We start from the raw sequence: 71,537 nt of genomic DNA on the forward strand, positions 1-71,537 counted from the left end.
CTTATTTTAATGTGTTATAATCTATTATCACACTATAGCACAGTGATCTCACAATTGAAACACACTTAAGTAGCTACATACATCATTTTGATGTGTAATTTGAGCCACTGGGCGGCAACTGGATTGAACATAAAATGCAAAGCTTGAGAGCACGTCTTCTCAGTCCAGTGTTTCCCCTACAATGTATTCATCAGCGGCGCAGCGCCGCTCCTGGAATTCCAGCGCCACTGCAAAAAAAGTTGCCTAATAAAAAATAAAAAAAATAGACGCAAGTGAACTTCAGGAACAGCTGCCGTTCGTTCAGGTTTCATGTCAACAAATAATAGTAGGCTAACGTTGAAGGCGCAGTCGGGGATTCCACAGGAGATCACGCTTGTTTGTGTTTATGTTTAAGTTTATTAGCAGACGCAATTTTGTGCCAAAAAAACCTAGGCTACAGTATGTTAACCAAGGAACCAAATTAAACACGCCAGCGAGATAGCTCGCCCCTACCTTCAGTAGCCTATTCCCAGATAAATTCCATGCATTGTTTCGTTTTTGTTTGTGATACAGGCAATGCTTTCAAGCCCTGTGTTGCTAACATACCTAGGCTGTGAAACTAAGGTCTAGCTAGCCTATTGGTGGGTTTAATTGAATTTGAGTAATAGGATACGCAACCATTTACATCTGAGATAGTTTGTAATTCCTGTAGAGCTCACCAAAATTATAGATTAGATACAAGACACTTATCTGCTATAATCCAAGATAGATTTTCTTCGAGTTTTTGACCATTTATTTTACCAAATGACATGGGAAACATAATTCATTTCATCCACATATTCTTATGCACCATGCACAACAACGCTACTAAGTTAGCTTAAAACCGTGAGAATCAAGCAAGCGTCACGGGCCGTCACGGCATTAAAGTGACAGGCACTCAATTCGACTTGCACAGAACCAATACAGTGTAATGACATGAAAGAGAAGTTTATATAGTTTATACAGTGCTGTGCAAAAGTTAAGACACCCATGCTGAAATTGACTAAAGGGAGGAACAAAAAACATTTTTTGCCTTTTGTCTTAATGCCTTAATTAAAAAATGTTATTATATATAAATGTCTTAACTTATGCACAGCACTGTATATTCTAAATAGTAATAGTTTGTAGCCTACAGTGGCCTACAATGTACAGTTGTAAAGTGGCTAATACTAATAATGTAAATGAAAAAGGTGAAAGAAAAACATGAATAATCCTGTTCAAGTACTGCAATAATCATGCTTTGTAAATGCTTGTGTTGATGGTTGTCATAATTTGTAACTCAATCTGTCCATTTCTTTCACAATATCCACCAGAAGTCACCATTTAAGGAGTCATTTTTTCAAAATGTTCTCTTTTCTTGGGGGGGGGGGGGGGGGCTTCCTACGATCAACAGCACCGCTGCTGGCAAAAAATCTAGGGGAAACACTGCAGTCACTCGTTCATTTAATCACAAAGTTGAGGAGCTTAATGTGACGGACCGTAAATTTCAACAACAGGGCATCACATTACAACAAGTGGTCATAGTTTTCTCTGAGAGTTGTCAATTAAGCTCTGATGCTTTTCTCCCAGTGTTAGCAACACAATTTGGCTTACAGCCAGACAAACACTATTATTGTGGTGACCATAATTTTATTTTGAGGTTATCAATCACTAGCATAGATGGAACTTAATGGCCATGTTGAGCTCATTTATGCAATGAAAAATTGTCACCAACAATATTTAAAAATAGCGGACAGATTAGACTCAAAGTACCTTAATGGAGGAGTGTGAGGAGGAGAGGAGGAGAAGTGAGCACATAGAGCCACAAAAGCAGAATAGTTAAAAATCAATGTATTGGTCTGGCACAAGAAAAAATAGAAAAGGACAGGAGTCATTGAGAGCTGTGGAATGGAGCACAAGACATTCTAACAATAACTACAACACAACTAACAGCCTAGAAGCTAAACACAGGCAACTACAATTTATTTCAGGTGTGACTGGTATAAAGCAACTACACAGCAACTTGCATGCACACAAAAACATATTTTGCCATTTGTAGGTGACCTGCTCAGTGATTGGTTTGGGTCACGACACATTGTTTTGGTTTGGTGGTCTTTGAAGAAAGTGAAGACCTTTATGTTTTGATGAGCATGAATGTGGATGACTAACTGTTATCCATATTAACTATGTGGCATTCCAGCAAATTATAGGCTAAACAGCCTGTATTACATTAAATCACAATGGCATTGGACTCATGTTCTATAGCAGCATTAATGAATACAAGTAGACATAAGGTGACTCAACACCCATTAGAAGACCTTGATTGATAACGCCCATTTTATTTGTTGGACTGTGCTGTCCAAAGGCTTGGCCTGAACCGCGCGCGTGCGTGCCTGTGTGTGTGTTTAAGTAAAACTGACCGACTACTTCAGATAATACAAAATGCTAGAGAAAGCATGCATGAATGGCCCAAGGCATTTTTCTAAGAACGGAACAGCACTTTCACAGCACCTATTACAGGCATGTGACCATGATGGTGCACATATTAAGTTGATGAGGGGTGTTCAATAGACGTGTGAAGCGCTGGAAGTTAGCTTGCTCTGCGTAAATCAATGAAATAATCTTACTCAACCGTGCATTTAAAAATGCAGTAACATTGATATTTATATAACATGCGATATGGTTACAGTTGTGATCACATGCTACTCTATCCAGACAGGCAAAACACCATATTACATTTTCAATCCAACATGATTTTGAATTCATCTGAACAGACATTCCCAGCAGCACCGCAGCCTTGTATGAATAAGAACTGTCAGGTAGCTGATAAAGGCCGCCCACAACGCCAATCTGCCTTAAAGATGAACTGAACTGAAAGAATCAACATTGATAATGTGTTGATTATGACAATTAAAAATAAATGACACTAAAAAAATAATTTAAAAAAATCAATACGTAGCCTTTTTTAAGCAACACCAAAATTGCGTTTGTTAGTATTAGAACGCTGCCAGGTTCAATGACGTCACTGGCATGGTAGGACCTGAGAAGTTCTATAGGCAACAGCTGCAGCATATTATGTATACACGAAAATTTGTAATTTTAATGGCATGGGTTACAAATTTGAGCCTGTGAGGGACAGGCCTGTAGTGTCTTGACTACCACTAGATGGGTTTCAGGCTCCAGCTCAACCTTCAGTAGGATCATTTGGGTGAAAATGACTGTGTGGGCGCTGCCGGAGCATGGACACTGGAATCTATCTGTTGCAAAGCAGTGGCGAAACGTAGGGAAAATGTTCAAGGAAGCCAAAGTGACGGGAAAAATGTGTTTATTTATGTATGTGTTTATTTCGGGGGGTATACATTTTGTGCAATGTACAACATAGATACATTTTGTGCGGCACAACATAGGCTACTGTAGACCTAGCCTAGGTCATGTAGAAAACTGGACGAGGTGCGCTTGAGACAGCAACACGCACGCTGTCTCTCTGTCTCCCTCCATCCCTCACACACATACATTGCCTACTGTACATCCTCCACACAACTGCATACTCACTCACCACCACTACATTAGGCCTATGCGAAGGCTATGTGCATATACAAATAAGCTATATAACACGCATTGTCACGTCAATGTAGGCTAACGCAGTATGGACTACTGGCACTAGTAACAGCAACTCACACGGGCTCTCTCTCTCCCTCCCTTGAAACTGTTAAAAACTTCGTTACCCCAAGTTGACCCCAGATACACGGAGGATACACGAGTTTGCCGTTTATTTTAGGCTAACGTTAGTGGAGAGTTTGCAGATTTTTACCTTGTGGATGTTGATATTGCACGAGTCTCTTGGATAGCAGTACTGCGAGTTAAACTCCCTCGCATCAACAATCTGTCCTGAGACGGTGAACAACTGGCTTCAGGGTGAGTAGAAAGGGACATTGGATTCTGTTTACAGACCCGCTGTGGTTTAGTTACCAGCTAGTAAAAGCATTATTATCGATCTGTGATATCGTCGGAGTCATGGTTTATACTCTCTATGGTCGGAGTGCTAGCTTGTGGAGTTTGACATAAGAGTGTTTCCAAGGTGTTAGCTGCTAGCCCTTTCCTAGGTTGGATCGTATGGTAGCCTATCTAACACTGGACCTCACCTGAGGCTACTTCGAGATATTATTCCAAAGGGGACAGATAGGCTACTGCACTTAAAACTTTAAACGATTGAACGAACCTTCCCAGACTTTGTAATTGCGACCAGTGACTGCATTGAATGAACGAAGCCGAAGTTGAAACTTAGGCTCATATGGCACATAGACTGTGGGCTCGCCTTTCTATGAATTGAAAAAGACTACAAGCTGTTCCACCGAGTTTGCGATAAAGTAAGCAAGAAAAGGGTTTTTTAAGTCAGGATATGGCAAGTCAATGGCATTTATTCGTCCAAAGTTACAGACCAGTTTCCATAGTGCACATCTTATCAATAGTTTGAATGTCGTGTGTGTTTCTGCTCATTGACAAAATAGCGTTCAGTATGATTCATGCCAAATTAATTTCCCCTGTTAAAGTGTTCGCCTTTGTTTCACTAGTTTGGTTTCATTTTGTATGAGATTTTGTGATGTAGGCTAGCCTATGATAAATGGCTTATGGCCAATATGTAACTCAGCTAGGCCTAATGTTAGTTTCCTCAGCCATGTCAGCTAGCCTCAGACTCATTATCTGCTATGGCTGCTAGTGCTAGTGCAGAGTAGCTTACCATGCCAGTGACGTAGCCGATTGTTGAAATCCAACATGGCGGCGCCCGTGTAACAACAACACCACTTTTAACGTACAATTTTATCCCTTTTAATAAATTCAGCCATTTTAATCATTGTACCAATGAGAAGAAATAAAATACATCTGTTATATCACCTTTACTTCAAATTCCAGTTCAGTTCATCTTTAATGTTAAATGTGGGGTTAATGTCAGCCCTAACATCTGACTAGGGTACCTACCGATACATTGCTAGCTAGCACACACATGCACTTTAATAACGTTACAATGCGTTTACAGAGGCTAGAACTAGTTGGATTAACACTACAACCTATGTAGTGTAACAGTTCAGGTTCACGTTACCCAACAACATAACAGACTCCTTGTCAAGAGGTGTTGTGCTAACGTTAGACCAATCATAACAGCCTTGCTAAATGACGGTAGCCGTCACCAGAGTGCAATCCCTAACCTAGTTATCGCTAGCAAGTACATATCACATATGTTAGTTATGTTGACACAGGACGCACACACGACGAATAACATTCGTTAGCTAATGTTGCCGTTATCCCCAACGTTAACGTCAGTTCAGGATCAAGGCAGCTAACTTAGCTAGCCAGTCATCATTGCCTTGTGTAAGAAAACACGAAACCTTTAACAATGTTTGAAGTCCACATTAGTTGAGCCTTACCTAGCTAATATGTTAACATCTGAGGTGCAAAATAAATTCATCTAATGTTAGCTGGTGAAATATTGGACTCTGGACTCTGTAGGATTATGGCGTTTGGCAGTAATGTGAAGTGCGGGCTGACTCGTTCCTGGTTAGCCCGCATACAGGTGACTAGCTGGCTAGCCAGGTTAGCTTTTCTCAATTTAAGCTAACGTTAGCGAACGCTGGTCTACTTGATAGCAGTTAACGTTAGCAGGAGGCTTCCTCGACCCGAACTCTGAGTGAGTGAAGTCGGATTCCTTACATGACATACAGAAAAAAACGTGCACACGAAGATAATATTTCGTTTTAAACATCGATCTTTTGTCAGAAATAAGCTAAGTAGCTAAATTTAATGCTATTTTCGACAACACTTGACAATCAGACAAATCAACCGTAGCTAGCAGGCCCAAAAATATCATTTGACTTGTCGAGAAACTTGAACGTGTTATGACACCATTACAAACAGCTCCTTTCTACCAGCAATACATCTGAAACTTACCGTGCAAAGCCGAGGCCTGCAGTATGGCACCAGAAGTGCCGTCGATTACTTTAATACTCCCCCGGCTTGTGACGGCCAGGATAGCGTTGAGGGCCGGATGGTAGGAGAGGCTTCGCAGGCCCTCCTCGTCGCAACGCAGGCAACCGTCTCTCAGCACAACCCAGTCTGAGGAGGTGGACGAGCAGGAGCCCGGCGAGGCCGCGGCCGCCATTTTCACTTTATTTTCCCAACCCTGCTCTGTTTCAGGGAGCTCTGTATGTGCAAGTCAGAGTAAAAAGGTAAAAACCGAATCCCAAACCTCCGCTGTACTAGCTACCACTGCTAGCTCTCTTCTTCCGCGGCTTCTGCTCCTCCTCCCGTTGCCGCAGCAGCAACTATTCACCATCGATACTAGGAAAACTGCGGGCGCACCTCAATGGATTTTGTATTAGGTGGACGGGATTAGCGTAACAGCGTAAAGGCTACGGAACCTCACGCCATACCGCTAGGGGCACTCCGTTACATACGCAGACAGGAGGATGTGACACTATAGATGGTTTGTGGTGTGTGTAGGCCAGGTGTAGGCAGATAGGCTACCACTTTTCTGATATTTTACCACTACTACCACCCATCTGCAGAGGTGGAAGCAGGGCTATTGTTTTTTTTTTCCCTCCATCTGGAATAGGCCTACACAACAGTCTACACAGAAATGACAGAAGTAGCCAACATTCTATATAAATAAAAACATTCCAAAATATATTCCAAAGAATGATTTTGCACATGTGTATAAAATGAATCAGGGTGACAAGGATTATCTCCCACATTTAGGACATATAAATCAAAGCCTTCTTTCCTGCTTAATCAAACAGGATTGTGGCCAGTTGTGACAGTGACACATTATATATCCACCTACAAAGGCAATACAATACCAAAACCATCCCATAAACAGACCTACAGCAGGTGAACATTGTCACACATGTAGTTTAGTGATTCCTCAGTAGTATTTGTCATTTTTGTTACATTTAGAATAAATTTGAAACTTGCCATTTGCAAAGGACTTGAGCGACATGACCACAACCACAGCTCAATGTAGGATTAGAATAAAATTGTGGAAAGAAAACACCTCACTAATCTGAAATCTAGTTGTAAGTATTAGTACCCTATTTTATTGTTGTTTAATTAAACCACAGCTTTAATATTGATCCACTAAAAGAAAACAGGATGAGGGAAAGACATTCCAGAAGCATATTTGCACAAAGATCCTTTAATCTCAGTAACCTTTTCTCTCTAGTATATTTCTATATATATATATATATACATATTACATCACTTTCTAGTATGTTTTTCCCAAGAGACTTGTAACATTGTTTTGACATAAACTGCTATGTATAAAGTATCTAGGATTGTATGTTATACAACAAAGATTACATTTTGGCTGTCGTCTCTCAAAATGTATACTCGTGTAGTAAAACCATTGAACAACCATACAAAACTAGTAGGGCACTCGGCGAACGCAGACTTCCATCAAGACAAATGCTCTCTGCCACAATGTAACAAACATAAAAAATAATTTCTGGATCCACCCCATGCAAAACGTTATGGGTTCTTTCTTGGCCCACATTACACAACTCCATCAAGTTTCATGAAAATTGGCCTGGTAATTTTTGCATAATCCTGCTGACAGACAAACAGCACCAAAAACATAACCTCCTTGGTGGATGTATAACTAATAAAAGGCACCATTCATTAGCAGACATTGTTTATTACACATCTACTGTCTTCCAGTTATCTCATTTAGACCGGAATTTAATTTTGGAATTTAAGTCACATAAATACGATCCTCTCCCCAAAAAGCAAAGTAAGAAAAATGTATTTCCTTTCCATGTTTGCTTGACTGAATCAGCTGAACAGATTTTTTTTTTTTAAAAGTAAAAATAAAAGGGTAGATTAATCATCTTCACTGTGTTCCCTAATCAATTTTTGCAAATTTTCTGAAACCAGATGTGCCAAAGTTATTAAAAAAAAAAAACTAAAAAAAAACTAAAGGGCTTACAAATAAAATGCAATGGCGCTTTATTGAGTGGAAAATAAAAGCATTTGAGTTTAAACACCATAGCAACAACAACAACAAAAAATGTCGGCCCCTATTTCCATGTCTGTCCACAGGGTAATAAAAACCATGATCTTATTATTTTTTAAAAGTAACGTAGAAGAAAAAAATGTCCTTTTGCCTGGAGGACTCAATCTTCTGGGCATCTCCACCACTTCTTATGGTGCTACATGTGAATGTCCATTTAAAGTGCCTCATCAGACACCAGTATACAGGGAGAGGAAGTAAATATACAGGAGGAATATAGGGTAGATGAGAAGAGGCTTCTTCGTTTTAAATTCATCTCCAACGAGAAGTGAAGCAGCACTGTAAGCGGCCCAGAATACTCCAAAAAGCTGGGGGGGTAAAGACATGATGTTAATAGCAATATTTACTGTAACCTTAATAACTTTAATAACTCAAGTGTAAATAACTCTCGAGTTCCAAAGGCGAATCGAGTAGGTATGGATCAATAGTACCCACCTTTACTAGTGTTGAGACAATATCAAATCCCCCAATGACTAAGAGCAAAGGGGCTATGACGATAAGTGGCAACAATGAGTATCCTATCACTCCAAGGACCTGTCCATATGAAACCTACCAAAACACAATCAGCATTGTGCAGCATGTCTGAATTAAATCACTGGAATGTAACAATTTGGATTAAATACCATGTGTTAATTTGATACTGTATGGGTCATATTTTCACTGAGATTGGTGTTAATGTTTACCTCTCCACCAAGCACTCTTGCAAGTAGAAAAACGGTCAATGATCCAAATATCCAAATTGTAATGATCCAAGAGACAACCTATATAAAATGTTACCATTAAAATACATAATCTTTTCAATTAATTTAATATTTAATACAACCTAGGCTACTACTGCCATTTGTGTACTTAATAATAGTACTTAAATTACTCTGTACATTTAATTACTGGTCAATGATGTTGCATCTTTATCAAGTACATAATAATAAACCTGAAACTCATCTCATCTACATTAAGTGTAAAACTTGTGTACTTTGCATTGGTATGTTTCCTTTTGTTTGAAACTACTAAAATTCTGATTTATAAACAGTTTGACATTTTCAGCCAATTCTTTTTGGACAGCTAAGGGTAATAATATACAAAAATGTACTCAGTACTCAGAAACTCACTGAAATCATGTCAATACTAATTCCATAAGAAAATTAGGTTAATGATGAGTATAGCAAGTCAATTATAAGATGCAACAAAAACAAAGTTCTGATCCTTGTGTATATAAGCATATGTAAACATATTCTCCTCACCCTGAACTGGCCATAAATGGATATCATGGAGAACAGTAACACAACAGCAAGAGGTCCCCAAAAGTCTGGATTATCTCGCACCACTTGTCGGTTGAAGCCCAGAGAGGGCATTGGCATCAGCACACAACGTATCTTGTAATATATGTCCTTCAGGTCAATATCGAGCTCCTCACTACAGTAGAAAAACAGCAGGTCAAAACATTTTGTGTGACTCAGTAGTCAAAGTCGCTTCAATCAATGTAAAGTCAAAACTTAAACTGAAAGACTTTGTAACATTTCCCCATCTTTGTGAACAGTCAATATAACATAGACTGAAAGGCTTCACACTCACAGGAGGGGTTTAGTGTCTTCAGAGTCTTCCTCCTCGACTTCCAGGAGCCAGCCATACCCTCGCTGTCTCAGAAAGGTCGTGGCATAAGCGTCTTTTCCATGATCACTGCCCATATTTAGCTTAATATCTGGAGCATCAATAGTGCCGCTGAGTTCTACGAACAATGGAGGAAATATTCATGGTCAACCACATAGTATTTGTCTTTTAGAATCATAATTTCACAGCACAACACAAAGCAAATGATACATGGTTGCTTTTAAATCAAGTAAGTTTAGCTTTATTAGATATGCACACAGCAAAAGTACTTAGCTAGATTCTGCCTTACTGACGACGTAAGCTACCTCACCTACCGATGCATGTTAATATAGCCCTAAGAAACTGATATTCAACTACTATAAAACTACTGATAGTAAGACATTTTTTTTCTGTATCCCAGTTAAACAACCTAGTAAGTTAGCCATTTAGCTACAAAGCTAACTTGCGTCAGTAAAAGCTACCTGACGCTAGCCAGCCAGCTAGCTAGACCAGAGGGCTAGACGTTAGCTATTAGCTATGAATGTGAAATCGGCTGTCAAGGTAGCAAAAGCTAAGGTCAGAAAGCAAAAAACGAAAACTATTTTAAATAGACAAGACATAATCCACAAACTGGATAAACCACGGAGACAATACTGAAATGGCAGTCTAGTGTTAGGGCCTTACAGAAACATTACCTTCAGCGTCAGCCGATGAGACGAAGGTAAAATCTCCGTTGGTGGGAGAGAACTGCATCGTTGATGTCTTGCCAGCTGTTTACCCAACGACTTACATTTACACAAATTATGTCAATGAGTTGTTTGGCATACGTGTTCGAACCGTTGGCATGAACCCGTATTTAACTTCGTCATTTGTAGCCCATATTGTCTGTTAGCGAAATGCAACCTATTTCGGCAGCCACAATCCTCAAAACAGACTGTCCGATGAATAGGAAGCAGGAAGTGAAAGGGACACGTCAAATCCTCACACGGGTGCGGAAAAAGCTCGCCACCTAGCGTCAGTGTCATAGACAGTGTTCACTGTATGGAAAAAAACAAGACAGCTCAAATGAAAAGGTGCAAACGAGCAAAGAAAGGCAGAGAATGCTGTAGTGTAGATGTAGGCCTACCATAGACTGTACACAATCTATGAGACAGTATGTGTACTGCACATAGCTGTACATACTGTACTGTAGCCTATATCTGTATATGGTTCTATACTAAATATCCATATATTTATTCTGTTTTTCTTATAATAGGCTATATTCTGTTAATACACTGCACTACACTATATTATTCTTACCACTGTTATTATGACCGCCGCTAGCGAAGCTAGCGAAGCGGTCATATAGGGATTGTCAATTTTTATTAATTAATTTATTTTTTTCTTGTTATTTTTTTTTCGTCATCTACTTCCTGAAATTTTGGTCAACGATACCCGGGGCACCGAAACACCGGGGCACATGAAATTTGGTGGGTATGTAGCCCCACTAGACTTTTACGGAAAAATTTCGTTTGGTCCCCGTTGGCCACTCCCCCTCCGTGCTGGGCCCCCGAAACCCAAAAAATGCAGTTTTTCCTAAATAACTACCTGAACCGTGGCACCGAGGATGAAGAAATTTTTATGGTATGTTGGTCTCAAGGGCCCACATCAACCTAGCCCATAATCACTCATTTGTGATTTGCACCCCCCCGGTAAAAAATGAAAATGCAATATCATTCTGCTTTAATCGCCCCTCTCTTCAGTAAAGACGTTCAGAACTGCACCAAATTGTATGTGTATGATTAACCTGACATTCTCTGGGGGTATGGCAAGTTTCGTAGAATTTCATCCATGGGGGGGTCTAAAAAATTAAGTTATGTGTACATTTAGTGACTGTACACTCTGTAGATGGTGGTGCACACATATACACATGCACACACACACACAGGCACCCACATACTATCAGTATTAGAACGGCCGATACATAATTACAAATTCAGTAGGATTAAAAGAAAGCCAAAATAAATATTCATCATCATCATCATGGCTGCATTTCCAGTATTGGCGATAAGTAGTCGTTTGTCCACTAGATGGCGCATCGTTGCAGTGAGACGTAATTTTGTTGGAAGTTAATCTAAAGTGGGTTGGTACGGAAGCTTATTGCTGCCACACTAAAAGAAATAAAAAGGCTCAGTATTATGTAATTACGTGAAAAGTTTCTTGTTATAACAATATCTTTTTCACGTTTTAACAAGATATGTATCACGTTATTACATAAAATGATCACGTTATTTCATGACAATGATATTTTCACGTTATAACATGAAAATATCATGTTATTTCAAGATATGATTTTTTTAAGTTTTTACAAGATATTTATCACGTTTTACATGGAATTATCACGTTATTTCAAAATAACGAAACTAAACGAAACAAGGCCACGAGAGCTCATGGCTGGCATAAATGATAACTAGTCGTGTCTATGAACTTGCACCCTGACTGCTATTACAGTGCTGCTTGATGAGTGTTTGTTTTTGTGCATGTGTGTATGTGTGTATAGGCTGTGTGTGTGGTCAATTCCCAGCTGACTGAGGAGCAGCGAAGAGGGATGTGTGTGTATCGGCAGAGAGCTGCTGAAAAGGAGGCCGATAGAGAGGTTCTGTGCAGGATAGACTGCTCACACCATAGACTGTATATATATATGGCTCACACAGCCTGATAGTTCTGCTTTATCTTCTTATCAACACAATAAATAAAACTTTCGCTAACTTGACGCAAGAGGTAGAAAGGGCTTTGATAAATATGCAAATCTTCACGCAATGTGGGTGAATGTATAGACCGCTCTGGCTCGGTAGCCTGCATGTCAGGTCATCGCTGTCATTTCTAAGGCTGTGGGGAAGGGTGAAAATATCAGTATCATATCAGTATCATGAAAAAGTATCATAAATAATTTCATGTAATAACGTGATAAATATCTTGTTAAAACGTAAAAATATAATATCTTGAAATAACATGATATTTTCACGTTATAACGTGAAAATATCAGTATCATGAAATAACGTGATCATTTCATGTAATAACATGATAAATATCTTGTTAAAGCATGAAAGAAACTTTTCACGTAATTACATAATACTGAGCCTTTTTATTTCTTTTAGTGTGGCAGCAATAAGCTTCCGTAGGTTGGAAAGACACTAAGCTTCCTACAAGGACAAGACTGTAGGCTACAGTAGTTTACCGCAGAGAACGTCTAAGGGTAGGATGATTTCTGCATGACATGTAATTCCCATTTCCTCTTGAAGCCGAAATAAATCTGAGAATGTTTATCGGACATGCTTGTTTTTTACTGCAGGTAGGCTACGTTAATCCTATCAATAGCAGAACGTAGGTAAAATAATGTTACCATTAGCATGGTTGAGTGATGGAGGCCAATTTGATTATTGATGTATTTGTAGAAAACCATAAATGCGTTTATAGGCTACCAAGCAAATCGATAACAGCACTAATTGTATCTTTCGACTGTCATCTCATTTGCTTATGACCATAACCTAGGCTACTAACAGGAGCTAAGTGAGTTAGCCACACGTTCGCTACGTGATGTTTTTTTAATGGAAAATATATAGGCTACCTGAAAGAACCTGTCTATGATGCACCCTAAACACCGGGCTGGGACATTTCAGCTCAAGGTCTCAAAAAGCATCTGAGTCAACGTTCATTCCCAAACACCCATATAGGCTACTTCAATCCTCTATTTTCAAAGGTGATTCAAGTAAGGAAGAGCATGGCTCAAAGTAAAGTAACTGAAACTACATAAATTCGTCAAAGTGAATGTAGATTTATTAACGCACCCGTGATGATCTACATCTCAATTTAAACCGCACGTTGAGATGTATTCAGGGCAGGGCTGTACCTACACATATTTTTCTTGCACGTGCTACAAAAATCATTCTTGCGATGGATGATTTAGTACCAACGTTACACCGGTCAGATACAGTTTTGCCTATGGATATTCCGTGAGACTGAGGCGCTTTTTGTTTGTTCGAAGTGCGTGTTTAGGGTGTTAGAGGGGAGTCGATGTGCTTTGATTCCAGCTTGGTAGTTGTAGTCTATTCGATCGAAAAAACACGTGTGTGTGAAGTATCCAAACAATGATAACGCTTTCATTATGGCTGCTTTAGCCGCTACTGTACAGTGGATGGGTTCCATTCAGAAGTGTCCACTTCATTCGCCCTTTCCGTGATTCACAGCTACGTGAAATGTATTAGGCTACTACTGATATGCAAAACTATTAACTTTTCGCCAAGAGGTGGCAGCTTGATACTGTAAGGTGTAAGCCATTGGTTCCAACGGAGATTTTATTTGGGTCGCCAGCATAGCCTAGTGACAATTTGTGTTGTGTAATAGGCCTAGCATAGGGCCTACCTTATATAGCTTATAGTTTGTTAACAGTCACGGTTTTGTCATAACTCCCTCTATGGATTTTTGCATTTAGAATAGCTCTAAAACCAGGGGGCGAACACGTCGCAGGGGGGGGCGCCAGTGCGTGGATATCTCAATCGCAAACTTAAACAATATTTCTATCGGGCGCCTACCATGGACTAGGCTGGGTGAAAATCAAAAGATTGAGCTTAACCATGGACCTCATCATGGTTGCAAAATGCAAGGGAACATGAATCAGCGTATTATTTGCACAAACAATAACGGACAGTAGCTCTTCAACTTTGCCCGTTAAAATGTGTATGAACTGTCTTGCAACGCATTTCATGAAGGCCCTTTTGGACATGTCAGTTATGCACCACTGGGTAAAACGGCATTTTGTTTTAGACTACTGGTATTTAATTTGTGCATTGACAATAAAGCTGAATATCATTTGAACTAGATGACTAAACTTATGCATATGTAGAAGAAGAAACATTCACAAAAATCCATGACATGACCTCTCTTCTTGATAGCTGTTGAAAACGGCATGAAACTGACAGGGATTGTTTTGTTTAATAATAAATAAATAAATACATTATGCTGCTACCTTCTGCTTTTCCCAAATACAATAGCCTACAGGTGTACCTTTCATCAGTCCAGTTGCAATGGATGGACTGTGATGAACTGCCCTACTTGTGATTGTTTAGAGATTTTAAAGGTTTTATAACAATGTTACAGATTTTTTGGCCCAGAAACAAATCTATTCACCTTTGCAGCTATACATTTCAATGATATAGGATGGCCCGCCAGGCTACCAGTAGGCTACTTTGTGTGCGGAATGTGTGCAAACACACATTCCAAACAAGCATACACAAAAGTTTCAAGAGTGGGGGATGGAGAAGAAGATGGAGACAAATTCATTAATATGATTTATTTTCGCGGAATGGATGTGCAGGACTGAGCGGCGGTCATATTTTGTACCGCTACGCGGGTACATCTAGTATTGTTACTGCTACTACACTGTACATATCTGTACATGTTGTTCATACATACATTGCACTTCTCTGCTTTTTTGCACTTCTGGTTAGATGCAAACTGAATTTTGTTGTCTTTGTACTTGCACAATGACTGCACTAATCTAATCTAACCTAATATTTCATCATGCTGATATGATTAAACTTGTTAAAGTGTAAATATGGCTTCTGAACAGACTGCAAGTCATGAGCCAAAAGTTCAAGCTTAATTTTTTCAGCTGCTGGAAAGTTTTCCAGGGGAGAATATAGACTACCCTAATGCTATACACTCCAAAGAAAATAAAGCACGCTTCACAACCTTTCTTCATCTCCTGCTCATTCTGCAACTTCTTGTAAAGTGGCATATGCCCTCCCTAAAGTAACGCAATGATCGTCAAAACACAAATTTTGGGGTATACATATCAATTTCAGAAAATTTTCATATTCTGTACAAAAATGTATGTGTTCAAAAGCCATCCTCATATTCTACAAGGTCAAACGTGTGCATGACCTCACTAAGTCTTTAGTAATCTTTAGTGACATGGTATGCACGTGTAGGCCTATCACAAATATAGTTCTGCTATTATGTGATGGTCACTGTTTTATGTTTAGATTTTTGCCATGCGGCAGTGTGTGTGTGTGTGTGTGTGTGTGTGTGTCTGTGTGTAACTGATTTAATGCACAGATTCAACTCAACAAACAACGATTGTCGAGGTACAAAAACAAAAACTTTCTTTTCATTTTTTCTTTTTCTTGTCTTTATACTTTTTAAAGATGGAATTGATGTTGGGCTACACTTCAAGCTCGGAGAGATGCTATTTCCCAGGAACTTGAGGACATACTGTACTTGACACAGAAGTGTTGGATATTGTGAGGGGGAGCATTACTGAGGGGTCATTGCTTTATGTTTAGCTCCAGGTTGTTCTGACTGCACCAGAGCACCTGCCATTTAGCCTCCCTCCAATATGCAAACTCATCATAATCTTGGATGAGTCTGGTGACCATACCGACATCTGCAAATGTCCAGAGTTTATCAGCTAGGTCCTTGGAAATGCAGTGTGTGAGAAGAGCAGTGGGGAGATGACACATCCCTGTGGAGCACCAGTGTTGATTGTTCGTATGCCAGAAGTGACTTTACCGAAACTCTTCCTCTAACTCAGTTATATACAGTATGTACTGAGCTTACATTTGACCTTCAGGTGTTTGCTGTTTGCAGCAAGGCCCACCAGCATACAGTCAATAGTCTTGACATACGCATGCACTCATTTATTCAGGTTTCTTTATTGGTGAATAATACCGAAGATATCAAAAGTATAACAGTTCATCTTTTGTGCTCTTCTCTATTTACCTGACAGCTTTGCCACTGGAATTATGGAAACCAACTTCAAGCTGTTTGATTAGAATGAGTGAAAGAAAAGTAGCTAACTCAACATATAGGAACTCCTTCAAGTTGGAAACCCATTTCAGGTGGCTACCTGAATTTGGTTGAGAAACTTGGAAAAAGTGTCTATTTGAAGCTATTTCAAATTTAGCATTATGTACACTTTTCTTTTACATAATTTCTATTTCTTAGTTTTGACCTTAAAAGGAGAAATCCAGTGATCTTTCTTATAGATCTCGAGGTCATGATTACTGTCAGTAAGAATAAAAACCTGAAAACAATCGGTTGCTGCAGCCAACAGTTAGAGCTTCCAGGCAGCTTCAGTGCACTCTGGGAGCATGTTCAAGAGCCCCCATGTTCATGCCCCCAGAGTGTAGCACTGTAGCTGCCTGGTTGCTAATAATTGTTTTTTTTCTTTCCTTTTTTTTGTAGAGACAGTACTTGGTGACATCAAGAAATGGATCTGAAAAATTGCCGGATTTCTCCTTTAAGTGTTGTTCTGCAATGTAAAAAAATGGTCAAAATAACGCAAAAAACAGAAATGAGTCTGTGTGTCAAAATGTTTGACTGGTCCTGCATCTTTTACTGTAAACATTTGCTGCACTATTATGAAAACGTTTTACTCCTGTTTCATTGACTCTGTCCTCACATTCTCATTTGACAGCTGATAAAACCTTAAAAACACATTGGCATAGTGAAAATGTATAGCAAAAGCTCAGGCACAGGCCTGGGTTGTGTTCAAAAGTAAAGTAAGGTTGTACCATTCTTGCTGGCAAGAGTCCTTGTCATAGGGCGAGCAAGGGAAAGCGTTTTACTTTTGGACAGCCTTGTCTGACATCACATAACATCTGGCAAATGCACTCTAGAGCGCATTCTAGGCTTTTGGACGTACCCCTGGAGGACCTCACCCAGCTGTGCAAGGACAGGACTCTAAAAAAGGACTGCACAATCCTAGTTGACTATCCATCACTTGTCCTGTTCAAGTTGTTCCCAACAGGCTAAAGACACTTATCCATGTAAGACTAATCGCTACAAGAATTTATTTGTCCCAGCAGCTATTGGCCTTTTTTTATGTGATTTTAACAGATTTGGTAGCCTATTTTTATGTATTTCATGTTTTATGCTTTTATGTTTTTTATGTTTTTACCATGTACTAATTCGCCCAGTTCACAAGATGCCGCCAGTGTACCAATTTCCTGTGGAACAGCACACTCCACAGGAAAGACAGGAAGATGTTTTACCCAATGAGGCCGGACACCTGGACACTGTGAAATGGGCTTATTGTCCATCTTTGGTGCAGTTGTGATTGGTGTGGCTGAGGTTTGTGTGGATATTTCTACAAATGTCCCCTTATAGCAGTGTTTCTCAAAGTGTGGTCCGGGGACCACTGGTGGTCCGCAAACTATCCCAAGTGGTCCGCGAGCAGACGTGGTGAAATATAGATGAGTTGTTTGCAATATTGAACCAACTTGTATGTAAATCCAAACAGTTCTGCAACACTGCCTATGTAAGCGGTGCCAGTTTAAATCATATGAATCCTCTGAAACAATAAGCAAGGTGCAAAATTCAATAAGCAAGGTGGTTCAGAGTACACATATTGTGTAATATATACCATTGAAGTAGGTCTACTCTTTTTTTTAGCTAGGTGGTCCATGAGTTTTTTCGTTTTTGGTTAAGTGGTCCTTGGTCTGAAAAAGTTTGAGAAACACCGCCTTATAGGGATAAAAATACATCCTTGATCCTTGATCCTTTTTTGGCTGGTTTTCACCTTTGCTGCTGGGTTGATAACCAAAGTCTCAAATTCCTTATGTATTGTCTAATTTCTTGAGACTGTTTTATGGGCAAAGGAAGGATCTACAAAGTATCAAATAATACAGGGGTGACAAATGTAAATAGTAATTCTTCAATTGGGGGCAATTTTGCCATCTCAAATGTTTAATTATAAAATCAGGAAAAATGTGGTTTAAATTATTAAGACAATGCTTACATACTTTAAAGCCTGTGTTGCAGGTTAACCACCACTGTTGATTAATGGGTACATAAAGCACTCAATATATGTATATCGTTTTTAAAAATGTCTCCAAATGGTGTTAAATGCCAGTTTTTGTTGTTTTTAGCATTAGCGGGTTTTTTGTACGCAATTCTGTGATGACGTCACTTTGGGGACTACTTGATCTGCGCTTCATTCATTTCAATGCATTTCAATGGACATCGCGGTTACACTTTCAACATAAAGTTTGTATATTTACACTTCGAATTTCGTCACAGCATTTATATCACAGCTACCCTATGATCTACCAATGGTAATAACGGTGCCTGATATCAATTTAGTAATTTTTCTGAATTTCGGGAGGTCTCGTTTTGGAGGGTATGTTTTACATTCATTCCTATGGGAAACGGTCGCGGTTACACTTTCAACATAAAGTTTGTATATTTACACTTCGAATTTCGTTACAGCATTTATATGACAATGACCCTATGGTCTAACAAAGATAACAATGTCTTCCGATTTTAGTTTAATGCAATTTTCTGAATTTGAGAGGCCTCGTTATGAGGCTACATTTAATGCACCTATTCAGTTCAATGTATTATGCTTTTAACATTACGACACTTTTTTTGTTACTGTCAGTGAACAGCACCGAATGAAAGTCAACATTTTCTTTATATCTAGTGATAGTGATCATGTCGTTAGTTCAGATAAGTAGGCTACCGGGCAAACTTAGTCAAAAGATCAGAATATGAAGGATCATGATAGCTAGCTGGGCTAACTTTTTAGTCCCACCTGTGAGCCACCCGTTACTTCGCTTCTAGCCGCCGCCGATTAGGCTGGTCATGTCTTCAGCATGAATATTTTCGATAACTACTGCTCGTGATTGATTGACATTGACATTGTCAGGGTACGGCTTAGCAAAGAGGGAGATAATATGGGCAAGTCACAGTTTTGCAGGTGCTTGTGTGGGCTGTGCCGTCCCGATGGAAACTGTGGTGGAGAGCTGCAGTAACTAGGGAAGCGAGTGCATTTTGGCCGCTGGTCGAGGAGCTCCCCCGTGACCAGCATATGACATGATCTATCTAGCTATATACATATCTAGGCTATCTATAGCCTATCTATTTATCTATAATCTGCGCTATCTACTGCTGACAATCCCTTACTCGTCTCTCTTTACTCCTCTCTCGTTACTCTCAAGGGTCTCAAGGTGGGCTTTGGTCTGTAGTCTCCCCAAGGTGACGTAATGCAATGCATTGTGGGGGAAAGAAGAATCACTTCAAATGCTGTGAAATAGTAGCTGCTTTTTCGTATTATATTCCGTTTTGTGATACCCAACCACATCAAATACAATGGATAACAGTTTAAATGTTTATTATCAACAAGCAAATTGTGCAAATTCGTTGGAAAATGAACCCTGCAACACAGCCTTTAATATGAAGGTATAATGCTGGCCACAACCGAGTTTAAATATATTTAAAATAATTTATATTTATTTGCCAACTGGCATTACAAAATGTCATTCCCATCACAACATCAAAAACTTGAAAATTAAATAAAATGATCTAACAAGGAGATAATTTAAACTCATTCATGTTGTAAACATTGTTAACCATCAACAATAAGTATAAATTCAAAATGTTCACATTCAGCAAATTACATATATTTTGATATTCTCACCATCAAAATGTGATTTTCTGTGTTCAACAAAGTACACTTTTATTTAATTTCTGGAAAAGTAGTTTTAGATATTTTTTCTTTGAATATGTGGATAAGTATTTCATTAAGCTTTTCATGTAGCAGCTCAATATTGACGATAAAGTTATTTTTAAAGTATTTTTACTGTAAATTAAGTAACGTGGCGGTAATGACATAGTGTTTTGGTAATGACATAGTGTTTTGGTAATGACAAGCAATGAAAAAATAGGAATGTTTGAATAGACAAAAATAGGGACTAAACTAAACCAGAAACCTCTAAAAAAAAATCTAGAGAATCACATGAAACAATGGCATAAAACAGCAGAAAATATGAAACTAACTATATTGAGATTATTACCGGTAGGAAAAAGATGGCATGGTTTAACAATGCATATTTCAGGCCTAAAATGAAACCTCCTTGAAATAGGAATTATTTATGTTTTTTTTTTCTTTTTGTTGTTTAATCTGCATCCCTAGGAAGATACAAATAAATGTTTCATGGCAACCGGTCATTGACAATTCTTAGGTATACTTCCAATGTTAAATGCGTGCTAGAGTGGACATCTGTAAAAGTTAAGGTTAAGTCAGTATAAGGTTAAATATTTGCATAAAATATTTGTAGGCCTAGCATTTATTATTGTTCCTTGACTGACAGAAAAAAGAGGTCTTCCTATACTTTCCCCCTGTATTCTCTAGACCTTTCTGCTAATGTCTTGGGAGTCATGCTGGTTGAAAAAAATTGGGTAAATTAGTTTTAGGAAGTAAGGTATCTCACTTGAGTTTCATTGCAACATCACACCATTAGGCTTCTTTAGCTTAATTTCTAAACAGATGATAAAATATAGATGGTGAAACAGAAAACTTGTCATTACCGCCATCACCTGTCATTACCGCCATCACAATCACGACAAGTTTTGTGTTGGTAATGACGGTTGCGGTAATGACATTTTTCATCTTATTTCAGGAAAAAAGATGCTAGGTCATGGATTTGCTAACATCATTCATCAGCTAGTACAACATGAACTTTAAATACACATAAATAATGTGAAAATTTCATTTTTTCAATTTGCATTTATGGTAATGACGCTGAATAAGTCTACTCCATGATCAGAAGGAACACATGATTAAATTACTTACTTTTTCAGACATCAGATATCACTCTTCTCTCATGGCTGACATGTGCTTCCCTGTCACTATTCATTTCAATCGTTACAGCACAAACAAGTCTTATCCTAAAAAAATCCTAGTAGTAATCATAGACTGTCGCGGTAATTACTGTATTGTTGGGGGACAATACTAAATTGTTACAAATATTCACAAATTGTATAGATGTGAACCAAAATAATGCATAAAATGCATTTTTAAGTTAATATTTAAACATATGTTGTGATTTTTTAATGAAATGATAACATTTAATCACATTTTAAGAGCAGAAAAGTTTGAAAGTCTGGGTTGGGGACAAGGCCAAAGTAGCCAAATATTGGTGTTAAATTAAAAACAGTTTTAAAAATATAAATCATAAAGATTTCAGTGTATTACTTTTTTTGGTGGTGCAATAAACATTATTTGAAATAACTAAACTATTTATTTTGTAATATAGTATTTCTAACATGAATTTATAACCTGGGGACATAAAAGTTCCCCTAATTGAAGAATGGTAATTTGCAAATGTAGCAATGTAATTTGCTGCCGCTAGGGTGCGTCAAGATTTCTAGGCTAATATACCATATTACACTTACTGTACACATAGCCATATTCTACTGCTCTTCATACTATTCATCCTGCACTTATTCTTACTACTCTTAAGATGTTATGTTTCTGCACTGCAATGGTACTGTTACCACACTGTATAGCTCATACTGAATATCCATATTTATTCTGTTTTTGTTATAATATATTCTGTTAATACACTGCATATATCTGTATTATTCTTACTAGGCCTACTCTTATAATACTCTTACTGCTACTACACTGCACATGTCATGTGTGTTCATACTAGCCATATTTATTCTGCTTTTATAAGGTTAGTGCTAATACACTGCACTGCACATATTTATATTTAATTTATATTACTGTAAACCAGCTTCTGTAAACCATCTATACGCTACACTATATAGGCTATATTACTGTCTATGCACCATTTGTCTATCATTTATTTGTATATCACGTTGCACTTTTCTGCTTTTTCGTCTGGTTAGACGCAAACTGCATTTGTCTTTGTACTTGTACTCTGCACAATCACAATTGTCAAAAAGTATATATTTCTTGGGTTTTTTTCTCTCTCACAGAATATATTTGCTTGCATTTTCCAAAGATCACCAATTTAAAAATATATATATATCTCTTCATTCAACTTAGCTGCCATGTGTGTGAAGCGCCATGGTTGGAGTGTGGTTTGGTGAGTGTATTGCATTTGAACTCAGAGGCTGAAATAATTAAATAAGATAGCCTGTTGAACACTTAAAAAGGTTTCGTTTTCTTTGTAGTCTAGATCAGTTTGTTTGCACTACAGGCTGATGGTTAATCATAAATCATGGCAGAAAATAATTGCTTTCATTTTCCACCACACATATTCTATCAGGCAGTGCATTGGACAGTCCTCTTCAGGGTCCATCATTCACGTGGTACAGATCTGTAGCGATGTCAACGTGAGTGTAGTTGTGTGAAATTCATTTTAGAAGAATATTTATTTCTAAGCTATTATGAATAAATTACCTTATTTAACCACTTCATAATATTAAGGTATTTCTCATAACAAACGATTTACTTTTCTCTCAATATACCTTAACGCAAGTGTAGCATATTGAAAATGAAGCCAACATTTACGTGAACTGTTTAGCCAGCTAGCGAGTGATACACTTTGGTAATATTGTTTTAGTGATGATCCATGGATGATCAACTGGGGTTCAGATATAACGTATGTGTTATTCGTTCTGTAGTATAAACGGCATGAGACATTAGAGGGCTAAAAAAAAAACATCACCATGGGCATTGACTATAAGCTGAAACAGAGAATTGAGCAGGTAAGTTATTCCACTATTGTTAATGTATTGAAAAGCTAACAGTCATTTAGACCCGCAACGTTAGACACTCATCCCATCCAAAGCTGTGTGAAAGCTGTTTGCCGATTGTTTGTAAACATAAGATGACTACTGCTGTTTGAGGCTTCTGTGTTTTCTCTTTAGTACCTTAAATCTAAGAACAGTGAATATGTGGACCTTTCCACACTATCTACTGATCTTCAGAAACAGTATAGGTGAGTAAATATTATTTATTAAAAGTTGTTTTTCAAATTATGGATTCCAATGATATGTTACTAACATTTTGTTCGTCTTTGTTTTTCAAAAGATTCGACTATGGGAGGAGAAACAGAACAGCCTTTAGAATACAAGTGGAGAAAAGTGAGCTTACTAACATAAAAAATAAGCAAGGTTTGCTGTTGATATGGTTCAAACGTATGCTTGGCTAACTAATTCATTGTGTTAATGATTTCTATTACAGCATATGATGTGATAAACAAAGATGCTGACATCACAACATTGGAAGACAAACATTTGGCAAAACGAGCCAGACGTCAGGAAGAGGATGGGTAAAGATACCTCCAAGATCTTTATTTAGCGCAGATTCTGTACTGTACTGGTATAATACTGTATTAGTTTCTACTACCTTTCCTTAGCCCAGATACTGAATGTCATCACATGTTACTTTCCCCACAATGCTTTGTTCATTATTACATTTTGGCTTTTCCTCAGAGATGACAGCAGTGCAACAGATGACACTACTGACAGTGAAGATGACATTCAGGAGCATCAGGTACATTCGTGTACTGTTTTTTAAGAACTGAACCTAAGCCACGGGATATTAACTAGTTATTGAAAGCATAGATTAAAATTTTAAAAACTTAAAACCTGAATGATTTTTAATACGCCATCATATCCCGAATTTCACAGCACACAAATACCATGAACAACTCCTTGATGTCGCTGTACCGAAAAGGGAACCCTGATGAGAATGGAACACCCACCAATGGACAGGCACTCAGCCCAGCTCCAGCTTCAGGAAAAGACCAGCCTACAGGGGGCACCAGTGGCAAGTCTACCCCTGTAACTCCGGGAACAGTGGTGTCGGGTGGAGGCTGGTTCATTGACAGAAGGCGGCGTGTGGAACCAGAAAATATCTTGATTGACTTGTGTGATGATGGACCTAGTAGTCCATCCACGAATGTAAGTATGTTTATGATTATGCATCCTAATTTTGTTTTATTTAGATTAGATCTAAAATGGCTTTAACACAAAATATAATTGTTTAATTTATATGTGCATATCACTGTAGTCACATTAGCATTGGCATCTTCCCCTTCTGTTGTTTGATGCCCACAGAAACAAACAGATGTTTCTATGCTGGAGACGGAGAAGAAGAAAAAGGGCAGAGTAAAGAAGTCAAAAAGAAGAAAGCAAGAAGAATTTCAAGAAAATGATGCAGATATAGAGGCCCAAATTCTGGCAAAAAAAGGTAGTTCCCCCTGCAAATGTGTCTCTACAGGCCAACAACAACTGTTTGTTTCATGTTAAAGTGAATATTCATTTTCCAACATGTCTACATTTCCAGCGAAAACCAAAGCGCCGGAGCTGCAGCACTCAACAGTGAAATTTGAGGATGTTGGTGGAAATGAGGAAACACTGGCGGTAGTTATCTCTGATAATCTTCTGCTTTTGTTCTTCTCAGTCCATTTTCTTTCATTTGAACATCCTTGTTTAACTGTATTATGTGTGCATGGGCTTAAGACTAGTTATCATGATTTTTTTCTCTCTCATAGACCTTTCCTTGCATTCTTTCCATTTTTGTCTGGCCTTCTGTAATGTAATCAGATGTGTGAAAACACTTTAAACAATGATCAAAGATTGGTTTAAGTAAAGAATATTTGGAATAAAAAATATTTTATATTTTTGTTCTATTGTTGTATCAAAAACTGGATTGTTATTGTAGATGTAACTTTTTACTATTCGGTGCACTTTAAACCACTGCATTGTATATGCCTTCAGGTTGTATAGTAGAGTTGCCCAATAATATGAAGCTAGTGCCATGTAATCTGTATACTTTTTGTGTGATATTTTGGTACTACGTTTTATGAGTAGTTACTAAAAGGCTGTTTATCAGTGATATAGTATACAGAAGTGCACATTTCTGAATGTGATAATAGTTGTTTTTTCTAATCAGAAAGATGGACACTTTACTGATGTTTTTTGGCTTGTGCTCACTCCCCGCCTTAGGAAGTCTGTAAGCTACTAATCCACATGCGACACCCGGAGGTGTACCAGCAGCTGGGTGTGGTTCCTCCACGAGGCTTCCTTCTCCATGGTCCTCCAGGCTGTGGGAAAACCCTGCTGGCGCAAGCTGTAGCAGGGGTAAGGAAGTGGTGATCTCCAAGATATGGTTCCACACACAGCCTAACAAAATGAACAACCTGTCTAGTAATCATGCATTTACTGATTTAATCAGGTTTGGGGCTGTTATCAGCATAGAGATGAAGCAAATGACTGACTAAGAGCAGTAGTATGTGAAATGATATATATGAGGAAATTGAATTAGGCAGTAATGTTACATATAAGGCTTTGTAGGTTTACTTTTAATTGTAAATGCACACTCAATTATGTTTTTTTCCCATTTTTCATTCAGGAGATGGAGCTTCCGATGCTGAAGGTGTCTGCCCCTGAGCTGGTGTCTGGTGTTTCAGGGGAGTCGGAACAGAAGTTGAGGGAGCTGTTTGAGCTGGCTGTGGTAAGAGACATAAGTCCCTTTTGTACAAATAGCCCAAAACAACTTCTACCACTTTGAACTAAAATTGTGTTTTGGGTTTTGTAGAAGAGTGCCCCTTGCATCTTATTCATTGATGAAATCGACGCCATCACACCCAAGAGAGAGATGGCCTCCAAAGACATGGAGAGGAGGATTGTTGCGCAGCTGTTGACCTGCATGGATGGTGAGTGAAGTGGGTGTGTGAAAGATAACCTGTGTAAAGACCAAGGTGAGATTTGAGAGTACTTGAAAGTGTTACCCAACAGACTTGTGTGTGTGTTCCCTCTCTCTCCTCCAGATTTGAACTCTCTGACCATTCCCGCCCAGGTTCTGGTGATCGGGGCAACAAATCGTCCGGACTCTCTGGACCCAGCCCTGCGCCGGGCGGGCCGCTTTGACCGAGAAATCTGCCTGGGCATCCCAGACGAAAGTGCTCGCCTCAGGTGAGTATCTACTAGAGATGAAGAATTATCATTTTTTTTTAAGTATATATTTTTTTGGGCTTTTATGCCTTTAATGCGACAGGATAGTGGAGAGTGACAGGAAGTGAGTGGGAAAGAGCAGGGGTGGGATCCGGAAAGGACCACGGGGCGGGAATCGAACCCGGGTCTCTGGCGTATGGTGCAGGTGCCCCAGCCAGTTGCGCCACGGCTAGGGCCAAGATGAAGAATTATTTTAACAAATGCAGTCATTTCTACTTGATCTTGGCTGCTGCACCATATAGTATATGAGCATAGTTGTACCTGACTTCTTCAGATATTTCAACCTTTACCTGGTAGTCATACACCAGTGGTCGCCAACCCGTCGATCGCGATCGACCAGTAGATCTTTCGGACTTGCCCAGTAGATCCCGAGAATAACAGGACAATTAAAAACAGTCACCAAATTCCCACATGTTCGCCAACGTTTACAGGGCGTAGCCTACATTTCAGCGTGGGATAGGATAGCGCATGATTTATTCAAGACCTAGCCATCATAATGCGAGAAATTCCTGCATACATTTACAGTGTCTAATAACGTTAATCTAATAATGGAGCAGCGTGAATGCGGGACCGGACGAACCAACTTCTGACTTGAACCGAACGTAACCCCATGCAGACACACACACGCGCACAGCACCACTTTGCAGGTGCGCTCTCTCTCTCTCTCTCTCTCGCGCAACAGGACTTGTCACCGCTGAAGTCAAATTATGTTAGGTGCTTCTATATCAACTGCTAACTGACAGAAAATAAAAAACAAAAGTTTAGCGATCAGGAATTTGTCCATTTGAAGAATGTAATCGATTGTGGACGTGCACAGACACGGAGTGCATTGTAGGCCTAGGCTTAGGTTAATTTCACTTTCTAGAGTACGCATTAATTACGTGAAAGATGCTTCATACCAAAACAGCGATCAAACATCAAATTTATAATTACGTATTGTCACAAACACTTACTCCAATTAGAAAATCAAAACCAAAATCATGTAAGTAAAGACTATGTTAAAGTGTTGTTATCTCATTGACGCCTGTATAAGGGGGTGGAGGATGTGATATTTTTGACCTGATACATTGCCTAAATAAAAGGCCTTAAATTGGAAGGATTTTAGCTTTGATTTTCTTTTGACGCTTCAAGGTAGATCTTGCCTTTCTTCAGGGCGAGGTTAGGGATCTTGGGCTTAAAAAGGTTGGTGACCACTGTCATACACACATCAGTGGCTCTGTTCTTGCTTGTTCTTTGGACAAAAACTTAACCAAGATCAAATATGGATGGATATTTAGGGATCAAATTGTCCAGATCTTGCCTGAAAAAGAGTCCAGATCTTGCCTGAAAAAGAGTCCAGATCTTGCCTTAAGACTTCTGTTATTTTTTAAGGTTTTTTCTCTTTACAAGTGACAGAAAGCTCAAATCTCCCTTTCTTAAGGATTCTGAAGACCTTGTGCCGCAAGTTGAAGCTGCCAGAGGACTTCGACTACCAGAAGCTGGCACGTCTCACGCCCGGGTACGTGGGTGCCGACCTGATGGCGCTGTGTCGGGAGGCGGCCATGAGCGCCGTCAACCGCGTCCTTCTGGAGCTCCACGAGAGTGACTTTGCCCTGCCAGATGAGGGAAGCAGTGCCATTCCTGCCGACATGCCCGCCTCACAACCACCCGATGCCCAGGAGCAGACTGGGGACCCAGAGCCCCAGGTACAGAATGATCCAACCGCCAGCACTGCTGAGGAACCCGATCAGACAGGCCAGTGCCAACCCATGGAGACTCAGCAGCCAGTGACCACTGCTATACATGAACAGGTTGGGGAGTAAACACAGTTTTTATTTGCCTGCATATAGTTCATATCAATGCATTTCATGTGCATATATGCAAAACTGTTTGTTTGTAATTGACTGGTGCACGTTGAAGCAACAGATAATAGGCATTTTCTGTGCTGCTGCTGTTCCACTCTTGGCCACTAGGGGGAGCTGCAACAGCTTCTTTGGCTGCTGAAGAGGAGTGAGTCCCTGTCAGAGGAGCAGCTGGCGAGCCTCTGCATTCTGATGTCGGACTTCCAGGCATCCCTAGCCAGCGTCCAGCCCTCTGCCAAGCGTGAGGGCTTCGCCACCGTGCCTGATGTTACGTGGGAAGATGTGGGTGCCCTGCAGGACATCCGCGAGGAGCTGACCATGGCCATACTGGTGTGTAACTCTTAAGAGCCCATGTCATGCACTTGCTTGCCAGTTTGTGTGTAATAATATAATAAGCTTTATTTGTATAGCACTTGTGCATTTGTGCACTTGTGCATAGCATTTGTGTATGGAAACAAATAGGAAAAACAAATAGGAAAAACCACAAGCGAGAAACCAAAACCAAACAATAGCTAAAGAAACCAAAAGAAAGGCTAATGGTTTGTATACCAAAATTCTCTATATTTGAGGCATAAACTGCCATTGTTTTCAAAAGCACAAAACGGATTCCTCAAGCAATTTGGCTGAAAAGAATTGTTAAAGTTTGTAAAGTATATTGAGACCATATTGAATAGTGATACTGCACTATAAACAATAAATTGATTGATTAATTGATTAACAATATTAAATGGGCAAGTCAGAAGTCACATGCCGTGTTTTACAATGATCAGAGCATGGTGGAGAAGTGGTAACGTTCATGTCACTGACTGACAATCAGCTGACCCGGGAGAGTCTGAGTCCAGTTTCCCGATAACGTTCACTCTTATCGAGCTACGAAGACTCCAAAGGTAAACCTTACCAAAGTTGTTTACCTTTATAGTCTTGGTTACCTAACTGTCCCTTAAGAGTCTTCTTACAAAAAGCTCCTTACGTCTGACGTACAAGGCAGTGTCCACCCACTTCACGCGGAGGCATGATACCGTTATGAAAGACGGTGCATTCTTTGCACAAAAGAAACTGCTCAAATATCGCCTCCGGTAGGCCTAACATTCATGCTACTTCAACATGGATGAACTTATTAATAGCATACAATGATAAAAAGTAGAAATGAAATGATCTACCAGAGTTTACCCGTTAGGCCTACGCCATCCTTCATCACTCTATATGAATAACTTATTTGAATAATAGTATTTCATTGTTTTTTTAATCACAGCTGATTGACCAGTAGCCTCATTTGATATTTATGCACACCCTTATAACACCTGGTTTGAGTTTTGAGTTAAATTCATTCAAGTTTAGGTGATGTAGCTACCGGTAAATTAAATGCTGTTCAACTCGGTTGGTGTTGTAACCTGATGTGTGATATTTCTACCCTGTACATGTCAGTAATGCTGGAGTGCATGCAATGGGTTAAAGTAAATATGATTGGCTGAAGACCTAAAACCAGCCCCATCCAAGTCATCACATGCAGGCTCAGTTTCTGATTGGCTGCTCTGCAGGTCCTCACTCTGTGGACTTCAGCATGAATGTTGGCATTGTCCAAGCAGGGTTGAAGCCAGGGCAAATTGTGTAAGTGTGTGTGTGTGTATGTGTGTGTGTGTGTGTGTATCCGTCCATAGGCTCCTGTCCGCAATCCAGCACAGTTCAAAGCACTGGGTCTTAGTGCCCCAGCAGGGGTGTTGCTGGCTGGGCCTCCGGGATGTGGGAAGACCCTTTTGGCAAAGGTAAAGTATGTTCTATTACCAGACCAGGTTTTCTTGGGAATCGCTGTGTACTACATGAAAAATGTTGTCCAAAGTCAAAAACTACAACACATGCTTATTCTCATTTCATTTTCATTTAGCAGTACCCAATGACATCCATCAGTACCGGTACTTACTTGTGATTGGAAATGTGTCTTTTTTCCCCTTCTGATTGTAATTGGAGGAGGCTGTAAAACAGCAAGAACTTGGTGTTTAAGGTTAACAGCACATACTCTTGAAGGACATTACTGAAGTGGCTGACCACTGACCAAGCTGATGCGCATGTCTACAGAATGCTAACCTTGTGTATGCTGTCCTTGAGATTGGTCAATAACCACAGCTATATGTTTCCTTGTATCAGGCAGTTGCCAATGAGTCTGGCCTCAATTTCATCTCAGTCAAAGGTCCTGAGTTGCTGAATATGGTGAGTCAAACCTGAGCCTCACATGACATTTGTCATTCAATCTGCATCTTGTGTAAACACATTCAGTGCATAACTGAGTAGTTGTCTCATTGCTTTGGCTAAAGCACTGTAGAGAAAGACTAGGTAGAGAGGACAATACGTATAAGTATATATACTTTTTTGATCCCGTGAGGGAAATTTGGTCTCTGCATTTAACCCAATCGGTGAATTAGTGAAACACAAACAGCACACAGTGAACACACAGTGAGGTGAAGCACACACTAATCCCGGCGCAGTGAGCTGCCTGCTACAACGGCGGCGCTCGGGGAGCAGTGAGGGGTTAGGTGCCTTGCTCAAGGGCACTTCAGCCGCGGCCCACTGGTCGGGGCTCGAATCGGCAACCCTCCGGTTACAAGTCCAGAGTGCTAACCAGTGGGCCACGGCTGCCCCCAAAGTAGTTTGACAGGCTAAAAAAGAAAAAACCTGTGGATAGACCTTGCATTCCACGTCATTGGTAATGATATGCTGTGTTAGAGGCAACTAGATCGGAGAGTTAACAATAAGAGTTGGAGAAATTGATCTCTGGGTGCGACCTTTCAGGGACCTCAGTAATGGAGACCGTGGCAATCTTCATTATTTAGTCAGTCAGTGTATTCGAGCTCAATTACTAGAAAGATGAGAATGATGCCACTTCATGGTGTGAAGACTAACAGATGTGTTTTGGTGGAACGTCCCTCTCTCTTCTGTCTCTTATCCTCTCTCCCTCTCCCTCTATCTCTCTCTGTCTCTCTGTTTGTCTGTCACAGTATGTTGGAGAAAGTGAGCGGGCTGTGCGACAGGTGTTTCAGAGGGGACGTAACTCGGCCCCCTGTGTGATCTTCTTTGATGAGATAGATGCGCTTTGTCCACGCCGGTCTGGACACGAGGTAATGCTCAAGAGTATCCCCTATCCACTTTTAGACATCACCAGTTTCACGGTGAAACTTCCTTAACAACTACAGGTTGGGGAACTAATCTTTCAGTGAATCTTAAGAGGTTTTACTTGATTTAGATGTAGATTACTATGACGATGGTGGTGGTCATTTGATAATAGCCCTGATGACGTGTGTGTAGTCTGGATCCAGTGCACGTGTGGTCAACCAGCTTCTCACTGAGATGGACGGTTTGGAAACTCGCCGGCAGGTGTTCATTATGGCTGCAACCAATAGGCCAGGTGCGCAAAACTTCTTTACATAAGAAAGTGCTTTTGATGAAGATACATCCTACATCATTAATACATTGTGAGGAGTACAGCTAATTTTTTGGTTGTTTTTATTAGATGTTTTTTTTTTTTTTTTTACATAGAATAACTTTTAATTTTCCACTGATGTATTTTTTTTTCAACCATAAAAAAAGCATCCAACCATCCATGAGGTCAAGCTCTACTGGTAGTGTGATCTTACACGTGTAGTGTGATCTTGTTGTTTCCCTGCAGATATAATTGATCCGGCTGTGCTAAGGCCAGGCCGCCTGGATAAGACATTGTACGTGGGCCTCCCACCCCCTAAGGACCGACACGCCATCCTGCTCACCATCACCAAGGTAACGGACCTTAGTACAGCTCCGCAACCTCTTGTCAGGCTCGATCAGTCCCTCTTGAGTATCTTTCTAATTGCCCTCTCTTCTCTCTACTCTCTACTCTCAGTGCTTTTCAACATTACACAATAATATGTTATTTGGAAAGTCTGGAATTGATCAGTTGAATTGTCCATGCACATTAAATTGTCAACCTTTTGACTACTGTATAGCCATCAGTTGAAAGCAACTGACTGAAAGCATTAAAAAAATAACTATACAACTCTGATTGTGGGATTATTTCTTTTTCAGGGTGGTACCAAACCTCAGCTGGAGGCAGATGTGAATCTTGAAGAGATCGCACAGGACGAACGTTGCGACTGCTTCACGTAAGTTTCAGTCATCATTATTCTTGAAGCCAGGCCAATCAAATCAAATTAACTCGAAATTCTTTATTGCTTTTAAACTTGAGCTTCCCCATTGTGTTGAGGGGAATCCTGAATAGGATCTGCCTTCACTGGATGTCAGAATATCAGGAGAGAAGTTGTATTTGACATGCCTGTGTTGTGCAGGGGGGCAGATCTGTCCGCTCTGGTGAGAGAGGCTTCAGTGAACGCGCTGAGAACTCACCTGTATTCCCGCTCGGCCTCCACCCTCTCAGGTACAGCCCTCGCTCCTAAGGCCCCCTGGCCAAGTCTAAACACCACACATAAGGCAGCCATTTTTTTTTTTCAGTTTCATCAAAAAGTATTGGACCATAGTTTGGCCTGATGTGATCCATGCACTGTTTGTTTAGACTAATTAATTACTATTTATTTGCACAAATGTTGCATCTGTCTCTATTTGCATGCAGCTTAATGTTTTTTTTAGACACAGTTCTTATTAAAATGTTGATAATATTCTTTCTCTTGGTTTATTGATAGGCCACACCTTTACCTCTGGTCCGGTTGAAGACATCCTCGTCAGTCAGCAGAACTTTGAGGATGCCTTTAAGAAAGTGCGTCCATCTGTGTCAAAGAAGGTGAGGATAATTTTTACTATAAATAGTGAGGCTTTTGTGAGACCAAACACGCCTGCTCAAACCAACGTGGGTAAACTTGGTTGAAATAAATCACAAAAAAAAATGCTTAAGTAGACAGGAGCGCATTTTACACGTCTATCATAGCTGAGCTGTCACTTTGATTGGAATAAAACTTTCTGAATCTGGCACTCTCCAAATACAGATCATAGTGTCCCAGTTACAGAGGCATGTCCTGTTCCATGGCAGCGCTGTGTTGATGGGATTAATGAATGCTAGGTATATCACGGGGGAGATATTGCATATCTCCCCCGTGCAATCTCCCCCTTGCATATCTCCCCCGTGCAAAACGCTTCACATCACTGTCCCCAAACAGGTCACACGTGCGACACTTGGGCGCTTGACGTAGTGAAGGTGCTAAACCTCAGTCCCAGTGCCACTGTTGCTGGTGCCTTTACGCTCCTTTGCCAAGCAAGGACACTCCAAAAACAAAACCACCACATTGTTTAGAAACCGCGATGAATATCAGCTCCAAGGCAAACCTGTCATTCCTGTCTTAGCCAGCATGGGTTTGAGTTACAGGGGAACTGGCTTCGGAGACCTCATCTGGTTTCCCACGCTTCCTGTTCCTTCCAGCTTCAGACCCATTGGGTCATTCCAAAGGCCGTCTTGGCAGTCTGTTTAACTTCTGAATCGAAAGCATTGTGTGTGTCTGTGTGTTTGCGTCTCACTCGGGCGAGTGTTTGCACAGCATACTGGCTTGTTCAGGATTTTATTAGTTTAGTGTTTACATCTTCCTGAGTTAATCAACCCCAGCCGCCAAGAGAGTCTGCAAGGTTTGCAGCATACTCATAGCATGCATTCCTATATCTTTTATCAAGAGATTACGTGCCCTGCTTGTGCCAGTGACGATTAGGCAGATGACAATCGTCTGTCTAAAGTATTTAGACATCAACATGTTTGTATGTTTTTTACAGGACCAACTCATGTATGAAAAATTGAAAGAATCTCTGAGCAGATGAAGAACTGTCACCACATTTCCTTGACAGTTGTGCTTAAGGACCCGTTTCCCTTGAGGAAACCTTAAGAAGAACACCATATCTATCCTGCCAAGCCGTTTGTTTTGAGACGCTTTGTTTGTAGGAAGTGGAGGCATTGTTGATCTAAAATGTGCTTTGTACTCATTTTTTAGGTCATTTTTAATAAACTAGTTCCCCCTGTCTACAAGGGCTGTGTTGTTTTTTCCACTATTGACAAGGAGTAATACAATTAACAAATACAATTTGTTTTAAATACACGTGAGCGTATAAAGATAAAGATCTAACCACCCATGAGTTTATATTTGGACGGGTGTGCATGTTCCATTGCATACTGTTGAGACAGTTGCCACGTTTGACCATAAAGTAAAGCAGTAACTTTGCATCATCAGCTCCTTCAACCATTAAGTGAAGTATAAGAAAAAGAGCAGCCAAATGAAAATATATTTAAATTCTTTAATAAAATCGTGAGGGTGCAATAGAGCAAAAACATTTGTTACATAAAACCCCAAAAAACGTCCACACACACACAAGTGCAGCAAACATTCGGACGATCATCATTATTTGGGGTGGTCACAGGATCAGGTGAATTCAACTGAAAAAGGCTTATGATCCCAGACTGATTCAGGAATTTGATCCCAGTACAGGTGAGCCATGTGTCAAAGCTTCAAACTCAACAGATTCAAAGACGTCCCAGTAGTGTTGTGTTACAGCTGCTCGTAACTTTTTGAAGCAATAAATATTACCACACTGTTCTTCTGGGAAACACTTCCCATCATCGCGATCTGCTCTCACCTGACTCAATGACCATCCATGGGCGCATGTCAGAACAGCCGACTTGTTTTGACCTTTTGAACTTGAACATTGATTGACTGAGGGGGGAGACGCCTTCCCAGGCTGGTTATAATACTGACAAGGGACAAGTCTACGCTCCTCTGACTGCATCTCACAAGAGGTATGGAAGGGGGGAGGGGCATGGGCAACTGGGTGACCTGCAGGACAAAAGCAAAGTGCCTGCTCTGCCCATGTGCTGTATTTAAGCAAGAATTCTTCAATAAATACAAAACAAAAAAAACACTTGAATCTTGAACACTGAATCCTTATCACACACTCATTCAGACAGAAAAAAAACAAAACACTCTTACTTGCTGTATCTAGAGAAGAGATTCTTCATGGCCAAGGTTAAAGCAAAGGTTATAGTTTTTATGTTTTAATAACTCGGCGTCTGATAAATGGACTGATAACAGCACAAGTGAGAGGTGTGGAGAGTGAGAGCAGATGGCGGTCTGGAGAGGCATGAGACGCAGAACAATGAGAGCGGAGCCAGGAGTGCTACTGGCAGCCTTGCTAATGTTAAGGACACCGTTTGAAAGACAAAAACAAAAAGTTAATCAGTCTTTGAAATCGAAAGGGGAGCCTGCATGCGCTAATATATAGGAGGAAAAGGGAGAGCAACTAGAGTGACGCACAACTAACATTCTTTCACAGACATGACAAGGTTTTTGGTTCTCTTGGCCTCAGAGCTGGGGGTGGGGTGTCAGTTGCTTGGGCGAACAAATGTATAAGCACGCACGCACAGCTAACCGATATGTAAAATATATCAGAAAACAAGCATATTCAAAGCACTGTCGCATTTCCAGTGAGATGACAAATACATACAACAAGATTAGGCTAATGTATAGTATATGTGATCTCAAAATATGTCTCGGTGATCAGTCAACACTGCCTGCATGACATTCCACAAGGCCACATATGGTCCTAACCTACATGCATCTTTAAAGTATAAAAAATACGGACGATTTGCTTTCAGCGCTCTCATCATAAACAGACAGGCACACAACCCCAAGCCACACACAGCATAGGAAATATCTTCCACATTGATTATTACATCTCTAAACTTAAGTATCTAAGTATTCAGTACGTATAGTATACAGCATGCTGTATATCAGGGAATACCAACTCAACTACCACATTGTATTGGTAGCTTTGTGCAACGCTTCCCATTGTGTTGGTCCTACTGGTGTGGTAAAACACTCAGAATCCCAATATGCAATCTGGCACATTTCTGCCCGTTTCCGTCAGTTTTCTCTTACACACAGCATCCATTGAGAGGGTGGAGGAAGCAACAATGAGTCCTACAGGCACTACAGGTAAGTTACAAGGTACATAAAACAGGAGTGACCTCGTAAACCCTCTCTTGTAAAGACAGCATGTGCAACAAGCAACCATTAACAGGAGAGATATGCAATGCAACGTGTTTCGGATTGCAAGGTCACCCGCTGACTATACACACTACCAAAACGGTCATTCTTTCTTTGTGTATTTGTGAGAGGTCAGGGGTGTAACCTACTCAAGCAACTGCTCTGCCAGCTAGTTTCAACATTTTAGAACTGTACAACTAACCGTAATAAAACAAATGGACAAAATAACAAGATCATCGTCTTTTGGTCAAAATCTGATTGGAGCTAAAAAAAAAATGCATAGGTTTTAATAACACATGAGTTATAAATCACCTCTATTCTGTTACTTATTTTTGGCCTGTTTTTCACAAAATATCTTAAGACATATAATCTCTTCAAAGCAAGAGAGTCAAACAAAAATACTACACTTTATGAACTATTTGCAGAAGAATTTTCACAACACAATAGCTCAAGTGAGCATTGATGTGCAGTAAAAAAAATCTTTGCCTGTGTATAGACAGTAGTAGTTTGTGGGTATAAGGGGACTATACACAGTGTACACTCTTAACTATGAATGCAGGAGTTGTTTTCTATGGAAAAGGAGGCGCTGGTCTTGACATGATACCCAAGGGTGTGGCTTGACTGGAAGAGTGTAAATATGTAGAAGGCAGGGAAACGCGGAGGCAGAAGAGAGAGAGACATACACAGACAGTGATGTGGTGTAAAAAATAAAATCATTCCTGTTTAATCTCTCCCTTAAGCTTTCTCTTCACACGTGAGTACGGACTGAGGTTGTCGTCCATTATGAAGTCATACAGAACCTTCACCCACGACGTGTACTGAGGAAGGTCGTCATAGTACTCGGCTGCGATTTTCTTCACCTGAGAGGGAACAAGTGCATGATGGGAGAGCAGATTAATTTATTGCAATTCTATTCACTTAGTTAGTAGATAGCTTCATGAACTGATTTGCAGTACAGTAGTTACATGTTTGTGAGTATGGGTGTTTCCTCGTTTGTTTTTAGCACCTGGCTCTGTCTGTCACAGGAACGTTAATGTGTTGTGTGTTGCTTGTATTACGCCAAGTCACAACTGACCATACTAAAACAAACACCAAAATCATATCCCAAATCAAAGTATCTAGAATTCCATCTGACACCCAAATACTAGACCTCAAGACCTTTCTGTTTAATGATCACTTCTCCTCCACACCCAACACATAGCTCCATACAGATAACTTGTCTTTGTTGTATTGTTTTGTTTGTTTGTTGTTGTGTTTCCTTGCCTTCCTACTATGTAAAGCGACCTTGGGTTTGAGAAAGGCGCTATATAAAATAAACGTATTATTATTATTATAAATACTAAACCTAACCCCAGCCCACGCCACCCAACCAACCTACCATAGGCAACCTGCGGCCTGGGACGCTGGGGAAGTCGTGGTGCTCGTTGTGGTAGCCAACGTTGAAGGTGAGCAGGTTGAGTGAGCCGTAGTAGGAGTATGTCTCGTGGCCCTTGAGGAACATGTAATGTTCGGCGATAAAGTGACCTGAGATAGGGTGCAGGCCCATGCCCAGCATGGACCCTGCCAGCATGTAGACCACCGGCTTGGCCCCCCACAGCCAGTAGAGGGCGATGTTAAAGGCGAACTGGATGGCCGTGTTGGCCAGCTCCAGATGCGTAATGGGCTTGGGGTTGATGCAGAGCGGGCGGATGGCGTAGAAGAGCGGCTGCAGGATGATCCAGATGAACTTGCGGAAGCGCGTGCAGAAGAACCAGCCCTCAAAGTCCGTGGGGATGTCCACGTCGATGCCGTCGCCTCCTAGGTAGCGGTGGTGGTCCAAGTGATAGCGCTTGAAGGAGGCCGAGTAGGGCAGGCCGATGGGCAGGTTGGCGAACATGGCGAACCAGCGGTTGAGCTTGGCCCGGTTGTTGCCGAAGGCCGTGTTGTGGGAGATCTCGTGGATGGCCAGCGTCATGGAGTGGTTGATGCAACTGCCGAACGCGTAGGTCCAGAACATCACCCACTTCCAGTCCAGGTCTTTCACGAGGTAGAAGGCCAGAAACTGGATGCCCACCATCATGCAGACAATCCACTTCAGACGCGGGTCGGGACCCATCAGAGATTTGATCTCTGGGTACTTCGCTGTTGGAGAAAATTTCGAAAAGTTAATGAAATAACAACAGTGATGAGAAATTAGTTGTAGTTGCTGGGTGTGCCCTTTGGTTTTCTCCATGCACGGAAGCCTAAAACGACTTAAGCCAAAATTACTGGACTTTAAAAACAACTCAGCCAAACTGCTTTCAATCCCTTGTGGCCGGCAACTCAGCTCAATTTTCTTCTTGTGATTATCACGAGGTCATTAAACTGGACAGTCCAGGCCTTTCATGTCATCTCTGCAACCTTAAGGCCTGCCTTCCATCGCATTAGACGGCAAAGCTCTATAGCTCTAGAGTCTGCACCACAAAGCATAGCAGAGTAGACAGCATGACGCAGCGCTCACATATTCTCAGTGTTTACCTCCAGCTCTTGGGAAAGGGAGGGATCCGTTCCTGTCCATTTCAGGGAGGCTGAGGAGTGTGACTCAAAGGGTCAGTGAAAGATGTGAGCGCACAGCAGGACTGCTTGGGCAACCTACCGAGGTGGAGTCTTATTTACTCTTTGTGATCTCACCAGGGACAGGATAAACATTAACCAATGACGGCCAACGAATGCTGAAATGTGGCAACTACAAAACAATTCCAACAAAGGATACTCTTTCTACACACAACCTGGTAACCTGCTTTGGTTACGGACTGGTCAGATTACATTTTTATGTGTGGACACGGCCCTTTAAGTTAAGCTTTGATGCTCATGATTCTGTATTGGAAAAAAAAAGCTCCTTTTTATTCTTTTTATTTATTTTCATTCTTTCAGGTGAGGAGGTTCAATACCTAGGTCATGTCATATCTGATAATTAGACAGATGACAAAGACCTATACCGACAGCGCTGTAAAATGTATTCTCAAGCTAACATGCTTATAAGGAAGTTTTCTATGTGCTCTGACTCTGTGAAGTGCTCCCTGTTTAGAACTTACATAAAACCACTATATACTGCTCAATTGTGGTCCAACTATAAGAAAAAGAGTATGCAGAGGCTTAAGGTAGCATACAATGATGCAATGAGGTTGCTGCTTCGTGTCCCTAGGTGGCATAGTGCCAGCCAATTATTTGTGTCCACTAGAGTGCCTACCCGTGAGGCACTCTTAAGACAATTGATGTTTAGCTTTATGTGCCGCCTGGACAAGTCAGAGAACCAAATAATTGAAGCCCTAGTCAGCCCTCTGAAAAGCTGTTACAGATTCACTTCTAGGTTAAGAAGGCATTGGTGTAAATGCCTGTATGTCCTATAGGCTAATATGTGATTTCCTATGTATTTTGTATCTCCTTTTTATACTATTTATTATGTATGTGTATGATATAAACCTGTGTCTTATAATAATATATATAAATATATTATAAATATATCGCTAGTACCCAGCTCTGCAGTTCCAGTCCAATGCACACACACTTTTTATGAGCGTCATTCATTGCCCTAATGCAAATCGCCCATCACAAAATGACAGGTAAAAATAACCCAGAAGCCACTATTCAAATGATTAACCTGTGCAAACAATGGCATCATTACAGAAGCTTATCTTATTATTGTGTATTGGACGGATTCAGATAAGAGTGGAACTGCTGCCAGTCTTTGGGTTTATGAGATTCTGACTTCTTAAGATCTTATTAAAGCAACACCAAAGAGTGTTTTGTACCTTAAAATAATGTTTCCATAATCGTTTCAGTGGTTCATCAACTCATAACAGGGTGAACGGCACTTCTGCATTCGTTTCGCGACCCTCTATCGGCTATAACCGCACTATGCAAATTTGCCAGATCGGGTAGTGGATCTGTAGTTCGATGGAATGAGACAAAAAAATTAAAAATTTGACTTGCTTCTGATGCATGCAACATATTCTTGTCTGTGGACATTGTTATTTCCAAAGCCGGTGCTGGATAAACAAATAGCGTGCATGCGACAGAGGTAAAGCGCTTTGGTGTTGCTTTAAGGGTGCCGACTCAATTAAAAATCCTTAAGAAAACATTGTAATGACAAAAAATAATTCAGTTTTTTTTCCCATTTTGCATTTTACTGGTATGAAACTGGTTATGGGACGTGACATAAGTAAAGTCTATGTTTATATGCTCATGCATGGCATCACACAACCACAACTAATGGAATGTCACCAATGTAGAGAGAGAACGTGTGCATTCAACACCAACATGTGACAATTCAACAAGGGCCACAACTTAAGGTAACTTAATCAGGTCCCAAAACAGAGACACACCCTCTCCTGTAAAGATGTTAAAAAAGAAGATTTTGCCTCCACTACATCACAGGACTTCTAGTGTAAGCCTATAGCTTATATGTAAATAATATGGCAGCCCTGCTATTTTAGGTGCTAGCCTATCATTTAAATGGTTGAGGGGGTAAAACATGTACTACTGCATGCACTTCCTGGCTTCCACTCTTGTACCCTTGAGCAAGGCACTTGTTGCTCCTGGGACAGTGTAATCCCTTTGTAATATAGTTGACATAAGTAAGTCACTTTGGACAACAGTGGCTGCTAAATGTAAACCACTCAGATCTACAAAAGAAGCAGTGGGTTCATCAGGACTGATGTTGAGAAGTTTAGCTAGATTGTAAACATCCACCATCATTTATGCTTGCCAAAGAAAGAATTAAATACCTTTCAATTTGATTGCTCTTATTAACAAGGTCATGTTGACAACTGTGTGCGCTCATGCTAGCAGCCCTATAGATAAGCGCACAATGTGAATATTCACCTTCAGTCCACTGTTGGTCACACACAGCCTTTCAGCTAGGTAAGATAGGAATCAAACGGTCCCTGTTAACCTACGAGAAACTCACACAACTAACAAAGCAATCAACTATTAGGCTACATGTACACGATAGCAGTAGCACCCTTCAAACTAAAATATTAAGCCTGTTCTTTGAAAATACACTACCAAATTTAACTTAACTTGCCTAACTTGCAATTATGCAAGCACATAATGTAATCTGAAAACTGTTGTCCTGATTAAAAAAAAACAATGCAACTGACCTCAGCTGGTATTCTGTCTATAATGGAGTGGAATGGAAATTTGTGACCCCAAACTTTTGACCGGTAGTGTACATCAACATGTCCAACCTAAAGACCAGTCTAAATACTATGCTTTAGAACAGGGCAACTTTTGTGAGAGGCTGAAAGAGAACACGGGAAAGAAAACACCAGGTTATCACGACTGTGTTTTTACAGTGACCGCGAGGGGTGGACTGGCAATCAGCCGAAGTGCCAGTGTTATCAGTTCAGGGAGAACAATACAAGAGCACAACCTCAGTAAACTCCATTACAGCTGGGACTTGTTGTGAGAACATTTTTTATTATGCCATAAAAACAACTATATGTATCTGCTATCATGTTAAAAAGTGCTTTTGATTACTTTAGTTCTACTTGTTGACTAAACAGCAGGTCATTACAAAACTTGTGCTTCAAAGACATTCTGTGTGTGTGTGTGGACCTGTCCCTGTATCAACATGTCACATCCTGCCAGAAAGATGTGTGTGTGTGTGTGTGGGGGGGGGTGGGGGGGGGGGGCTGCACTGTGATGTAACCTACTAGGCTATGCCTCCACATGTCTACTACCATAGATATAAAGACACAGGCAACTCAAATACAATCCAATCAACCATAAGCAAATGCACCATGTCTGAACAGGAAATCAGGGGCTCTGACCATAACCTTGAGCTGTAGTAGAAGGCACTAGTGCTTTTGCATATCACAATCTAGCTCCCCTCTACATGCTTATGTGTCCCACCACCCCACCCCTTACTCTCTTATCAGAACAGAGAACAGGTCAGGATGAAACAGCTGTCCTTTACTCAACATTTAGACAGGGGAGTCAAGGCAGAATGGGTGTACCACACACATCATCCAAGTTAGGCTGCAGAACAGGACCTGAGTCGATTGATTATATGTAAAACGACTCACTGGTGTGTTTGGACAGCGTGTATTCAAGTTTTTCCAATGCATTAACAAGCTACTAAAATCGTTCCAAGGATGGGAGGAGCCATGCACTTTTTCCAGGTGAAAAGGCAAACAATACCTAATCCAAAGCTACGACTACAAACACATTTCCCCCCCTATAATAGGAGCTGTAATCCTGTTCATGCTCTATTATCCTCCTCGAACAATGGTGACCAAGTCATCTCCATGTCCCCTGACGGTTGTGCTAAGCACACAAGGGACTTGCTTCTGAATTATTCAGATGGGATTTGTCTCCTACCTTATGGCATGGACAAGCCATCTGCAATTCACAATGGGACAACTCTCCACCAATTAACCTAAGGGTCTGTCATGTTAGCATTACAGAGGGGACTTTACAATGGTTGATTGCCTCTTCATGATAAAACATACTGTAGCAACTGCCCTCTTCACACCAGACTGAGATCCATAGGCACTTAAGTCCATGTAAATGACAAGTGCCTTTTGGTTCAAAGGAGGTTCAGTTGTTAGAACCAACTCTGAATTAAGTTTAAAATGGCACAGGTCAGTCTTGCTGTACACAAGGCTGTCCTTGTTACAGTGGAACAAAAGGCTTGGAGCTGGGTCCTAAGGACACACATTTTTGACCCACCATCACATGACCGTCATCGGAGTCCTTCCCAAGTGTTTCATGATTCAGTTGGTCTTACTGTTTTGTGCTTCTCTGACAATGGTTGTTTAGAAAACTCTTCAACCAAACAAACACAATTAACGCTTGTCTAGTATTACAATCAATCAGAGGATTCCTGATGACTAGTGTAAATAATTAATGGGATCAACAGCTTACATTTGGTAAACCCCTTCCATTTCTCCTTCAAGTTCTGATTGAAAAAGAGTCATTCAATGTGCTTTACATAATCAAAAGCATACAAGAGTATCAGATTCAATCAGAGTAATAGTAAGAGTAATAGTAAATAAAAGCATACAAGGACAATACAAAGTACATAATAGAGGACATTTGACAACTTCTAACTTCATCTGATTTCAGACCCACTCACAAATGCTAGAGGTAGGCCCACCGTTGCAGTACAAGAAGTAACGGCACCTGACAGTTCAGTTAATTAAGCACGTCGGCCAAAGGTCATTTTAAATCTAGCAAATGAATGACAGCAAGTGGTGGAAAATAGTTTGACTCATCCGAGTAATGAATCTGACAGGCTAATAATTAATCTCTCACAGTTATTCTAATTACCCAATGCATTAATTATTCAAACCAATGTGAGACTAGTGTCACAAACAATGAGAGTAAAGTCACTTTAACACTGGGGACCTCACGTTAGTTGGGTAACGTTAACAATAGATGCATGTTGCTTAAATCTATAGCTAGCAAGCTACTAGCCAACCAATCTTTTCCCATAGGTCCAGGGAGTGGCCTAGAAGAAACGTTAGCTTTCCTAGCCAGTTGCTAGCTCCCACCCAGCCAACATAACGGTTTCCGTTCACTCGTGACCGCAAACTGTATTGTATGCTACTGTATTGTATACTTTTTTTTTTTATGGTAAATAATTTCAAATACAGTTGGTTAAGGACCCAACAATAGCTGTGTCCAGATTAGGTTAACGTTTACGTTGCGTAACCAGCAAACGTTGGTTCATTAAAATAGAGCTAAACCCAATAGTTGACGTTTTAGGTTATAATAAAGGGTAATCACAGTTGACAAACTAATTTTTAGTACCAAATTAACAGTGATGATAACATAACGTTTACATTAAGTTGTGTGTATCAGAACACAACATTTGTGTCTCATTGAGCAAATATCGCTAACGTAACGTTATCCTAACTTACTTCAGAAGCAGAATCTGCTAGAACTAGCTATCCGGGTAACATTAACGTTAGCTATCATCTAAGTAAGATTAACGTTAGCCTATCATTAACGTGGGATTGTAGTAACGTTATATTTTGTCGCAAATAACGTGTTAAAACAATAACGTTACTACATCACTTTTGTGCAAGACTTATAGCTTCTAGTAAATGAGAAACAGACAACACTGTCCTGCTGCTACGCATCGACAGCAATGACTGACTCACCTAAAATTTCTTTCCTCCGGTCGGCGTGGGGCTGATCAGTATACACCCATTCGTAATCTTCCCGAGCAACCCGGTTACCCATTTCTTTTCTTTTTTATGCCACAGACTACTTGCTTCAATTTTTTAAACCAAATCAGTTACTCAGGACGCCCTCCAGCACAGGCAGCTGGCTCTGTCGGTTGTGAACACCGGGTAGTTCTAACTCCGCTGAATCCGCTCACAAGTCATGCCTAATCGGACTGAAAAGTGAAGTGAACACTTCCCCTTGTGTCGCTCAGAACAGCAGAGTGGGAGGGTCAACTTCACCTCCTCTCTGCAGTTACACGTGTCTGATCTGAACAGCCTATTTTACAGTAGTTGTCATTTTGTATGCATTTAACTAGCCTGACGAGCCAGACCCAAATTGCTGCCGTCTAGATTTCTGGCTAACGTTTAACTAGAGCTAGGCGGAGCTAGGTGGAACGAAATTCATCCGGCGAGAGTCAGGTTAGCCATTTCTAGGAAGGTCACTGCATTCACATGAGTAAAAAACAATTTCACGTCATCTCTGACATGCGCATACCTCCACCTACTGGTTAGGACTGTGAACGTGCAACAATCTTTTGCCCTTGGGGTTGCTGGCGATTTGACAGGCTTATTTTTTCATGCCACTCAATGACGTTCATGTTAATCTCTCAAAGTAAGAAAGTCATTCAAAGTAGGAATTAAGTAGGATATGTGCTTGCTTTTATTGAAAGCTTGTTTAGATCCTCAGCAGCACGGATCATATCCTTATCTCTAATTATATAATATGTAGGCCTTTAGGCCTCAAAAGAAGTAGGCCAGAACTCCACAGAACTCTACAGCTAAACTCTACAACAGAATCCCATAATTACATTTTCAAGGTTGCTTAGATAGGCTACTTCAATTTAAAGCAACATTTTTGAACACCATTTGTAGGCTACCACTATCTCATGAATTTCTAACATTAAGTCAATAGCCAATATTGTTGACGGGAAACCAGACTGTCTTCAAGGGAAATCATTTTCTAACAAAGAGAGCACATATTTCTGAGGCGAATGTGCCACTCAGTGCCAGGCTAAGCTTGTTTCTTTTTTTCCTACAACCGCCATGTCTAGGATTGTAGGCCTACTGGAAACATTTCCTTGTATGTAAATCCAATATAATTGCATAACAGTCAAGACACTGCAGAAAGAAATGGTAAAACCCTCCTAAAAATACACCTCATAAAATGACGAACCATTACATAGAACTATAGAAGTGTCATGATAGTGCAACACAATGTTGCAGCTCTACCCAACACTGTTGTCCTTTGACATGTGACAAATGGGGTTTTTATCCCTCCTTTTTGTCTTTTTTCACAGCCCTATTTCTGACTTCATGAGCTGGGACCCACAGAAATTAAGTTACAGTGAGATGAACAGAGACTGGACCGAGATTGTGAATATTCTGATACAAAACAATCTGTCGGTTAAACTGTGAGAAGCAGCTTAGTGAAGGGTAGTGAACAATATCAATTAGAAAACTAAAGTGACAAAGCAATATAAAATGAATTAATACACAGGGAGACATATATGTTGATACGTTAATTCTGTTTAATATGTTTAATTTGTACAGTTGTAACATTAATGTGTGCAACAAACCATGTGTTTAAGCCCAAACCAGGCTAGATTACAAGATTAGGTTTTCCTTTTACATACATGAAATAATTCCACAATCTAAATTTGAAATACATGAAGTTTACAGTACAGTCATTTCTAAACTGAGACACAGTCCTGCATTGAGCCACACTTTTAAATGTAGGTTTGTGCCCATCCCTTCATCCCTACTACATAACTCTACTCACATAACTCACGCCCTGTTTTTGAGTCTAGGCTGAGCTTTTCAGTGGTATACTGCATTTCCCAGAATACATCAGTAAAGGAAACCACTGCCAAGGACCGCTTTAGGTCATTGGAAGGGAGAGCTTATCAGGGGGAGTTTCAGTGCCAACCACTTCCATGGGATGGAAACAGTTTGAGCTGGCTAGAGACTGTTACCCTGTGGGTGTTAGTGAGCCCAAACAAATGTTCTGATCCAGGCGATGGGATCACAGAACAACTGGTCAAGGCAATAAGTAAGCAGATCATTAAACAACAAAATCCTTACAATTACAGAAGACTTTTTTCAGTCCTTATCTCTTTGGAGAAACCTGACCACAGCCTGCCTCTTTAATTTTCAAGTCCACTTCTGACTGCTGATATTTAAAGGGGTATTGCAGTCACTTGACAATTTTATAAAAAATTTTCAAAGGGACTGATTTTCTCAAGGATGAATTGTAGACACAGATAGCATTCCAAAGACCAAGACAAAGTTATTTTTTGTGATCTGATGAGTCAGTGATGGCATTACACAAAACATCATGTGGCCAATTTCTTTTCATTGGTGATGGACTACAGTACATGAACACATCTCACAAACTCCATATATAACAAAAGACCTCATCTTTAATTAACAAGCAACAATAATTTGTCAAATGCCATATTAACACTATGTTGCTTCAAGATTTTGAGGCGTTCATTTAATCAAACTTTGGTAAAACCATTTAATAGTTGTATAGAGTTGTTTCCAAAAAGGTGCTAACACTAACGTTGATTGTTGTAGATGATTTTCAACTGCAATTAGAATTCTGGGTGTTACTCTGGAGACCAATTTTGATGCTTTAAATGTGAGTAAGTAATATTTACAGATCAACACCTCTGTGAAAGTATGAAGCTTAACATCTGCAATAACATCAGAGCTGCTACAGCAGCCAGAACTATGGAAGATCCCCCAAATGCAAAGACAGTGTAAGACAAACACGCCGTATTCACCTAGACACTACAAGAGCAACTTCTCCAGCCCTTTGAACAAAAGAGCACTTCTAGTTCCATAGACTCTGTAAACCTTCTTATAGAGTGTGAACTGGTCCAACGTTGTAAAAGCACAAAATAGATTACACTGAACAAAAGAAGAAAAAAAAAGAAATCAGCCATTTATATTGCACCAATACAGGGCTTAGATCATAATAGTCATGAATACAGGCGACCAATGACACACTCCGCCATATGGTACTGGGTCAGTAGTTGATGTTTTCACTTTAACTGAAGCAAGACAACAGGGTTAAACTCCATTTGTGTGCACACAAGCCCCAACACTGCCCCCTAATCCCAGCCCTGTATGATATGACCGATGGGCATACGTCTTCAGAAGCGATACACTACATAACTGGCTTTATTTAGACAAAGCTCCACTGGATGAACCCCTCAATTTGTTTTAAATTTACTGATTCTGACATCACGCAAAATCACCCTGGACACCAGGCATCAGTCTTCTCCTAATCAGATTGGCTGATTTGATTCGTAAGGTTTAAATATATATCTATATACACATGCACACAGACAGGGCCACAGTCTGTGGTCAACGCTACATATTAGTGCCAACAAAAAGGCACATAACCATCTACACAACTTCACCACAATGAGAGAGCTACCTCTTCATGTGCCTCACTTAAACAGAGGTTACATACAGCAATGACTGACAAGCAGGCAGTTCTGAGGGCTTGGTTTCCTATGCTGTGTTCCAGATTGGCTTCAGGGCTTTCTCTTTCTGTACATTTCATGGCACTGAGAAAAACAGTTGTTCCTTCTGTGTGGTGATTCATTCATGCCATGGTATGTCCTAACCCCCCTTCCCCCCCCAAAAAAAACTGAAATTATGGAGAAGATTTGATGTTGGGCTGATGTCTGTACACACTACTATGTATGTGTAATGGGGTCTCAGAGCCGTAGACTTAACATGCAAAATAAACTGAGACACCCGGTTCTCTCTCTTCCTCTCCAAATTCATGTCCACATGGCCCCTCCAGACACATGTGGGTGCAAAGTATTGACAGAAAAAAAACTACAAAAAAAACCCCCATAATTGAACCAGGGAAACAAAACAAAAAGATAGAAAGGAAAAAAACCCTTAATGTCTGTCTATTTCTTGCTGCGCAGGCGTTTGGATTGACGCGGGAGATCCAGACTCTTCCTGGATCGCTTGAGCGATGGGACACCGTCCTCCTCTGCACCATCTGAAACCACGGCGCCCGTGATGGATGATGCTGCTGCCACCGCTGCCACGGCAACAGCAGCCGCGGCCGCAGACGTGCTAGCCATAGCCACAGCTGTCGACAAGGAAGAGGAGGAGGAGGAGGAGGACGACGACGACGCCGCAGATGTGGAGGCCCGAGCCATCGCCGTTGCAGATGTCGGCGCCGCCCCGCCGCCCACTGCGCGGTCCATCAGTTCGCGCAGCTTGTGCTCGAGCTCAGCCAGCCGGGCGTTCTGCTCGCCGATGACCTGCGACTGCTCCAGCAGCTTCTGCTCCTGATCCTGCAGCTGCTTCTGCTGCTCCAGCTGCTTGACGCGCACCTCCTGCATCTCGCGCCGCAGCGCTGTCATGGACGCGCCGTTCACCTTCACCTGCTGCTGCACCTTGGTCATCTCAGAACGCGACGGCGTGTTCTTCGCCAGCAGAGACATGGTGGTCAGAGAGGTGGAAGGGCCTGCCACTAAGAAGGAACAAATCAGATCAGGACATAGTCAGAACGACATGACTCCAGACTACGGAGACTTACCATTCATTATTTTGTTACTTTTCTATTGCTGGTTGATATTTTGTGTATTATGTCAGGTATAGCAATCTTATTCCTGCACTGGTAATCACTTTGCACTGTTCATTTTTTTGCAATATGTTCATGAACACATACTCTTACCATGACATCTCATTGCATTACTGCCACTTGTGTATACTGCATCACAGTTACCTGCCTGTAATCTGAATTCTGGTGAATAGACCCTTATCTAACCACTGCATTTTCATCATTATTGTGAGTGATTTCTTCTCATAAGCTACTGGATTGCTAAATTTCCCTTGAGATAAAGCATCTATTTATTACTGTTAAGACAATCAGCACTCTTATTAGACCTCATCTCCTGATGATTGTCAAATAGACGCAAACGTCAGTAGGTATTCTATTATCAACCTTACATTAATACATACATGCATGTATGCATGTAATACATATCTACATATACATACACGCTCATATTTAAAATTTAAATATTGCAATATCGAACACAGGATCCATCTACTTCACCGTCAACCCTACCTGGGGCAGATCCTATGAGACGGCCTGAGAGGTCAGCCCCCGGAAGCTTCTTCTTGAGAATGGGGACAATCTTCTCATCAAAGTACTCCATAGCCATGGAGGAGATGTCCCTGAGCTCCTGCAGGACCTCGTGGGCTCGCTGAGGGGCCCGCGTCGAGTTCACGTAGCGTAGCACGCGGTAGATCTCATCAATCACCTGTCAGCCAATCACAGAGGACGCGTGAGCTCTTTACCTACAGGTTCTGTACAGAATCTCATACTCTTCAGTGTGTTTGTCTAAAATTTTTGGTCTAAAATAATGGTTGTAGTGCATCCGGTTTGGACGCAATTTGGGATGGGACTGAATTCAAGGTTGCTTTGATGATTCAGAGCTGAAAATCACTTCTATTTAAACACAGCACGACTACATTGCTTATGTCATTGTTTTTATCTGGGACAAGAGCGCCCTCATGTGACAAATCACTAGAGAGACAGTCTGAATAAAAATAGACCGTTATGGGCAGATAGTGCACAATGGCTAATCAGTATCATTTATCATTTGACACACTAATGGGCAATTAATCATAATAGAAAAGACTTGTCTAAATATACATCAGTTTACCTACTCCTGAATTTAGTAATTGGTACATTCATTCTGGCTTGACTAGCTAGTCTATGTGGGTTCCTTCCTGTAACATAGAAACTGTTCAACCTGGCATGAATTCTGAAAATCACAGATAGCAATACAACCTGCATCTAAGTCCAAAAAGTATTGATGATTTATAGCCATTTAGTATGACACAATGTGCAGTTAAATGTCAGTCTGCACCTTTCCAGGGATGAAGCAGCACAGGTTTGAATCAACGTATTTCATGAAGGTCATGTTGAGCAGGGAGAGACGTGTTTCCACGGCAGCAAGGATGTCTGCATGTCGTGCGAGTGAGTGGTTTCTGCGCTCAGATTCCCTTCTGTCAAGGAGACCGCATAAATACACAAATTTAGGCATATATATCCCTAACTTTGAAGCAGGCTTTACCAATTAACTGGATCACTCATTGGGCACAGCCAATACAATTATTTTCACTTAATCTGGTCGATTAGCCTCCTGCCTTCGACACGCAACACTACACTGATATTCCGAGGTTCCAATCCAGTTGCATTTAAAGGTTAGAGCCTCCTCTTTTGGAATTGGAGCTGACAGCTCAGTAGTTAATATGGAACCTCAAGTCAGTCTGCTGATGCAACAGGGTTCCTCATGCTTGTTCAATTACTTGAAAGCCACCATCCCCTTAAAATATTTATTTTGAGCATTTATTTCCAAGGCATGTTTCTAAAGTGTCAACCCAGCTATCCGTTCTACATGTCCTCCCTCCTTTAATTACCCACGATGCAGCAGGCTCGTTTGCGGTTACAGCAGTGGAGAGAGCAGCCTGCTGCAGATTGGATTACTCTGATTCTAGCCTGAGACAACAATAATTTTCTTCACATGGCGCCACAGGCATCAAGATAAATTACCTAACTGAACAATCTGTTGTAAGTGTTTTTCTTTGTAAAAATGCACCTGACCTGTTAATTACTGACTAGACTGGACGCACATTTGCATCCTTGTAGAATCATTTAATCTCATAAGTTTGTATATTTAATAATACAAACAGACAATAATCTATATGCCTACCCAAAATAAATGACCATCAGGACACTACAAATAAACAATAATAAACCAGTCTGATAAAAACAAACACAGTCATGCAGCCCTACCCTTACAGAAAAACTTTTTTATACCAAGAAATGAAAAGATTGCCCAAAACAACCTCGAGAACCAATTACAAGTGAGGATATGGTATTCAGGAAGCATCTCTTTGCATTACAAATAAATACTAGTTAGTAATTACACTCTTCAAGAGTCTTTAAGAGGCTGTTCAGTTTTTGCTGACCTTGGCAACTGAGCCTTGACCTGTTTCTGGCACAGGCTGTGGTAGCGCTCCACCTTAATGAAGCCCTGGTTCAGCATGCGTTGGCAGATCATGTCCATACGCTTACACACCTGCAGAAGGGTTGAGGAAGTAACTATGGTTACACTGTGCACAGGTCAATGAACTCAAGTAGCATGCAGATTGGCAGAATTTTTTGGAAGTGTGAAGCTAGTAGTTTAGTGCATGCAGAGAAAAGACAACATACAATCAAAAGATTTTGGAGTTCTCCCCATGATGTCAAATAAAGGTAGATCAAAAATATTTACATACTGACAGGCACTGACAACAATAGAGGCTCTCCACAAGTGGAAACGGTGGAAAACGTAGAGCAAAACATTACAACTGGGGGAATTGAAAAACTGAACGGAAATGAGTATCACAAAAGAATGTCAAATGAAGCAAAAGAAAGTTAATGGGGGCAGCCAGTCAAAATACATATTGCACAGGGTGGTAGGTGAGACCCAGTAATTTGTTAAAATACATGGACAGTTGGCTACCATAGGCGGATTGAATTTTTGACAAAGCAAAGTACTGCAGTTGGTCTGCATGATGTTGCATATAATTGTGATAATGGTCATGGTCTGACATTCTGCTTACGATTATATGGTTTTCAAAATCCATCAAAGTGGAGCTGTGGCTATTATGAAATCAACACAGAATAAATCATTCATTACTGGATGCAATACGTGTAGAAGTTGGCATATGACGACCACAATAACACCCTATCCATATTTACTCATAAGGTGTCGAGCAAAGAGGCTTGAAGTAATGAGCATCTTTGGTGTCGAGTGCATCACAACTGTAACAGACAGCTTGTAAGTGCCTGACATTACATTTGACATATCATTAAGAATAATACCTGACACGCTACAGATTACACAAACAACAGCAATTTAATCAACGCTGACGTTACCTACCCAATTTGTACCATCTATATTGACATAAACAGTCTCATTTACAAAGTGGTTAAAGATAGCAATCCCCAAAAAAGGCTACCAAGAGCGCCGCTGTTTTGCAGATCTTTAACAGTATAGCTAGCTAGCTTCTGAAGATCGGCAAAACTGACAAAAGGATTGCAGGTAGATTTAATCGGAGGTAATTTCCGAATTCACCAACAACACCAAAGTCAGTCAAAGGAGTCCTGACAAAAAAATCCGATGATTTCAAACGTGTCACAAAAATGTAATCGATAACTGCAAAGTAGCTTACAACATTAGCGAGCTGGGTAGCTGGTAGCACTACTATATGTAACGTAGTTGGGCAGCTAACCATGGGGGCTAGGGTAACTTCTGCTGAGGGCCATATTCGCCGAAGGACAAACATCCAATCCAAATTCAAGGTCCAGTAAACACGACATCACATGAGCTTCCTACCCTACAGAGAGCAACATACATGCGTAACGAACACGTTTTATATATATACAATAAAACTTAATAAACACCCATCTCGAGACAGACTGGGTTGTCTACAGCACTCCCTTTCAGCAGCAGATCCCGCATTTGCAACACGGTTTGTTTTTGTTCCATCTTACCAGGCGTAGCAGGCTTATTTCATCGTAAGACAAGAAATTCAGGATCGTCTCGATGGCCACTATAGGAAGTCCAAGGAGCGGATTGTTCTGATGTGGTTGATCTGGCGGTGGAGTGGACAATCTGGGAGAAACAGAATCAGAATCCGTAGCTCCTACACCTACATCTACCCTCTCTACAACAGCCGCCATCTTCGTTTTCTTGGGAATTGATGGAAATGACGTAAATAAAGAAAAGGTTCGGAGGAAGTGAGTTCAGTGCGTGCGATTGTGCTCTCATATTCACGCCATGTTTGGTGTGTCAAGTGTCAAACCACGCATACACCAAAAGTATTAGGACACTTTACCACTTAAGAGTGTGTCAATGAGAGGACCAGGCGGGGGTGACACATGCTACGTCACCGATTTTGATGAAACTTGGCCAGTTTGAAGGGTCCACCTAAAAACTCAAAAAGCCAAAATAGTAAACAATTTGAAACAACCCAGGGGAAGTTAGGACCGCCTCCTTGTTTTAGGGCAAAAAATTCAAAATTCTTTCTGCACATGAAAGGGCCATCTGTAGACTTCATAAATCAAAAGAAAAATGCTCGGCCTTTTTATTATTTTTTTCGTGGTAACCGCCTAAATAGTGTAATCCAGCCAGTGATTTCATATACATATCTACTTCAATGATTGGTTGAAAATAATGCTTAGGTCATTTATGGTGGACAAATGGAGATATATTATCATCAATCATGTCTGCTGATCAAATCCAAGCTAGATTTAATGTCCTGAGTGTAGCTCAAAATGACATCATCGGGTGACATACACCAGTATACCCGTAGGTCTAATTTTTGCAAATGTGATATCTCCAACATATCTCAGGGCTAGAAACAGTCACTTGGACTCAAATAATAACTTGTAAGATTTTGATAGTCAAAGGTCAAGGTCACTGTGACCTTATGTACATCCCATTGTGGTGAATAAACCTCTAAAAATCCCTGACATAATTGCAAATGTGATACAAACATTCACACCGGCCCTTTCTGAAACCAATCCCTACCCACTCCCCTAAGTTACGATGTGCACTCAGGTGGGAATCACCCTTACAGCTAAATCGAGTTCTCCATGTGAATGGGAAAATGTTGGAGTTCTTTTATCACTTTTGGGTGCTATAGGCTAGTTGGAACTGCTCACCTCAATGAACTATGATAAGCTATGCTAACAGACTGAGGTACTGCACACACACAGATGAGAAGGGTATGTATCATCTTATCTAACTCTGGCAGAGACAATAAGATATTTTCCCAAAATGTTGGCGTGTTCCTTTAACACTTGGTTAGGAGTGCAAGTGGCTAGTGAGAGAGTGTAGCTAGTTTCGGAAAGGGCCTTTCACTCACAGATAACAAATTAATTTGAATTTGATGGTCAAGGGTCATAGGTCAGGGTCATTGTGACCACATTATTGTGAGGAATGCCTATAGGAAGTTTTTTTCTTTCTTTCAAATTCGGCAAACACAGTCATTTACATGTACACTCAAAGATGAACTGATTAGATTTGAGTGGTCAATGTTACTGTGACCTCTCAAAAAACAACATGGGCCTACTGTATTTTTACACCTTGAACACAATATCCTGGAAACACCTTGAGGGAGTTATTTCAAATTTAGCACAACTTAGGCCCTGTACACACATAACCAGATATTTTATGTTTGGGTCTTTCGTCCACACATAAAAAGTGTTTTAGCCCACACAGATATATTTTTTAAAACCTTCTAAAGAGAATGCTGGTTTACTTGGATCTGTGGACATCCAAAATGGAGATTTTTACATACAAGTACAGTATATACGTATATATACTCTTTTGAGTCCCGTGAGGGAAATTTGGTCTCTGCATTTATCCCAATCCGTTAATTAGTGAAACACACACGCAGCACACAATGAACACACATAACAGTGAGGATAAGCACACACTAATCCCGACGAAGTGAGCTGCCTGCTACAGCGCTCGGGGAGCAGTGAGGGGTTAGGTGTCTTGCTCAAGGGCACTTCAGCCGTTCCTACTGGTCGGGGTTCGAACCGGCAACCGGTTCGGTTACAAGGCCGAAGCACTAACCAGTAGGCCACGGCTGCCCCCGTGGACAAGGACGTGATGGTTACTTTGGGTATTGGGTGTTCGTATATATAGCAAGTCAGTCAGTACTCTCCTGGGCTTTACTTGTTTTGTAGCCTACTGTACCTCGATGTCCATCCATCGTAAAAACATGTCTGTAGACCCTGCTTATTAGTACAAGTTGTTTTAAAGCAGAGACTCTGATATGGTAGAACCACCTAGCTTCATGTTAGGGTCCCACAAGGAAATCTGTCTGAAACATTGAAAACATGATAATGTACATTACTTGTGAATATGTTTCCATTGCATGCCACATGACTAGTGGTTAAAGTGGGATTTGGCAGGTGGGGGAACCCTAAAATCCAGTGTCGGTGCAACGGGGAAAAATGACTCACCGTTGGACAACATATTGAGTATCGTGGTGTAGCAATACTTTTTGGACAAGAATTGATAGCTTCTTGGTAAAATTAACTCCCCAATTATTTTAACAATATAATCGCGCTGTATTGTTGGTATGAAAGAATATATTTATTATTAAATTATCCGAGGTGGCGGAACTGTGTTCCTCCCACTTAAATTCCTGCATATGACTGCTGTCTGCTGTGTTGGGCTAATGGAGTAATGCCAAGCTAGCATTTTCCCATGTTAAAACAATTCATCACATGAAAAATAACAATGTTATTATCATGTGATAATAACAAAAATAACAATACTCTGTGTTTCCAGGATATCATGTTTAAGTTGTAAAAATATTTTTTAGTGAATAGTGAAATAGTTTTTTTTTGTGAGGTCAGAGTAATATTGACCTTTCACCACCCAAATATAATCAGCCACAAAACTTCTGTTAGACTTTTTTTGAGGACGGTCACTAAAAGGAGCTGTAACAAATATCGGAAGCTGCTGAAAAGGCAAGCCAATGGCTATGGCACTCACATGCTATTTGGGGTCATGTTGTAACCTGAATTGACTCGGAGACGCTGCTGCTGTGTTTCCGGAGTGGTAGTTGTTGGTGCCTACATCAAGGGCTTGCGTGTCGGCTGTGTATGTTGTTGATCAGATCATAAGTGTCCACAGTAATGAAGAGGAATGACTGAAGAATTTATGATATTGTTTGGTATGTTGCTGATCGGATCATAAATGGCCATAGCAACAAACAGGAATGACTGAAGAATTTGTGACAATGGTTGGTAGTTGGTATCTAAATATTTGTTGGTATTTGTTGGTGTCTGCATCAAAGGCTTGCGGTTTGACTGGGTATGTTAATGATCAGATAATAAACCACCAAAGCAATGAAGAGGATTGAATGAAGAATGTGTAGGTATTTGTGGGTGCCCACATCAAGGGCTTACAGTTGGTCTGGTTATGTTGCTGATTGGATCAGAAACTGTGGGAGCAAAGAAGAGGAATGACCAAAGACTTTGGTGGTACTTCTTGGTGCCCTCATTAAAGGAACACGCCACCCAATGTCAGTAGTAATATATGTTCTTACCTTAACTTTCACGAGTTGAGTCATACCTCTCCCGTGTCCGTACGTGCACTCAAACGCTCTGGTGCGCGGCTGGACTGTGTTAGCATGTTGCTATGCTAGCGGGCTTTGACGGCAACTAAGCGTAGAAGTAATCAAAAACATCCACGTTTTACCGACTTAAATACAGTTGCACGAGTAGTTGATAGAAATGCTACGGCCACGCAACGTGAAACGTGGCGATTTTCCAAGCGAATAAACCGGAGAACTACAATGTGTGGCGCAATAGCACTTGGGAGTACTTCGACCTAGCGTAGTAGTATTGTTAACACCTAATTGTAGATCCTATCCACCACAGAGTTTAGAATCCATGCTGGATCGACCCTCAGCCTCTCCCTCCCCTCTGAGCGAGAGAGAGGCACACACACTAGAGATGCGCTGATGGGCTATTATTTCAACCATAACTGCATAGCAAAACTTATCATCCATCAGCACCAAAGTTTTTTGACCAATTTTCGAAACCACACCCGCCCACCATCCGCTGGTTGTTTTAATAGACTATGGGTGATGCAGCGGTGCTGACGTGAGGCTAGAAAGCCCTTGCCTGTTATAGAAAGACTGATCCAATGCAGCAAATATATTAAAAGGCTAAAGTCGTACATTGGCTATGTTGTAGCCTATCCCCAGAATATCAGCAGCAAACTCAGTCTCTGTCTCGCAAAACAGTCTCCAAATAAAACGCACATCGGCCTGTTGCCTATTCTGCCAGCTTGTGACAATATATCGTCCAAAATGCTTGATTGCATTGCATTCTCCACATTTTTAGCTAAATTTTCATGTACCACATCAGCATTTTTGTTCAGTGAATCTTTTGTAAATTGCTTTACAATAGCGTCGGGCCCTTGTCAGCAGCCTTCGGCTTGCCTCTGCCACTATTCACTCCTTGTCTTCCGATGTCATTTCTGAGTCATCTACAGATGTTTACACACATTCACCTCCCTAAATAGAACTAACTTGATTGACTTCAACCTGTGTTATATCATAGATGAGACTGCCTGGGTTATTTTGTTTCGATATTAGCCTATAGGCCTATATAAAACACATAATTGTAGCCTACCATTCAGGGAATAGGCATTTAAAAGAGAGACAGAGAGTGATATGACTCAGAAATGACATCGGGCGATGGCAGTGCGAGATGTTCAGAACGTAAGAGCTAAAACTTCTACAAACTCAATAACATCCAGCGGAAAAAGAAGGTATAGGGCCTACGAAAAATAGTCGGAAAACTTAGATAAGGCAAGCAAGCAAGTTTGGCGGTTGTTACTAAAAATGTGAACATGCACGTTGTGCGGTGCTTTCAGAATGAATGGAGTCGGAGTTTCTTTAATAGGCTATCGAGGCGTCATATTTGTCCGATGGCCTGCTATAAAATGCTGTCTGTCTGAAAAAGACGCGCTCGTGCAGTCAAAATGAATGGGAGTCTTCAGAACAGGCTTGTCAGTCACCCTGACATAACAGTGTGTATAGCCTATAATGTGAATGACTTGTTATTTTATCAAGGATTTCTTTCTTTTTGCAAAAAATAAAGTACAATAGCATTAATTAGTAGGCCAGGAGCATGTTGAAATTATGTGGCAAATTGCGTTTTTTATTACAATGATAAAATTGTAAAAGGACGTGACCGAAGCTGAGGCAAGCCTGGCAATAGGCCTATAGGCCCGACGGTAATTGTAAAGCAATTTACAAAAGATTCACTGAACCAAAATGCTGATGTGGTACATGAAAATTTAGCTAAAAATGTGGAGAATGCAATGCAATCAAGCATTTTGGACGATATATTGTCACAAGCTGGCAGAATAGGCAACAGGCCGATGTGCGTTTTATTTGGAGACTGTTTTGCGAGACAGAGACTGAGTTTGCTGCTGATATTCTGGGGATAGGCTACAACATAGCCAATGTACGACTTTAGCCTTTTAATATATTTGCTGCATTGGATCAGTCTTTCTAGAACAGGCAAGGGCTTTCTAGCCTCACGTCAGCAGCGCTGCATCACCCATAGCCTATTAAAACAACCAGCGGATGGTGGGCGGGTGTGGTTTCGAAAATTGGTCAAAAAACTTTGGTGCTGATGGATGATAAGTTTTGCTATGCAGTTATGGTTGAAATAATAGCCCATCAGCGCATCTCTAGTGTGTGTGCCTCTCTCTCGCTCAGAGGGGAGGGAGAGGCTGAGGGTCGATCCAGCATGGATTCTAAACTCTGTGGTGGATAGGATCTACAATTAGGTGTTAACAATACTACTACGCTAGGTCGAAGTACTCCCAAGTGCTATTGCGCCACACATTGTAGTTCTCCGGTTTATTCGCTTGGAAAATCGCCACGTTTCACGTTGCGTGGCCGTAGCATTTCTATCAACTACTCGTGCAACTGTATTTAAGTCGGTAAAACGTGGATGTTTTTGATTACTTCTACGCTTAGTTGCCGTCAAAGCCCGCTAGCATAGCAACATGCTAACACAGTCCAGCCGCGCACCAGAGCGTTTGAGTGCACGTACGGACACGGGAGAGGTATGACTCAACTCGTGAAAGTTAAGGTAAGAACATATATTACTACTGACATTGGGTGGCGTGTTCCTTTAAGGGTTGGTGTTTTGTTTGTTGTATAGTTGCTGATGGGATCATAAATGGCCACAGCAAAAAAGATGATTAACTGAAGAATTTGTTGGTATTTGTGGGTGCCCACATCAAGGGACTGCAGTTTGCTTGGCTGTGTTGCTGATCGGATCATAAACGGCCACAGCAAAGAAGACAAATTACCAAAAATGTGTTGGTATTGGTTGGTAGACAACCTATCATGAGTATGGAGGGAGCTGGGACTGAGATGCCAGATACCACTGTTGAGCCTTCTGAACGTCACCGATGAAAGACGAAGACAAAAGTGCAAGTGAATATTTGTACCAAATTTGAAAAAACATCCCTACAGGCATTTATGATATATCATTTTCTTAAGAATGCAAGGTCCTTGACCTCGATCTTTGACCACCAGATTCAAATATTTGTTATCTGTGAGTCAAAGTGAATATTTGTATCACATATGAAATTATGTCAGGGATTTTTTTAGATTTATCCACCACAAAGGGATATACATAAGGTCACAGTGACCTTGACCTTTGACCTTTGACTACCAAAATGTTACAAGTTATTATTTGAATCCAAGTGACTGTTTCTAGCCCTGAGATATGTTGGAGATATCACATTTGCAAATATTGGACCTACGGGTATACTGGTGTATGTCACCCAATGATGTAATTTTGAGCTACCTTAAGGAATACATTGCACTTAGGACATTAAATCTAGCTTGGATTTTATCAGTAGACATGATTGATGATAATATATCTCCATTTGTCCACCATAAATGACCTAAACATTATGTTTCAACCAATCATTGAAATAGATATGTATTTGAAATCACTGGCTGGATCACACTATTTAGGCGGTTAGAGCGACAAAAATAATAAAAAGGCCGAGCATTTTTCTTTTGATTTATGAAGTCCACAGATGGTCCTTTCATGTGCAGAAAGAATTTTGAAAAAAGGAGGTTGCTCATCGGAGATATTCAGGTCTGAATATTGCTATTTTTTGGGTATTCGCTAAAAGGCATGTGACATAGTGGATACGTGCAGACCTGGACTGACACCAGTCACACCTTACGCCTTGTAACTCCAGTTTTAAACTAACCTGGGATGGACCTTTGATGGCATGGATTGTTACTTTGCTGTGTTTAAATCTGACAGCAGGAGGGATGTCAACATTTTATGCAATTTTGGGCCTTTTTTTGAGTTTTTTTGGCCTAAAATAAGGATGGGGGCCTAACTCCCCCTGGGTTGTTTCAAATTTTGTACTATTTTGGCTTTTTGAGTTTTTAGGTGGACCCTTCAAACTGGCCAAGTTTCATCAAAATCGGTGACGTAGCATGTGTCACCCCCGCCTGGTCCTCTCATGGACACACTCTTAACCCGTGTGTTCCATTAAGACCCATTGCTACATGTAGGCTATGCCTATAACTTCACCTAGTCATGCAGTCTGTGTTTTAGGGCTGCACAATTAATCGATTTTTTATCGAAATGGCTATTTGAACTAGTGCAGCTAATGCAAAGGCTGCAATTAATCGTGCACCTCGCAACTCTGCTTCAATGCTAAATTCTTATCACAACAAACACAATTCACGTCACCCCATAGCGTCATCCTCCTTTTCTGGCAGACAGTGAAGCTCGCAGGAGAGCTGTGCTTCTCATGCAGGCATGCTCACGTGGTCCAATTTAAATCGAGATTTGGAACTGAAGCTTGATTTTCAATAATTATTGGCCTTCCGCAAATCAAATAGCAGTATCTATTAGAAACATCGCAATTAGACATTTCCTCCAAATTGTGCAGCCCTACTGCGTTTATAAACATTTGTGAAATAATAGGTTGTTCTAAGTTCATTGAATTCAAGTAGGGTTCGCAAAACAAGTAAAGGGCGATAATACAAATATGGCTGGGTGAGTTCCATGGTTTGGTTTAGAACAGGGATTCCCAAACTGTGGTACGCGTACCCCCGGTGGTACGCGAGCTGCTTCTAGGGGGTACGCGAGATGAAAAGGGCTATGGCGGACAGGTAGCCTATAAAATGAAAATGTTAAATCTTTTGTAATTAATTCATGAATAAATACATAATTTCGAATCAGGTCATAATGATATGAAAACGTGAAATTAAAGGATATAATTTATAAACTCTGTATGTGTTCATCCAAAAAAGGGCAGCTTATTAAACATGATGCCTGGAATAGCTAATAGAATGCGTTACTTTTGAATGCGTTGGATGGCCCGTGGGGGGAAAGTTTCGCGGATATAACAGGTTTTTGAAAACAACAAAAACAGAAAGGAGGGAAGGAGCAAAGCTAGGAGTTATTTCAGATGGGCAAGAAAGGTAACATTAAGCTAGGCTTTACATTTAACAAACTAAAGGTAGCCTAAGTTTAGTCTTTCTAGGCTGTATAGTGTTGTACAAACGAATACATCCTTGTCATGCGTTGTTGTAGGCCTATTATAAGATAAGATATTGTATGTGGATGTAGTTAGGCTACTATGCAGGCTAATTTTCTTTTCTTTAACTTTTTAACTGACAAAATGCACGCACCTAAAACCGGGAAACGGACAAATATTGTCAACGCAGGGGGGGGGGGGGTGTTATAGAATGCGTTACGTTTTTAGGCTATGTGTTTATGTGTCGGATGGTGGGGGTACGCGAGCCGAGTCGGAATGTAGGCGGTGGTACGCGGAAGGAAAAGTTTGGGAACCGCTGGTTTAGAAGAACGCCTGCACAAAGCCCCCCTTACAAAAAAATGAAGTTATGCTGTGGTTTTTACTTAGTACAGTGCAGTACCCTAGCTGCAAATTACATTTGCTGCCGCTAGGGTGCATCTACATTTCTAGGCTAACAGTGCAGGACAATAATATCATGTTTAAAATATTGCATTTCTGAAGTTATTTAAGCAGTCTGCAGTAGCCTATAGTGCAATGCAATTGTAGCCCCAGCACACACAGCTTCACCAGGTCATTCAAAATCCTCTTCTCGCTTCACATCAGAAGCCACTCTCGACTTACATTTAAAACGAGACATTGAGAACTTTGAAAAAGCATTAGTTTATTTACAAGACGATTTATACAGACAGTACCAGAGAATGTCTAATAAGGGGAGAACTGCCACTCTCGGAAAACTTCCGGTTTCTGAACTGGTTGCAGTTCCTTCTGTGGTTCCACATGAGGGCGCTCTGAGATTTGTCAACGACAATCAGGTGAAAGAGACAAATTTAGCCGTCTAGCCAGAGTCTAATAAGGGACCATCTACTGACATTTTTTTCTAAAGAGTTTTAGAGCATGTCTTAGGCTAATCAGCTACGGCGTAACTCATAAGCATACAACATATCATTTCGAGTGAAAAAACGAATAGAAAGTCCAAAAAAAGTCAAAGGTACAAGACTGTGTACATATTTTCATTTCCGAGCGAAGGAACTACTCATCCCATAAACCACCGGGCCTCACTGAAAAAATATATAAGCAGCACGAACCAGCGCAAAATCATTCATTTCCAACCGGCGACAGCAGCGAACCCTCTCCTCCATAGTTAATAGCAGTTATTTCAGGAGTAATCGTGTAAATAATAGTGTTTTGGTATTGAATGTTATATTTACCATCGTGTATTTTATATCGTGTGTGTGAAAGCTGTTAACGTTAACGTTAGCAACATTGTGCAGTGCTTCGTATCTGACTGCCATCCTGATGCATGGACCGGTGCATGGTCTGCTCTTGGACCACCATATTCAGTTTATTAACTTGAATTATTACACAAAATGTTCATTAAATGTACGAAGAAGTATTTCTAGGTTAATGATTGATATAGCTCGTACAGTATGACAGGGTTCCTACGCAGTATGGGAAACCTGGAAAAGTATGGAATTTGATTTTAGTAATTTCCAGGTCTGGATAAGTATGGAAAAAAGAAACAAGGGTATGGAGAAATATTTGTGTTTCCAGACTATTGCATCTACAGTACTAATCACTTCACTCAGGTCATAATGAACCATTCCCTGTTGTGTAGTTTAACGGTCAGTCCACATCATCAAGATACAATTGAATGGTTGTCCTCAGAAAAACATTCTCCCACAAGGAAACCCTGGTACCAAAACCAAATTGAGAACCCCTGTTCTATGCAAGTGCCCTACACCATTGTGCACTGGTATGTTTGCGTAGCTCTGCTATTTTCGGATAAAACACTGGTAGACTTTGATTTTGTGAAAGATACCAAGACATGGATACTGCATTATCTGATAAACTGTTATTGCAAACAAATAATATTGTTTATGGTGATTTCTGAGGCCTCTGCCAGCAGTGCACTAGTCTCCAACATATGTAGGCTATGCTGTACAGAGAACTAAAAATGTGAGTGCACCTTCCAACACAGCACTTCCCCCAACGAAAAGTATCCAAGGGCTACCAAGTTAATAATAAACATTATTATACAGCTCTTCACAATGCTAGTAGAACGCTCCATTGACAATGTCTAGAATATGGTCAGAAAAATGTACCGTGGCCCCCAGCCGTAGCGCAACTGGCTGGGGCACCTGCACCGTACGCCGGTGACCCGGGTTAGATTCCCGCCCCGACTCTCTCTCCCACTCACTTCCTGTCACTCTCCACTATCCTGTTGCATTAAAGGCATAAAAGCCCAAAAAAATATACTTTAAAAATATATAAAAATAAAAAATGTACCGAGAAGTTTGAAAATTTGAGTATGGAAAAAGTATGGAATATGTGTAGGAACCCTGTATGTAGAGACACTGATGATGCTTCGATCAAAGTTTCAAGTTATGTCGAGCCTTCTTAGTGTTTGAAAAATAGCGATTTTGACCCGACCATGTAGCCTTCTAAACTACAGTTTGACTCGGGTACGTTCGTAGCCTATTTCAAGTGACAAAATCTATGACTAAAGTTTAGCTGACGATATAACATCCTACTCCACTGTGACTTCGTTCATGACACTCCTGTTAATAGGCTAAACTATTATTTACATTTGCTCAAAGATTTCATAAGGATAAGTCCTTTTCGCTCCCTACGTTGATGTATTCCAAGCGATCTGCTTCAGGGGCGGGGACATAGTAATTGAAACACCATGCCTGGGTACGTAATCGCTCTCAGGGACGCCCTCTGTTCGCTGGTTGGTCGGCTGCCCAACTGCCGAAGTAAACGAGCGTGTATCAACCTATTCCAGACGGAGTACTGTAGGGAGAAGAAATCGACCGGAAGTACGTAGGCAGGCCGAGGCCAGGCTATTCCCATTGGTTAACGTTGAGTGAAGTCAGCACATGCCAAATGCTCTCAAACGTCTAGGGGTTGTATAGTGCTAACTAAAGCCTACTACACTCGCAACATAAACTAAAATGCACAAAAGAACCGCTACCCTACACGCTAGTCTTACGTGTGGTGCACAGACTTGGAAGTAGGTCCAAACTGTGATGTATAGGTGTGTGCATGTCAGCTTGGCAGGAGCATCAGAGTGCGGGGTCACATACCTGCGGCATCCTCCAACTCCCTGCCCAGTGCTCCTCCGAAACCAGCCCGCATATGTAGCAAAGCTTACCACCACATGGAACAATCTGGTGCCGACGTTAATGGACTACCTGTCTGCTGATAGGGCACCAGGGGCTGACATTATTGGACTACCACTGCACTGATGATCTTTGTGTAGAGAAAGGTGAAATGAGAGTCTCACCTCTGTACACAACTGAGCATAAACGCTTAAAGTTTCATGAAAGATCATGCAGGTGTGAAGAGAATGCCTCACCCCTTCTACCTACAACTGAACAGACATGGGCACACTGTTGCAGGATCAGCATTTGAGAACCAAACAAGAAGTGAGAAGGAGAGGGAAGCAGACGCTGAATCAAAGACATCTTTATTCATTATTCCTCCTTTTCTCTATTTACATCATTATGCCAATGGTGTGTCATAACATATTTGCATGAGAAGTGAAAAGGGGCACTGATGTTCAAAGGCTAGATGAAGCCAACAACTACCTGCAGTAAAAAATTTGGACACTAGGGGGTAACAACGAGCTGGTTAGAGGGGAAACATTGGCAGTGCCATCTATGCCAGTGTCACCCACACATGCCCGTTTGTTACCTGACAAATACACACCAACACACACACACTCATCAGTATCAGTAATGTCATTGTCCCAGTTGGTTAAATTTCCTTCTGCTCTCATACTACACACTGGGACTGAAACCAGCCAGGGTAGTGTGCACGGCAGAAGAGGAAGAACAGGATGAAGATGGCCTTCAACAACAGGGACAGGGAGGAGATGAAGTCAGCACAGAGGGAACTGAAACAGTGTGTGAGGGACGCTAAATACAACTACAGGAAGAAGCACACACTAATAACCTGGAGCAGTGAGCTGCCTTGCTACAGTGAATTTCAATTTAATGTCACTTATAGAGCGCCAACACATTACACATTTACAGAGTGTTAAACATTCAGAGAGGGTCCATGGGTAACGGGCGAGGAAAAACTCCCTAGAATTGAAGATGCATCTAGAAAGAAACCTCGAACAGATCCATGACTCAAGGGTCTGACCTATCTGCCTAGGGTCAGTTAACTAGAGCAGTAAGGTCTGTACACACGATAAATAAATAGGTTACTTTAGGTGTAGAGAATAGAACATGGTGTTTAAAGCCACCTGAGGTATATGTTACAAAGAGGTAGGATGGTTATTGGTTACATATCCAGCATGATAATGCATGAATCCTATTTAGTGTCAGAAAGTTCAAATAGTCCAGTGTAGGCAATGAATTGTCCATGGGGATTAGAAGTTGTCATAGGGCAAGTAGTGGGTCGCTAGGCTGTATGGGCCAGGAATCTGGGCAAGTGGACAGCAACAAACGATGACAGGGCAGTCATAGGGATGGGACTTCAGGTGAGATGAGGGCCAAACACAATGATGGCTGATGACTGGTAATGGTTTACCTCACAAGTGAGGTAAGGGGGAAGGAAGAGAGATATAGAGTGGATATAGATTATAGAGTATTATAGAGTATAGAGTTAGTATTACTATAAGTCATGATGGTTAGTATTAATAAGTAGATCAATGGTACTATATAGTGTTATACTATAGAGAGAAAAAGCAAGAGAATGAGAGTTGAGAGAGAGAGGGGGAGAAGAGGGAGTTGAATGGCAAGACAGAGAAGAGGTAGGAGGGACAGTTGAGAGAGGGAGGGGGAGAGAGGGGGGGTTGTACGGCGTGACACATGAAAAGTCCATGTTAGAGCAGCATAACTAAGGCATGGTGAAGGGTAGTCAGCACCAGCGCAGGTATGTTCAGTAGGGTTGGGTATCGTTTGAATTTGAACGATTCCGATTCCAATTCCGATTTCTTATTTCGATTCCGGTTCCTAACGATTCTCGATTCCGATTTTTTTAAGAGGCAGGGTCAAAAAAAGTTTAGGATATTTTAAATGAGCTAGCTAACCAACGGTCTTTCTCAGGGTATTTGCACATTTTCCAAGTGCAAATTTAAAGACTTTTAAGACCTTTTCAAGACATCTACATGAAACTTAAGACTATACCACGGCAAAAAGATATATATGACTGTTTATGCAATAGTTTTTTTTTTCCTACTAATTTTAACCCCCACCCCATTTTGGATATCTACAGAAATTACCAAATATATTTTGGCGAAAGAAAAATAATTGTGTGTGAATTACCTTCAAAGCTATAAATGCCCAATTTTAGGGTCTGGGCTGCTTGCTTTTGAAGCTGGCTGTACATATTTGGTTTTGCTTATTGACTGTTCTTCACCTGTGTCTGTAGTAGCCTAGGCTACTTGCCAAAGACATGTGCACTGGACTGGATTCCCTTCAATATTTTTTTCAAAGTTAGACTAAGCTATTTACATATTTTAATAAGCCTACTTTATATAATTTACTATGTGCATCTATTGTCCAATATGCAGCACAGCAAATTAAAGTTAATCCACTACTTTATATTTTGCATACCAGTTGTATCTAAACCAACCAAAGCTTGACTGAAACATTGTAAAACCATTGACTTGTTTTAAATTAATTAAGAGACAGGTCCTCCTCGCATGATCCTGCTGAAAAATGCTGGTTTCATCTCAAGCACGCACGTATTATGAACGCACGTTTTTTTTATGTAGCCAGTCGCCGACATTCAAAAAATATGCGGTTATAGTTCACAACTTTTGCGAAGTAGGCCTAGCCTACTGGGAAACGCTGGCAAGCAAGCTGCTGGCAGATATTACAGATAGGCTATTACAACTTCCAGCAACACACGCTGGAAAGATGCAAACAGATCAACTTAAAGGAATACGCCACCCCTAGGTGAAATTGGGTCTCTCCCCGCAGTCCCTAGAGTTGGATGAGTGAGCCAAAGCGTTTTATAGCCGACCCAGCCATTGTCCTAATCTAGAAACGGCCCGGTTAGCTTTAGCTTAGCGTAGTCGCTGTAATCCGGCGCTGCCAGCTAGCATGTCGTTGCAAAAGTGAATCAAATAACTCAAGATTTTTTATAATTATTTCTCGTAACCTGTACATTCACATCGAGTACAAATATCAATGCAAATTAACACGAAGGGATTTACTAGACCAATTTAGATTTGGAGCTATTTTCGGGCATAGCACCGGCAAAGCACCGCTGCCAGGCGCAAAGACATCACGCAGCATCTGTAAACCCTCAACTTCCTGATACTGATGACACTATTTAAGGATCCGCGGGAACCCTGCTTTCTGAATGAAATAGTCTGACCTTCAACATGAATTTTAATTCTATGAACTATGCGCTTCTTCGTTGGTGTTCAGCCGTTTCTTCTTCCGGTCGGCGGACTGGGAATCGAAACTAGGATTCAAAATTTAAACATTTGAACGATTCCGGGAAAATCGCAAAGATAGTCCCGGTTCCAACCAATACTCGATATTCGATACTCAAGCCTAATGGTCAGTGACCACCATTGCATGCATGACTGGGGTGCCAGTCACACGAGGACACAGCAGGGTGGTCCATTACATACAGTGGTGCTCAGGGACCAGTAAAGGGTTAAGGCCCGGTTATACTCGCCGCACCGGACCGGTAGCGCGACAACGTGACGTCAAAATGACGTAGATCTCTCTGGCGCGCCAGGGTTTTGGCCGTGTAGCCCCACGGTAGCGCACCACTCATTTTTTTTCAGACGAGCGTGACCAGGCGGAAACAGGAAGATGGACTAGTTCGAGGGCAAGCGAGTTGCAGTGTTTTGTTACAGTCGTGAATTTTGAATAGTTTGCTGGATAAGTTAACAAAGTTACCAGTCAGAGTTGCAACACATGGAATTAAGAGGAAAGAATAGAAACGATTTATTTTCAAACAAAGGATATCTATTAAGGCCTGAACAAAATCTCTTTCCACTTCAGGAAATTACACAAACTCAGCCAGCTGCTAGCTAGCTAGCCAGCTAACTAAACTGTTTAAATGATTAAAATTTCCCTCGGGATGACTAAAGTATCTATCTATCTATCTACCTGTGCGCACACCTTGGAAACTAGATGATAATGATGGTGGTAGTTGTGAATAGTAGCAACCAAAGTCTGAAGTACCATCACAGAGGCTAGGTAATAGCAGAGCCCGTTTACATTCTCTGCTACTAGTGTTTCTTAATGCAGCTTCTTCTGCTGTGTAGCCTAACGTAGTTAGCGTTAATCTTTTCACAACAGCGACACCTCTGTTCAGGAGAATATTGTGTCTAGTGTCGTGACCACGACGCGCGAGTATAAATGGTTACGGCGCTTCTGTGACGTCACATTGTCGCGCTACAGGTCGGGTGCGTCGAGTATAACCGGGCCTTTACGGCTCCCACACACAGCTGCGTGCTTCGCGTTGCTGGAGACGCATCCCATTCACTTTACATGGGCTCACGTGATCCGTTGCCGAACTGAATTGTGGGTCTGTCGCGTCACGTTTCTCCCGCCGCTCGCGTTGAGTTCAGCTGTTGCTGCACCGACAGACGGCACCGGCCAATCAAGCCAATCTACGGACGGCACCAACCAATCACATTAAGGTTTTACTTCAAGTCATTTGCATAGCTACCGTGGGGGCACACCCACTGGCATGCGTTGACGGAACGCAGCTGTGTGTGGGAGCCGTTAGGCGCCTTGCTCAAGGGCACTTCAGCTGTGGATGTGGGCATGTGAGAGCACTGCTCAACCACTTCACCCACTCACATTTTTCCTACTGGTCAGAGATCGAATCGGCAACCCTTCGTTTTCAAGCCCGAAGCCCTAACCAGTAGGCCATAGCTGCCGCCACTAGGCCACGGCTGCATTTAACACCATCCAACCCCTAATGCTGCAGGACAAACTGGCCAGGATGCGGGTGGGTCCAATCCTGGTGTCATGTATAACCAACTACCCCACAGACAGACAGACCACAGTTTGTCAGGTTGAAGGACATCACATCTGAGACTGTAGTCAGCAGCACACTTCTATTCACTCTCTACATTAGCCTACATTACATTACATTTGACTGACGCATTTTTAACCAAAGCATCTAACAACATGGTAAACAGTTTACGTTTTTTAAAGCAATTCTCTGAACAATTTTAGGACAATTTAAAAACTGTAAAGTACAGTAAGAACTAGATGTACCGCATAGCGGTACGGTACAAAATATGACCGCCGCTCAGTCCTGTACATCCATTCCGCGAAAAGAAATCATATAAATGAATTTGTCTCCATCTTCTACTCCATCCCCCACTCTTGAAACTTTTGTGTATGCTTGTTTGGAATGTGTGTTTGCGGGCCGCACACAAAGTAGCCTACTGGCGCTGCAAAGGTGAATAGATTTGTAGCACTTGCCAAACATTTTGTAGCATTGTTATAAAACCTTTAAAATATCTAAACAATCACAAGTAGGGCAGTTCATCACAGTCCATCCATTGCAACTGGACTGATGAAAGGTACACCTGTAGGCTACATTGTATTTGGGAAAAGCAGAAGGTAGCAGCATAATGTATTTATTTATTTATTATTAAACAAAACAATCCCTGTCAGTTCCATGCAGTTTTCAACAGCTATCAAGAAGAGAGGTCATGTCATGGATTTGTGTGAATGTTTCTTCTTCTACATATGCATAAGTTTAGTCATCTAGTTCATATGATATTCAGCTTTATTGTCAATGCACAAATTAAATAGCAGTAGTCTAAAACAAAATGCCGTTTTACCCAGTGGTGCAAATAACTGACATGTCCAAAAGGGCCTTCATGAAATGCGTTGCTAGACTGTTCATACACATTTTAACGGGCCAAGTTGAAGAGCTACTGTCCGTTATTGTTTGTGCAAATAATATGCTGATTCATGTTCCCTTGCATTTTGCAACTATGAGGTCCATGGTTAGTGTGGCTTTCGCCAGACCAAGCTCAATCTTTTAAGAAATCGAAAAGGAATCGCCGGCAGATCAGGCTGAGTTCACCCAGCCTAGTCCATTGTAGGCGCCCGATAGAAATATTGTTTAATTTTGCAATTGAGATGTCCACGCACTAGCGCAGCTGTGTGAATCACGGAAAGCGACACTTCTAAATGGAACCCAACCCACTGTACAGTAGCTCAAGGTCTATGGCAAAAGCAGCCATAATGAAAGCGTTATCATTATTTGGATACTTCACACACACGTGTTTTTTAATCGCATAGACTACTACTAGCCTACCAAGCTGGAATCAAAGCACATCGACTCTTCTCTCACACCCTAAACACGCACTTCGAACAAACAAAAAACGTCTCAGTCTCACGGTATAGCCATAGGCAAAACTGTATTGGACCGGTGTAACGTTGGTACTAAATCATCCATCGCAAAGCATGATTTTTGTAGCACGTGCAACAAATATGTGTAGGTACAGCCCTGCCCTGGATACATCTCTCAACGCGCGCTCTAAAACATTTGGTTTAAATGGAGATGTAGATCACGGGTGCGTTAATAAATCTACATTGCGGCGAGTTGACACAAATTATTCTCTTTGACGAATTTATGTAGTTTCAGTCCTAGTTACTTTACTTTGAGCCATGCTCTTCCTTACTTGAATCACCTTTGAAAATAGAGGATTTAAGTAGCCTATATGGGTGTTTGGGAATGAACGTTGACTCAGATGCTTTTTGAGACTTTGAGCTAAATGTCCCAGCCCGGTGTTTAGGATGCATCATCAGGTTATCTTTCAGGTAGCCTATATTTTCCATTAGAAAACCATCACGTAGCGAACGTGTTGTGGCTAACTCACTAAGCTCCTGTTAGTAGCCTAGGTTATGGTTATAGGCCTAAGCATGAGATGACAGTCGAAAGATGCAATTAGTGCTGTTATCAATTTTCTTGGTAGCCTATAACCGCATTTA

At 40.9% G+C, this 71,537-nt stretch overlaps 5 protein-coding genes across 12 annotated transcripts in view; 1 reads left to right on the forward strand and 4 right to left on the reverse strand.

Moving 5' to 3' along the window:
• The window catches only part of birc6 (baculoviral IAP repeat containing 6), a 139,108-nt gene extending 132,794 nt beyond the window's left edge, over positions 1-6,314 (reverse strand). For all 6 annotated transcript variants that reach the window (XM_076285656.1, XM_076285655.1, XM_076285653.1 and 3 more), the window contains exon 1: positions 5,941-6,314. In XM_076285656.1, coding sequence (XP_076141771.1) covers positions 5,941-6,151 — 211 coding nt within the window. In that variant the 5' untranslated portion in view covers positions 6,152-6,314. The remainder of the gene's footprint in view (positions 1-5,940) is intronic.
• Positions 6,315-7,975: 1,661 nt separating this feature from the next.
• On the reverse strand, positions 7,976-10,587 carry yipf4 (Yip1 domain family, member 4). The gene is made up of 6 exons (XM_076285659.1): positions 10,339-10,587; positions 9,629-9,782; positions 9,298-9,469; positions 8,740-8,817; positions 8,492-8,605; positions 7,976-8,364 (listed from the first exon to the last, which is right to left on the reverse strand). The coding sequence occupies exons 1-6, from the start codon at positions 10,394-10,396 to the stop codon at positions 8,227-8,229; spliced, it is 714 nt and encodes a 237-aa protein (XP_076141774.1). The 5' UTR covers positions 10,397-10,587; the 3' UTR covers positions 7,976-8,226.
• Positions 10,588-22,748: 12,161 nt separating this feature from the next.
• nvl (nuclear VCP like) lies at positions 22,749-34,222 on the forward strand. Of its 3 annotated transcripts, none has more exons than XM_076285662.1 (24): positions 22,749-22,768; positions 23,060-23,143; positions 23,306-23,376; positions 23,469-23,521; positions 23,622-23,709; positions 23,873-23,933; positions 24,071-24,343; positions 24,500-24,632; positions 24,729-24,805; positions 25,391-25,525; positions 25,797-25,898; positions 25,983-26,100; positions 26,215-26,359; positions 27,819-28,188; positions 28,351-28,569; positions 29,898-30,002; positions 30,382-30,444; positions 31,230-31,349; positions 31,537-31,636; positions 31,898-32,004; positions 32,290-32,366; positions 32,550-32,638; positions 32,901-32,998; positions 33,973-34,222. In XM_076285662.1, exons 2-24 carry the CDS (start codon positions 23,105-23,107, stop codon positions 34,015-34,017), a joined length of 2,688 nt encoding a protein of 895 aa, XP_076141777.1. In that variant the 5' UTR covers positions 22,749-22,768; positions 23,060-23,104; the 3' UTR covers positions 34,018-34,222. The 3 variants fall into 3 exon arrangements, with proteins under 3 accessions (XP_076141777.1, XP_076141775.1, XP_076141776.1); XM_076285661.1 differs by lacking the exon at positions 22,749-22,768 and adding an exon at positions 22,783-22,862; XM_076285660.1 differs by lacking the exon at positions 22,749-22,768 and having other exon boundaries at positions 22,775-23,143.
• A 252-nt stretch (positions 34,223-34,474) lies between these two features.
• On the reverse strand, positions 34,475-44,791 carry degs1 (delta(4)-desaturase, sphingolipid 1). Its single transcript, XM_076285663.1, has 3 exons — positions 44,363-44,791; positions 37,612-38,354; positions 34,475-37,093 (listed from the first exon to the last, which is right to left on the reverse strand). Exons 1-3 carry the CDS (start codon positions 44,442-44,444, stop codon positions 36,947-36,949), a joined length of 972 nt encoding a protein of 323 aa, XP_076141778.1. The 5' UTR covers positions 44,445-44,791; the 3' UTR covers positions 34,475-36,946.
• Positions 44,792-45,937: 1,146 nt separating this feature from the next.
• Positions 45,938-53,211, reverse strand: fbxo28 (F-box protein 28). The gene is made up of 5 exons (XM_076285664.1): positions 53,019-53,211; positions 51,449-51,558; positions 50,344-50,482; positions 49,536-49,731; positions 45,938-48,935 (listed from the first exon to the last, which is right to left on the reverse strand). The coding sequence occupies exons 1-5, from the start codon at positions 53,205-53,207 to the stop codon at positions 48,361-48,363; spliced, it is 1,209 nt and encodes a 402-aa protein (XP_076141779.1). The 5' UTR covers positions 53,208-53,211; the 3' UTR covers positions 45,938-48,360.
• Positions 53,212-71,537: the final 18,326 nt, after the last annotated feature.

Source organism: Alosa pseudoharengus, unplaced genomic scaffold (genome assembly GCF_046254945.1).
Source record: "Alosa pseudoharengus isolate Yale_2024_CS ecotype anadromous, Long Island Sound unplaced genomic scaffold, YU_APseudo_1.1 YU_APseudo_1.1_scf_15, whole genome shotgun sequence".
Taxonomy (NCBI): Eukaryota; Metazoa; Chordata; class Actinopteri; order Clupeiformes; family Clupeidae; genus Alosa; species Alosa pseudoharengus.

Excerpts from the sequence above, each read along its gene's own strand:
- nvl (XM_076285662.1), top strand. The coding sequence starts at position 23,105 with ATGGGCATTGACTATAAGCTGAAACAGAGAATTGAGCAG. Across the intron at positions 28,570-29,897 it reads AGCTGACCATGGCCATACTG|GCTCCTGTCCGCAATCCAGC; the intron begins GTGTGTAACTCT and ends ATCCGTCCATAG. Across the intron at positions 32,999-33,972 it reads GTCCATCTGTGTCAAAGAAG|GACCAACTCATGTATGAAAA; the intron begins GTGAGGATAATT and ends TGTTTTTTACAG.
- fbxo28 (XM_076285664.1), bottom strand. The coding sequence starts at position 53,207 with ATGGCGGCTGTTGTAGAGAGGGTAGATGTAGGTGTAGGAGCTACGGAT. Across the intron at positions 50,483-51,448 it reads GTCAAGGCTCAGTTGCCAAG|AAGGGAATCTGAGCGCAGAA; the intron begins GTCAGCAAAAAC and ends TCTCCTTGACAG. Across the intron at positions 49,732-50,343 it reads GCTGCTTCATCCCTGGAAAG|GTGATTGATGAGATCTACCG; the intron begins GTGCAGACTGAC and ends ATTGGCTGACAG.
- degs1 (XM_076285663.1), bottom strand. The coding sequence starts at position 44,444 with ATGGGTAACCGGGTTGCTCGGGAAGATTACGAATGGGTGTATACTGAT. Across the intron at positions 38,355-44,362 it reads CCGGAGGAAAGAAATTTTAG|CGAAGTACCCAGAGATCAAA; the intron begins GTGAGTCAGTCA and ends TTTCTCCAACAG. Across the intron at positions 37,094-37,611 it reads CAGGCCGCAGGTTGCCTATG|GTGAAGAAAATCGCAGCCGA; the intron begins GTAGGTTGGTTG and ends GTTCCCTCTCAG.
- yipf4 (XM_076285659.1), bottom strand. The coding sequence starts at position 10,396 with ATGCAGTTCTCTCCCACCAACGGAGATTTTACCTTCGTCTCATCGGCT. Across the intron at positions 8,818-9,297 it reads CCATTTATGGCCAGTTCAGG|GTTGTCTCTTGGATCATTAC; the intron begins GTGAGGAGAATA and ends CATTTTATATAG. Across the intron at positions 8,365-8,491 it reads TTGTCTCAACACTAGTAAAG|CTTTTTGGAGTATTCTGGGC; the intron begins GTGGGTACTATT and ends TTACCCCCCCAG.